Raw genomic sequence first — 72,089 nt, 5'->3', positions numbered from 1 at the left:
GTGCTCCAATAGCCGGTTGTGAAGTCTGTCGATAAAGAAGGGTCAAGGCTTAGAAAGACATTTAAGCCCAAGGCTTTGCTTTTGCACTCTTATTGCAGTTTCCATGACCAATTTTGGTCATAGAAGCCGTCATAAAGAGTGTAAAAACCCAAATTGCTTCTGCTTGATGGATTGTTTTTAGTTATCGTCCTTGATGGTCCCACCCCTAATGACGGGGTGGTCTTAAACATCTTCGTACAGGTGCAGTGAAAAACTCGACCTCGCAACACAGCGGCGAATATTGTGTTAGTTTTTTTACTTTTCCGTGAGATCGCGGGGGTGTAGCTACCCGAGCAGGAGCGAAGAGCAAAATAATATAAAAACAATATCAAACTGTGTTGTAATGGTATATTTTGTTATTGAATAGATATGGATATACATTGATAACACATTTTGTTATTGAGTAGATATTTAAAACAGTGGTTGTAAGATGAGTTTAATAACTGATTTAGTTATCATATTTTATTTTGGCCTTAAAATGACATTCGATATATTTTATACAATTTTTTTTTATTGATTAAAGAGATTTTAGATTATAAATATTTTATAGAATGATTTTTTAATATCTCATATACCACTGCATTTGTTATTCAATACCTTAATAATACTAAAATATGTTATTCTAAACTCTGAATACAGTCATGTTATTGCTTTGTTATTCAAATAACATAAGTAGTTATTCTTTTAGCCTTAAAGAAGTAAAATTTTGATATTATTTTTTGTTATTTTACCAACTATGTCAGCCAAAACAAGACCAAATTTTGATATGAGTTATTCGATTTCCAATAACACATTTTGATATTATATTGCTCTTCGCTCCTGCTCGGGTAGCGTCGTTATTGTTATTACTAAGGAAATTACTGAATTATTGGACAATAAAGATGAAAACTTATTTCAAGAAGCATTTCAAAACATTTGTCGAACGAGGCAGGTCCAAATTGCAGTATTTTAACTAGATTGGAAAGGGTCACTTACTAAACGATTCGCAAATTAACGCGTTTCAGCAGAGCAACCACGTTGAAATGAAGAGAGAGAATATTAACAGTTAATATATTCATCGAACAATTTATCACCAACGGCACTTTTTCATTGCATTGACAAATTTACTCCGCGCGTTGCTTCCTGGTGGTACAGGTATGCCTGGATCCGTGAATGTAGGTCTATACAAGAGCACCGATGAAATGGTATGCTAATTTTTTGCATCTCAAGAAGATGGATGATGTCGTTCCGTTTTTTTTTTCTTTCTTCCTTTTTGCGGCCGATGTTCGGGCAATTTACTGCCAAGCGGTGCCCTTTTTCGGTTCAGCAAAGGGTTCTCCATGCCGAACTTTGATTGTAGAAAACTTGAAATATTTCTATCTTATGGTGGTCCAGTTTCATTCCAGAAAGCAGCATAAGGGCCCAGCAGATGCAAACTAGGTAGAGGTGAAGGTGGACCGCACTCAATTAGCGCCCATGTTGTTGAAGTCATGATAATATAGGACACACACTTCTAGTAGGTACTACCTACCTTCGGTTTGGATCGGACTCCCGTTGTGAAACCGAGCTGTTTGCTCTGGACTCAGCGCGGTACCTACAGTCGAACCTACGGGGAAGGGTTCCGTTCCGGGAGCGCTGATTTATTACCACTTTCTCCGCCGACTGCAAGGCAGAATCTTGACCGGCCGATATGCCAAGATGTGGTCAAGTGTGCGAAAACTTGCTCTGCTTAACCCGGACTTGGGCCGTGCTTGGACGCGAGCAGCATTACGACACGGTTGGTAATAATGGCCGGTCGGTCGTGTTTTCGAGATACCTACTAGGTATTCGAAACGGAACTCCGCTGCTGGGGATTACCACACGCAGCCGGCACACGTTCATTCCGTTCAAAGGTCAGCTGATATTTATGAGCGGACATGCTTCCGAAGAATGGACTTGTCAAAACTTTCTAAAGTTGATTTAGATTGGTAGTAAATAAGAGCTTATGAAATGAAACAGTGTGCAGGGAATAGTTGAAAATTGAAGACAAAAACACAGAAACTGCTAGAACTGCTGGGTGCTGGTGGGTGTTCGATATAATGGAAAAGAAATCATCGGAAAAAGAATCATCATGTTCAATCAATCAGATATCATCCCACGAGACGGTGAAAATCGCTTCGTTTCTAGTTAAATCCAATTCATTGAACAAGCGCATGACATTAGCAATAAATGCCAAACGGGTTCGCATCATCAATTCGCAGCTCAGTCACTTCAAGTGTCCAGGGGGTTTCGTTCAATGGACACATTTTACTTTTATTGCAATTGCACTTCTGCACGATATCTTTGTGTGAAAATCTTATGGAAATCGTATCCCTTGCTGCCGCGGTGGTGGTCGCGGTCCATTGTCTCCTTTAGCGGTAAATCCAGCAACTAATGGCCCGAGCCGTGGTTGCAGGGAGAAATATGAACCGTCACATTCGTTTATCCAAGCAATTCATAATATGTTTCTCCGTTGTCGTTAGACGGGTAAAACTATCAGCTGATTTGAATCCATCTCCGTATAACCCCATTTCAACTCTCCTTTAAATCTACACTAGGAAAGAAAAAAAAACCTTGCATGATTTGCAACTTTAAATCAATCCAATCAGTTAAACGACGAAAAACAGCGTGAAAATTGTGATGGCAAACAAAGGAAGGAAAACATCACTGCATCGGATCAGGCGAATGTTGACCTGCGCGATCATTGCGAACTGGTTTGCATAATTATATGCATGCCGCGGCTTATTCACAGATGATCATCGCTATTCAGTCAGTTTTCTTCCCATACATAAATGTGGTGTTTGTCGGTCGGTCCGCTGTGCTGCGCTGGCTTGGCGTTATTTCGATTTTCTATTTCTCCGAACAGCAGCGGGTCTCACTCCGGTTAACATGGAAAATACATTATCATCGTCGTCATTTGCATTATTACTATGATCCGTCATCCGCGGGGACTGTCGTCGGTACCCGGCCAAAGCCGAAGATACAGGTTATTGGCGGACATGTGCGCTTACTTCCTTTATGACACGGTACTTTCAATTGGCGGCGGCGCAGCGCGAAGAACATGCGAATTAATCGATAAATTGCTGATATCGTTGACGATTTCATCGGATTGAACAAACATCGACCAAGATTGATAAAATAAATACAACTGTTGCAGCTCTACTCGAACTAATCGCTGCAACATTTAAATTGCTTTTACTTTCACTCACTTGATGAAATGAGTGTTACACCACCGATTATTATCCGCGATTTATCCGTAATTGTCAACTCATGCTGTTGGCATTTAGTAATGATTGCGGTTCGCAATAAGTATACAGTTATGTAACGGTGCAGATTTGCCATTTCGGTAGTTTAGTGGGTCGCTAAATCTGAATGCACGATTTTGGCACACTTGCTGGTCAAACAAAAAAAACAGCTGTTGCAAAAACCCAAACTTATGGTGCATTTCTGCAGTTGAATAATTTATACTGATGCAGCTTATATCAGCATCGCTTGCCAAACTCTAATAAAATGCGAATAAAATTATTTGGTCATATTCGAATCATTGCAATTCAAATATATTTACTGCAAAGCTAATCAATCGATTTTAATTCTAACAACAATCTAATGCGCAGACACAAAATCCGTCGTCGTCGTCAGCAGCATTGCGTCGGGGCGGCTCGTGCTGTTTCAAGCAGTCGTCTCCATTCAATTTGATCTTTTGTCACTCATTGCCAATTTCCCAGGCGTCTCAGAAATTGCACATGTTTTTCGACCTGGTCGAGCGATCCTATACGTTGAGCGCGCCCCTGTTCCGGTGGGTGCCGGCGGTGGGGTTGTTGAAGGGAATTTTTTTCGTCGCACTGTCGTTTGGCATCCTTGCGACGTGTCCGGCCCACCGTAGCCTACCGACTTTTGTCAGATGTACAATGGAAATCTATCCAAATTCGTCCACCACCTCGAACTTGGCCTCGTCGACTACCACACTTTTGCCTATGAGAGCTCGATCGCGCTCGGTTGCCCCTGCTAACAGATAGAACTTGGTTTTAGACGTATTCACCACTAATCCAACCTTCATTGTTTCACGTTTCAGTTTGGTATACTGCTCAACAACCGCCCAGAACGTCTTTTCGACAACATCATCCCGCATGTTCAAACCCGCACGTTTAATAATACCTTCAAGCGCGATGCTAAACAGGAGACAGGAAATACCATCCTCTTCTCGAAGTCCCCTGCGTGTTTCAAACGGGCTTGATAACGCGACCGATATTCTTACACAACACTGTACACCACCCATCGTCGCCTTAATCAGTTTTCGTCTATAATTTTCCATAGCCCTTCACGGACGATAGTATCGTAAGCGGCCTTGAAATCTATAAATGGGTGGTGCGTAGGGACTTGGTATTCACGACACTTTTGGAGGATCTGCCGCAGCACAAAGATTAGGTCCGTTGTCGATCGCCTGCCCACAAAACTGGTTTAATAACTTCCCACGAATCTACTTGCTAGCGGCGATAGGCGACAAAAGATGTTCTGAGAAAGCATTTATGGGCAAAGTGGAGAATGGTGATCGCTCGATAAAACTCACTTTCCAACTTTTTGCCCTTCTTGTATTTTTATTTATTCATAGTTGAGCCCGAATCTTACGATCCGGAAAATATAAATGTCTGTTCAGAATTCAGAAAATTGCGGTTACATTCCATTGGCTAGTGTTTGCGAAAATGTTTAATCTTTGTATTGGTTCTTTGAGTTCTTATATTGCATAATATAGCTCGAAGATGTTGTACATAAAAGAGTCAGCCGGAAACTGAAACAAATAGTTTTTATGCTTGCATTGGATTTTATTTATATGAATAACATTATCTCCACTGTGCTGATTTTATAGCTGGGCAAAATGGCTCTTTTCTGTGAGTCGCTCTGAACCGTCCATTGTCTGCCGTGAACCGATTGATATGGTCGGTGTTAAGTCAGACAGAACCGAGTGACAAAATTCTGACTTCGAGAAAAACGTATTCAAAGTTTACTGCATTCGAATTCATCTTATAACTCGGGCTGTTTGCAACATTTATGTAGTCTGATTAGAGTAAAAAGTTGCTTAGAAAATTCTTGATCGTTTGCTGTCATTAACTCATTTTTAAAAATTTTTCGACTTGGTCCGGTCTGATTTAACACCGACCATATGATATCGCGACAAGTAATCCAGTTGAGCAGGCGAGTCGAGCAGTCGAATCAAGCAATCGAGTCAAGCAGTTGGGTTGAGCAGTCGAGTCGAACAGTTGAGTCGAGCAGTCAATTCGAGCAGTTAAATCAAGCAGTCCCGTCGAGCAGTCGAGTTGAGCAGTTGAGTCGAGTAGTCCAGTCGAGTAGTCCAGTTGAGTGTTGAGTCGAGCAGTTGAATGAAGTAGTCTGGTCGAACAGTTGAGTCGAGCAGTGGAGTCAAGCACTCGAATCGTCAAGCAGTCTAGTCGAGCAGTCGGATCAAGCGGTTCAGTCGAGCAGTTAAGTCGAACAGTTCAGTCGGTTCAGTCGAGTAGAAGCGAAGCAGTTCAATCGAACAGTCCAATCGAACAGCTTAATCGAGCAGTTGAATCGAGCAGTCGAGTCGAGTAGTCCAGTCGAGCAGTCTAGTCGAACTGTTGAAACAAGCTGTCCAGTCGTCAGTTGAGTCGAGCTGTCAAGTCGAGCAGTTAAATCGAGTAGTCTAGTCGAGCAATCGGGTTGAGCAGTTGAGTCGAGCAGCCGATTCGAATAGTCCAATCGAGTAGTTGAGTCAAGAAGTTGAGTCCACCAGTTTAGTCGAGAATCGAACGGTTAAGTCAAGCAGTTGTGTCAAGCACTCTAGTCGAGGAGTTTAATCAAGCTGTCCAGTCGAGCAGTTCAATCGTGCAATTAAGTCGAGCAGTTGGGTCGAGTAGTAAGTCGACAAATGTGTCAAGTAGTCGAATCAAGTAGTTAAGTCGAGCAGTTCAGTCGACCAATGAAATCGAGCAGCCTGATCGACCAGTCCAGTCGAGCAGTCCAGCAGTCAACCAGTGACTGAGGTAACCGAGAATACAACCTATTGTTACGAAAGCATGACGTCCTGTCACGGACCTGTTTTTAGTTAGGGGAATTGTGTATAACGTGTCTCCCTGGCCAATTCCCCCCCCCCTTCGTTTTTGCCGAAACAAGCGAAATTAAAATGCAAAACCACCCAGAAATCATAGAATTTGATGGAACCAGCCTACTATGCAAGTATGACAGTTGTCACGTGCTGTAGAAACAAAATAAAAATAAATTTGTTTTTGAGCAGCTTCCGATGCAACTTTTTGCGTTGTTTCCATAAGCTATTTTCTTGTCAAAATCTATAAATACCCAGTTGTTGCGATTCGATTGCGTGAAGTGAGCTTCAAAACGACATCCCTGCCAAAAAACGGTATGAAACGCTTGATTTGCTTTAATATTTAATATTTTTTTCAAATAAGTAAAAGCAGGCCAATATGCCTCACCTACGTTGGTGCAATTTGCCCCCTTGCAAATGTGGCTTTAAACATAAGTAAATAGATCTAAGTTGAAGCCAATTACCATTATTCAATTCAATTAACATTATAGAGTAACCGGAATAATTATTCTAGGTAATTCAACTACGCGGTGCAAAATGCCACAGCTGCAGTATAATGTGCCCCATGCAGAAAAGAATAAATGGACCAGAAGATCGACACTAGGTTTATTTTATATAAAAAACGATATTTTGAAAACAACGGAAATAGTTTTACTTTCTGCAAAATAAGTTTGGTCTATCACTGGTAGAAATACTTATATTACCACATTGGGCATAAATGCAGGTGGGGCATTTTACCCCGCGCAAAGGAGAAACACTACATTTAGGTGGCTTTATTAAAGAATTCCTAGCATATTTATTCTACAATACTAAATGAAATGAACGTTTTCCCAATGATTATGATAGAAATCTGATCGGAGAATGAAATATTCACTGCTTGCAACTGCGATTTAAATCAAATCACCAAAACAATAACAAAGAGCAGGGCGGCCAATTCATACAAGTTTCAGCATATTCAGGGTTGCCAGTTGTTCAAATTAAAAACTAACCCCGTTAGTTTGCACGAGCAATCGTTCAAACAAATGGGGGTCCACTGTATTCACGACTGTTATATTCCATGCCATCTGCCTTATTGGCTCGTGGAAGCCATAATTGGTGCGGTGCGTATCAACCCGTTTGGGCATATTACTCCCTCCTTCCACTCATCCACCTGCCATTCCATTCCACCTACCTGATTCCTTCTTACGTTACAACTGCAACGAACCTGCAATCAGCAAAGTTCACATTGTTGGCGATTATTCCTCCGATTGCTGCTGTCGTGTACATCAAGGATACATTGCCCGCAGTACTAAAGAGTCAAACAGAATGCAGCGTCAACGCGTCCGTCTGACAGTTTTCCCATGTGTTTACTGTCAAATTGACGCTGACGGATGCATTGCCGGAGCATTGTGTTTGGGCCTTAAGGGAGTCCCCGAGCAACCCGAACAAGTCGAGTTTCCCGATACTTCCTGTCTACATATTCATCGAGTTCCCACTTCCCAATGGTTCCTGCCAACAGAGTCGTTCTGGTCATTCGGTCGTGGTTGGTGACGGGATTTTCCGACAACCACTCTCAGGCAAGTACGGTGCCGTTTTGAACGTGACTTCTCCGGATCTTTCGAACACTTCCAACTCAACGATCTCTTGGACAATCATCGCCTGGAGGTCATTTGGGGCGCATTTAAGTTGACCTTTCAAAAGCTTTCGAGTCCCGGCCCGCGTCCATCAGTCGTGTTGTGTAACGCAAAAGGAGTGTTATTTCGGAAGTCTCAACATTCACCAATGACACGGATGGCATAAGAGCGTTATATTGGAATGTGCGAGGTTTAGGAACTAAAGTAGACAATCTGTTCCTTTCATCTAATGACTACAGCTGATCAATCTAACCATGTTAACTGAGACCGGATTAGATGGCTGCATCAATTCGTTTCAGCTGTTTGGATCCGCCTAACGTTGTTTGGATCGATAAACGTTGATATCGATGTGATCGTAGCTCGTAGAATAGTCACAAAAACTCTTTTGGTGACGTATTGGCTGCCGTTGCTGAACAGTTATCTAGTTCGACGGTCGATCTAAACTATGGAAGTTTTTGTCGAACAAGTCTGTGTTTCAGTTGTTATCAGAGGCACCAAGTTTTCCCCCGAATATCCGAACACCTCGATCAGCACTGAATTGTCAGGGCCGACCTTGAGTGCTAGCCGTTTGAGAAGAGGTTAGTGTTTCCGACCTTCAAGATCACCGACGGTGTCTGACCAGCGTTCGAGGTTTTGTTTCGGTCGGTCCTCCACCGGCCAGTAATATTGTAGCAGTTTACATCCCTCCCGATAGAAGTAAGGTAGTCAGGTTCAGAGACGAGCATATCCTTTCAATCCGTGAGTAACGTGAGAAAAGGGCGTCTGACCACAGAATTCTGATTTACGGTGATTACAACCAACCGCAAATTTCCTGGTCTAATGGAGAGGATGGAGTACAGTACGACAATTCCCTCCTGCTTCCTGCTGCTAGTGTCGCTGTGGTTGATGGATTCGAATTCCTAAGCTTAAAACAAGTAAATCCACTGAGAGTTCGTTCACAACTTGGACGAACACTCGACTTCGTTTACTGCCGGTCCCGTATGTTTCCCGTATTCAGGAAGGGAGGAAAGCGAGATGTAAGAAACTATAGGGGCATTACAAGTCTATCTGCTGGATCAAAGCTTTTTGAAATCATCGTCAGTAGTGTAATTCTGAACAGCACCAAAAACTATATTGCAATAGACCAGCATAGCTTCATGCCGGGTCGTTCTGTGTTGACTAACTTGATCGAATTCACAACTACTTGCATCTCACAAATGGAAGTCGGAACGCAAATCGAATCTAGGTACACAGATATTAGGGGGCGCGTTTGATGCAGTAGATCATCAAATACTCTTGCACAAACTCTCTAAACTGGGTGTATCTGATAGACTGACTTCATGGTTGAGCTGAAAACTAACAGACCGTACTTTGCGTGTCAAGCCGGATTCGGATTCCACAGTTTCACGTGCATTCCGTAATACTTCTGGTATCCCACAAGGCAGTAACTTGGGTCCTTTGCTATCCACATTATATTTTAACCATATTGATTTTCTGCTGGGTTTCGGATGCGTACTGGTATATGCCGATGATTTAAAGATCTTTCTAGTCGTGAAATCTGTCGACGATTGCCACCGATTGCAAACACTGCTGGACACCTTTGCTGATTGGTGTAATAGAAACAAGCTAACAATAAGTATCGCTAAATGTGAAATGTGTAGTTACAATATTTCATCGTTGTAATGTACCTATCTCATTTGACTATCGGATAAAAGGAGTTGTTCTCGAACGCGTCGACCAGATTAATGATCTTTCAGTTCTGTTGGATAGCAAGCTCACGTTCAACCAATAGTATACTGCTGTCATCTCTATAGCTTCGCAGCATCTGGAACTCATCACAAAAATCGCTCGGTACTTTAAAGATCTGCATTGCTTGAAGGCATTGAACTACCCATTAGTATGACCAATATTTGAAAACGCGTCAACCCCTCAAGAGAGCGGTTGAACAGAATGCAGCTGTCTCTCGCCGCGTCTCGAAGAGGCTCAAGAGTGTCCCCGAGATGCACATGAAACACATCACTCGATCCAATATAGTTCTGATCGGTCACGTTAGTTGATCCAGTCAGTTGTTTTCTTGTGTTATCTGCCGTAGTTGGTGTTGGTTGACTGTATCGTTTGCTGCTTTGAAGTTAATAAAGATGTGATGCGCGGCGCCTCCATGAAACCCGACTGATAATTCCTTACGAAACCTTGTGCTATCGGTGACAGTCGGCGTAACAAGATCTGGAAGAGTGCGTTATAGACGGCGTATACCAGCGCTATACCGTGATTGTGGAAGCAGTCGAACCGATCACCCTTTTTATTGATGGGTCTTCAGTAAACTGATTTCTCGTTTGACTTCTTAGAGATCTAGTACCAAGACATTACTATCTTCCCTGGCCACTTCTAGGTTAACTTCCGTTCCACCTCCTTTTGCAACTTCGCCATTAAGGTGTTCATCGATGAACTGCTTGCACCTGTTGACCACCTCGCGCTTGCTTGTGATTAGAAACACATATTAGGATCCGGTATGTAGTCTTAAAATCCGGTTTCGGTGTGTAGACTTAAAATCCGTAATTTTCTTTTTATTTTACACAAATTTTTATAGTATGTTTTGTTGCTGTTTCTCGGTGAAATAAAATTTTATTACATCAACAAAACGTATTATATATGCTAAAATCCGTAAGCCCGTCAGTATTTTTTCAAAATAATGCAAATACATCACTAGCATCAGTATAAAAGCTCGCCTTAAGTAAATTTGTAACCTGAGCAATCGTGAAAATGATACTTAATTTAGATCTTAGAGTCTTGGGAAAGCGTTCTTTTGGTAGTTCTGGTTTGTAGTAAACGGTTATTTAGAATTTATATTGAAAGGGTGGTTTAAATATCAAAAGACGAATTAAACATCTTTTGACTATACCCAAGAAGCCTAATATTTTCAAACATAACAATATTAAAGTTTAATTACAAATAGAAGAAAATTTCTTTCAAATTTTTTTTATTAATAGAAATCAGTTTATTCATTTTTATAAATCTCTTCTTTATTTATTTATTTATCGGTTTGTTGTACTAAACGTATCATAAATGCACATATTTTCGTATCCAAGTTATTCACATTTGGCTTGCTATCTTACCATAATCTCGAACAATCATCCCACAAAGAAAGGCCATCATTGTTTTTTGCAATCATGATTAACTAGTCCAGCTAAATTATCCTACGTTTAGGTTCTCCAAAGACTTCATGCTTGAATTTTACAAAGTGAGGTTATGGATAACTATTAACCTTAAAACAACAACCTATCAACGTACGCAAGCACCAATCCTTTGCACTCGACTTATTCTATTAACCCTGCGTTGCCCTTAAACGAGCGATTGTCGCATCCAGCGTAGCAACATCTAGCCCCGAGTCGGGAGTTGCGGCTGCTCGAATTTGCTCTAACGATTGAATGACGTGATCCGGCGCCGGAGGTTCCACCGGCAAATGATCTCCTTGCGGCTGGAAACCATACTCGTCGGCAAGATAAGTCAACTGCACCCGGGAACCGTCGGGACTCAGGTAGGAGAAATATCCATTTGCGTACTTGCCCGCTTCCCCTCCGGATTGCGATGCGCTGATACCGTTGCTAGTTTCGTACTTGTAGCTGTACGTACCGTCCGGATTGAGGTCAAAATCGTTCACTAGGGCGACGGCCGAACGGTCGTCGTTATTGCTGCGGCCACCGAAACCATGCTGAGGTAGGGCCAACGCTGTCACCAACAGCAATGAAAACGAAAGCTGCAAGTGGATACGGAAGTAAAATGCTTGATCATTTCTGGTTCTTTACGTATTGGGTGCTATCATAAGGTAACAGACTTGACAACTTTTGAATACTTTGAATCAGAGTCCTAAACCAAAAAGTCCAATATAGGCTTATGTTTACGTTTCTTTCACCACAAATAATTTTGAAAACCACAAATCATAAAAAAATTAAATGAACTGCACACAACACTTATTTGATATATAATACTTAGAATAATTGATATTTTCCTTAATTTCTTGTATCTTTACACAACACAAAAAAATGTATTCATAATTCACTAACCAATTTTGACCACATTAGGCTAAAGTACAGCACAATTCGCGTACGATTCTTCTTCTCTGGAAAATATATTCAACTGAAAGACGAATTTCACTAACCCGAAGCATTTATATGTCAGAGGCTAGAAACAATCCAAAGCGTCTCTACTATAAGAACCGCGGAAATCCAAAGCCTAGCTTCGATTTCCCCCACTTTTTGAAAAAGCGCAAACATGCTGTCGCTGGCTGGCGCTGCTGGTGATGAACGCTAAAACTGTACGAAAAAAACCCCGTGATCCCATTAATCAATTCGAACTTGGGCAGCAATAAAACGTGATAAAAACCGAGCAAGATCTTTCGGTCATGATTCGAAATGTCACTGACAGATAAATTTCTCACGCGGTTTACTGACCGAATTACTCCGGTGGGGGCACTTGGTTCTAATTGGGACCCGTGTCGCACGAAGCCGCGGAGAAAAAAAATCGTACTTTCACTCCGATCCTCATCTGCATTCAAAGAAGCAGCGCTGCCGCTGGGGCACCATCATTTGATTACATTTATTTTGAAGGACTACCACTTCTCGTCGTTTGGACCAGATCAAGTTTGATTTTAGAGTGTTTTGATTTAAAGTCATTCGACGCATCCTGACCGAGCAGTCTTCGGAATACCGTAGTAGTAGCTATATAGCTTAATCGCTTTTTAAAACCGGCTAGAGATAGTCTCACAACTTAGTTAATACGGCTTTAGAGAATCATTGATATATTCAACGAAGAACGTGACCTTTAGAATGGGGTGATTTGGATTCACATGGAATTCAATAATTAATTCAGAAGCATTCATTCTTGAACTCTTTTTCTCTATTCTATGACATTCAATATGTCTTATACCCTACACTCTTAAATGATTCTACCTGTAAATTGGTCGGATTTAGTTAAAGTTAGGTTGAAACTACTCAAAATGCCCTTAAAGTGTACAAACTCAGATTTTGAGTAGTTTTTCAACCAAAAAATTGGTAGTAGGAATTTAAAATTGCGTTATTTGTCATAGAGAATAATTCAATTATCGGTAGCAAGAAGCCAAATTTGGTTAAAATTTTTACCCAAAGTTTGAGTTTGTACACTTTAAGGGTATTTTGAGTAGTTTCAACCTAGCTTTAACTAAATCCGACCTATTTACAGGTAGAATCATTTAAGAGTGTACAAGCGCGGCAAAAGCAGCAGAGCGAAACATAACCTAACAAATTTGCTATTTTTAATCTCTGTGGCCTGTTTTACCATTTTGTAACCACCTAGTTTCAAGGCAACACTCGGAAATCATTTGAATATCTTCCTAAAATAAAATCTTGGAATACTTTTGCCTTTGAGGGTTTCCATCATGTGACGAAAACGTTTCGTTTATAAATAACGTAACGTAATCTTCTTTCGATTCTAGGGACGGCTACCCGGGTTACCAATAAGCATTAACAGCATAAGCATTAACTCTTTAACTGCCAGAGATGTTGTAAATTAACATCCAAAAAACTATTTAAATTCTTTTTGTCAGTACTTATATATGTGCCAATGTAAATAAGCATCTGGCAGCACTAGGAAAGGGTTAGCTGTGAAGTATATTTCACCGCACATTCCACCAGAGTAGTTTTTAACCGTTATGTGTTCGACAGGGTACCCGGGTACCTTTTCAGCTTTCAAAGTACGAAATTCTAAAGTTTTCTTTGATCAAGGATACTGAAACTCTGTGACATCTAAGAACTAGTTGAATTGCAACTTTTCATAAAATAAGTTTTCATGTAGCACTTAAGGGGGTGGAATGGGGGGGCTTCGAATTTTTTTACCCCTTAAGTGCTCGACAAGGGTACCCGGGTACCCACAAATTGAAACGCTTGTAACTTTGGCAATTTTTGACCGATTCGGACACTTTTACTACCAAAAGATTCAGGAACTTATCCACTTCCAGTGTGGTTATAACAGAGCCGAAAGTGGTTCATCTGGTTCCCGGAAATCCGGCAGTCCGATGATGTGTTACGGAATTAAAGCACTTTTTATATTTTTGGATGTAATTATAGTAATATGGGTGTCCAAAGTTCTTCCAATTACTCCGAAAGGTCATTCTTCATTGTCTTAAAACAATACAATGATATATCCTCGGAATGGCCAATCTGCGACAAGTTCCCATGGGACCTCCTGTGGCCATAAAACTGTTTGGTTTGCAACACTGGCAATATGGGTGTCTAAATTCATGAAATTACTCCAGAAGGTTATTTTTCATTATTTTGATTCTATCAGATGATTTTGCCACGGCATGGCCATTCCGGAAAATATTCCCGTGGGGCTTCACAGTTGTCCAAAACCAAAAATATGTGCGCATTAGAGTTTTGAGTGGGAAAACTTGATGACTAACAGATGACGTACAGATGACGTACAGATGACTAAAGCATTAACAATAACGTATACAGTAAAACTACACTGAAGTCGCTTTTTACGCGACTATTTTTACGCGAATTTCGGAATTTACGCAGTTTTTTTACGCGAATTTCGGATTTTACGCGGTTTTTGTTAAGCGAATTTCGGTTTTTACGCGTTTTTTACGCGATTTTCGGAATTTACGCGGTTTTTTTGGCGATTTTCGGAATTTACGCGGGTGTGCTCAAAACGTCTATTTTTTCGCGTAGTGTTGAAATCCTCAGTTTTTTTACGCGAATTTTGGAATTTACGCGGTTTTTTACGCGAATTTTGGAATTTACGCGGTTTTGATTCAAGCGGGACGTATCGTTCGCGTAAAAAGCGACTTGAGTGTATACTGATTTTAGCGATTTTTCATGGTGAAAACCGTCAAACAACTACGCTCGATGCTTTATTCGTACTTCCAGCAAATAAGTTGGACATGATGAAGCACTTCGTATCCGCCGAATAGAGCAATCTAACATTCGCAACATCATCTCCAGCGAGAAAGGCGAAAGTGTTGTGCAAAAGTCTGGTTCTGACCGCCCGACAATACTGCGCGGAAGCTAAAAATGAAGACCGTAAGCAAGGCGGCCACATCGTTCCGCGCCTTGGGCCGGGAGCTCATAGCAACCGACTAAACAGTGAAGAAGTACTTGGCCAAAATGGACATTTTTATGAGGAAGCGTCTGACGAGGCTGGCCGTGTCTGAGTAGCAGGCAATTGCTCGGAGAACGACTGAAGATACTGGGGAAAAACATCTTGCCGGCAAAGTACGATGTCGTGGTCATAATAGGTGACGAGGACTATTTGACGCTGGACGCAATGACTGGACCGAGTACTTTACGTCCCCCACCAAAAAGGTAACTCATGTCGTCGAGTATATCTTCCGCCCCAAGTTCCCGAAGAAGATCCTTCTGTGGCTGACGATCAGAGAGAAGATAATGTTCAAGCCGTTGTTTTTTCGTTCGGGGTTTACGGTTCCAAGGAGATACGAAGGTAAGTATCAAGTACATACCGGGAATTGTCACCTTCAATAAAAAGTATCGCGCAAAGAATGTGGTGTTTTGGCCGGACCTGGCCTTGGCCTACCAAGCCAAGAGATCACTAGAGGAGATGAACCGTCTGAAGATAAAGGTTATACCGACGATCACCAACGCTCCAAACGTCGCCCAACTGCAATCAATAGCAAATTTTAGGGTGAAGCTCAAACGGAGCATTTACTCCAATAATTTTGTGGCCAGAACGGAGAAGGACCTGATCACTAAGGCCACGAAAGAGTTGAATAATATGCCGACGTCTATCTTTTGATCAGCCATTGCGAAGATTCCGGTGAACAGCTGTAAAGCCACCTGGCAGGGCGTCGAATCATTTTTATAGAAGTCATAATAAACGTAGGATTTAAAACAAATTTGTTTCATTGGATTATCTTTTGTATTTTTTTCATCGCCATCCAAAATCAGTTCATATTTTCAATACATACGTTAAGTGCATCTAAGTATTGGATAAGGGGCGAATACGAAAAATCAGAGGGGTTGTGCACAAGACACGACCGCAAAGGTGACGTAGGACCACGTAAGTCTCTTTGTAGCGATAGTAGGATGTATCCATGTATGTAATAATACGATTCTTCATGTATACAAGCTACATACGTAACGTTCATCAAAGTAGTAACATTGTATACATTCAATCGTTTACCGATTTTGGAGTTATATCCATGAATTGATTGAATCTATTTTATTAAAACGAAACCAAGTTAGTAACTAAACCAAACAGTAAATAAATTTTTATGATCTGTTTCTATGTTGAATAGTGCTTTTCATCTCGTAATCGGTAGAAGGTACACAAGAGTTTTCAAAAAGTTCAAAATTTTGCGCAACTTTTCTGCGGCTTACAAAAGAACACTGATGAAGCATTTACAACCTGCAGACGTTTTGAAAGTCGCAGAAAATGTCGCCCGTGACCAGAAAACTTATTTCCGTCATTTGTTGGTCGTCCGCAATGGCGAAAATTTCGACTTTTCTCTCGTTGCCTGTGTTATTATGGTATCAACTGGGCAAAAAATATAATAAACTATTCAATCGTTGTGTGGCCCTTAAAAGGACCGATTGTTTGATTATCATAACTCCAGCTTGCAATAAACTTGCACTAACGCATTTAACGTACTTTTTTGTTCGGTAAATTGGAGTACCGATAACCACTAACCAGGCACGGCTTGTTGCAACGGACCAGCCGGAAAGCCTCAGCAACTATGCGATCAACGAAGCCGTTCGTATATGGTCCTGAATCACGATGAAATACCACTCCAAGTGGCCAGCTGCAAGTGACGTGGGATGCTTCTGGTCGTTTTGTTGTCGCGTGCAGCATATTTCCTGCCAATTCTAGAACTTCAGCAGCCAGATATTTCATCACGGCAGCGAAACAAGTGCTCCAGCTCCAACACACGCTCAGCATACTTTCCTTTCCTCAGCAGCCGATGAACATGCCGACCCAACCGGGAACTGCAGACGTGCACGAGTCGAGCGTGACTCGTTTGCCCTTGGTGCTTTTTCCTTTGTCGCGTCCAGACAATAAGATGCCAATAAGATGTTGGCAGTAGCTCAGCTAGCGTTTGAATAATGCTGTTCGCCGGCTTACCTCGTGTTATGTACCAGAGCAAGCGACAAAAATCGGTCACACCTATTTTCATGGTCCTTCATTCTATCATCTACGTTAAATAAAATGGAGCATTTCAGTTTCAGTCTGAACAAAAGAGCAAAGTTACCAGTGAGCCGTTCGCCTTTTGCTGCCAAAGAAAAATTACGCTACGTATTATTACTGTGGCATTGGTGATGGATAAATTTGTGTTGCTAAAGAAAACCGAGTGAAAAGCCCTAAGTTCCAAGTTTCCTAGGTTTCATCAATTACCGAAAACCGTTCTTTGAAGAACGAACAAATTCTCATATGAAGATGCAAAATATATTACTAAAACTTTCATTTTATTAAACCCATGGTTTTATGCATTTTGACGCTTGGAGCTGAAATATTTGTTGGCTGCTTTGGTACCTTCCGACCAACACCAGCAGCAACAAGCGAACAGAAGCGCGAGGGGTGATCGGTTAAAATTATTTGATAAGAAGCGAACAATTAGAATCAATCGAATGAAATAGAATTAAAATCAATGTGCGAAAATTCCTCAAATCTTCTTGAACATTATGTTTCGTCCTTAAAAGAACATTTTGTCGACGTGATATGTTGGAAATTTAAGCCTTCTTTCCTGTCTTCTTGGGCAGCAACAAAACAGCTTGGATGTTCGGAAAAACACTTCTCTGAGCAGTTGTGACACCGGACAGCAATTTGTTCAACTCTTCGTTGTTGCGGATGGCCAGTTACAAGTGACGATAATTCTGGTCGTTTCGCTGTCGCGAGCAGCATATTTCCTGCCAGTTCCAGAATTTCGGCAGCCAGATATTCCATCACGGCAGCGAAACGAGTGCTCCAGCTCCAACACACACTCAGCATACTTTCCTTTCCTCAGCAACCGATGACTGCGACCGACCGGGAACTGCAGACGTGCACGACTGCGTCGCCGCTCGTATTGCCGTTGGTGGTACATCTCAATAAGGAATTTTCAAGCCAATTAGCAATCAACGAGAAAGGGTAGGATTCCATTTAATTCTCTTATAACTTTGTTATAGTAGAATTAAATGGAACTTTCCATCAAATTTCTCGGTGATTCCTGAATTGTATCAAAACTTGTTCGATAATAATTGGAAATTATTCCAACCTATCACAAAGTGACAATTTCTAGTACGACCGAGTTAGGGTTATTTTCAATTTTTCAATGACGCGCATTAAAAATCAATAGTCTATCTATATTTTCAATATTTTCCAAATCGATTTTCCAATAAATTGATGTAAATATCTTGGAAATCTATTGAAAATTGACTGAATTATAAGCCGAAGCGTGAAAACGCGTTTCTACTTTGGTGACGTCATTTCCAATAACCAATCACGAAGCGAGGATTCTGGTAAAATAAGGGTTCATTATTTTCAATTTTTCAATAGAGTTCAACATCAAGAATCCACACTTTTCTTCATTTGGGTCAATTCTTAGAAGATTATCCGATCGATTGGTGTAAGAATATTGAAAATCGATCGGAAAACCGCTGAGCTATTAGCGCTCAAAACCTTTCATTTTTCGTGACGCTCACATTTTTCGATTTTTTGGAATGACACCCTATCTCAAAACTTTCCGTAAGACGTAATCCTACGTCAAAAGTGATACACTTCGAACAAGCACTAATTTAAGAAATGAAATGGGCGCCACAATGTCACGCTACGGCTCTGTGACTTGGTAATGCTTATTGGTTACCTGAATAGGTTTGAGGTATCAAATTAGACCCTAAGATACAAAGAAAGATCGGGAAATAATCTAATCGCCCTTTTTTGCTCAATGCTCTAAAATTACAGCCGTGTAAACATGACCGGTCTTGCTAATAGTCAGCCAGCTAAAACTAGTAACTTTGCCCCCGGAATACGGGAGCGAAATGGGTTAAAGCAAGTACGTCAATGACACTATTTCTGGATTCTATTGTTCTAGATTTCTAATGTTCTAACGTTTCCTTCAGACCTTGTCACGCCTTGTCACGGAGACACTACAAACACATTTGTTTCATTATTTTCTGCTACAATTTCCTTGATCTCTTAATAAAAAATAATTTTGCAGGTATTCTCAAGAAAAAACATCAAACTGCTACAAGTGTTTCAACAAATCCTTCACTGGATTTCTATCAAAAAATTACATTGATCCATCCCAAGCGTAAAGCACAGGTTCAGTTATCTGAATCCCACAATCACAATCAACCAAACCAGTTTCGCTCTGTTAGTCTTACAACCCCTGAGATGATGATATGAAAACTATTAAAGGCAAACTTAATTTGCTACATATTCACATCAGAGAAAAAAACACGAAAATGATCGAAAATGCTAATAGGCACGATGTCCTCCGCGGACAAGCTGTCGCGAAGTGATCCACACCACAAGCGACGAACCCGCACCGCTACCAGCTCGCGAAGGATGATCACAAACAGCTGCGGCTGGCGCAGCGGCGATGATGTTCGATCGGCTGAATTTTGGAATTTTCGTTTCTTTCTGATTTCTATTTCGGGTGGAATCCAACGTGTTTTTTCGATTTGAATTCTTGGGTGGAGATGAAACGGTTCTGTATCGATCGCTAGCTAGTTTTTTTTACTTATTGAAAGCTGGTTTGACGGGAAGATGTTGTGCCATTTGATATTTGAAGTTTTGGCGGAATTCATTAATTTTTTCGAGGTTTTACAGTTTCTCGCACGGACACGTTGCCAGCGGAGGTCAGTGAGACCGTAGGTGTTGCCCGAGGCACAAGTAGTGGCGAATTCCAGCGGTGAAGTTTTGAACAGTACTTACAGCATCATCAGGAATTCTGAAATGATCTAATTTCGTAAAGTGTAGTGACACAATGGAGTCAGTTGGGTTCGAATCACAGTGCAGCGCGACGTCACCGGCTGGAAAAGACTGATTTTGTGATGAAGTAATTCGCATTTTTCTTATGCCACTCTGTGTTCAAACGTGTACAGAAAATGCGACTGGCTTCCTCGCGAAATCAGATCACCATAATCATCGGGGAGCAGTGGGTGCGAGTTCAAAGCTGCTCAAAAGAGTATGAGGAAATCTGCATCTTGACAAAATGCCGTTGGAGCTTCTACAATTAGGAAGTAATTAGCTGTTATTCTCATGTGATGGTACTTACAATACACTATGTGCGAATTTTATTTTGCAAAGAAACTTCCTTACCGGACTCTTCATAACGTGAAAAATTAGGAGCTCAGTTAGATTACGGAAGTGAACTTAAGTTAAAATAAAAAAATCTGCTTTCATTGGATACATTCAAATTTTTGGGAAAGGCAAACGGCGATAAGCTGTCAACGAACACCTGCTCGATGCAGCTAGATTAGCAATTTCTATTCAAGGTTTTCCGCAATCAGTGAATCTTTCTACTTGTATATTAGTTTGTATAATCTGATAGGTGCTATCGTTAATACAGTTAGTATCAAAACAGAGAAATATTGTTGACCATGATTAATGATTACAACACAGTTTTAAAATTTGCTATTAAATTATCGTAAAATATCGTGACAGTTAAGTATTCATCATTTCTCTTTAAAATATGCTGCTTGCTGCTTCACGTAAAAATCCATAAAGCAAGTTTTTGTTATTAATGATCGCACATTTGATTGACAACTCCCTTCCACTATCGGAGGCACCGTAGCGACCCTCCGCTTGACCCAACAAAAATTTAAATGTGTCATAAAGATACGTATCCGTCGAAACTGCGTTGATCTCTGTCAGCGATGTTTGTCACTATCGATATGATAGGTTTCCGTAACGTTCTTGGATTATGTTAATTAAAAGCAGACTTAGCCGTGATGTTGCTGTCAAAATAAGCAAATGCGCGAGCTGGACAATAGACTTAAACAAATAAATATCGATCGCTATGGTGTATTCGGTACAACCTATCTAAGCCTAGTTAAGGATATCAAGTTTAACGCAAAGGTATCATTCGACGTGATTTGAAATCCATACGTGGAATGTGAGGATGAAATTCTTTTTAGCGAGTGTCTGTTCCAAAGTATAGCAGCTAGTTGATTCATCCAATATTTTGTTTAAATTTATTTTATATTGAAAAGTTTTATTACTTGCAACGAAAATTACCTGCAAATAGACTTCTGCAAAATAATTCCAATGATAGTTAAACTTTCACAGTCACTAATACTACGAAATATTTGTAGTGACAATCAATAATGTTGACCATGTTTACATTTGTTCAACACTATAAATCGTCTGACAGTAGATGAAAACAGTACAAGTGTAAGTGTTCAAAGCGTTACAAAGTCCAAGTACGAGTGTGCAAAATGTTCACTGTGCAGCAATTTTTTGCACAGGAGTCTAATATGGTGCAAAAAGCACAATACCAATCTACGAAGATTATCGTAAATATCTCTTAACATATTCAGAGCCATAAATAAAGCCTATTAAAGCTCGCACAAGATGATTTTCCGCAGTATATAATGATAGTAGCTGACCAACATATCTTCCCAGTTGGCCTCGAGGTACGTCACTGGTCTAACAAGCCAACCGTCGCATGTTTGAATCTCGGCTAACTAGCCCTATAAAATTGTCCAGTACCCCTAACAGTCTAAGTTCCAAACACCTAGGGTACCCAACAATCGTGGTTTTCTCGTAACCACATTTTCCAAGTCGGTGTCACAAATATCTCACAAAGCAGGAGTTGGGCACTTCGTGCAAATCGTGCCTCTCGTTTGGGTGCCCGCTCACCCCCTCAAGAGCGATGATGAATAGCGTGTCTCAAGCCTCGCTGCCTCTCGAAGGAACTCGAGAATGTCCCGGAGATGCGCACGAAGCGTATCACTCGATCGACTGGTGCTCTGATAAGTCACGTCATTCTGTCCGAAAAACCGCGTTCGTGCATAATCTGCCATAGACTGTATCATAAGCTGCTTTGAAATTAATAAAGATGTGATGCGTGAGCACATTGTACATGCCGACATGAAGCCTGCGTGATAATTCCGTACGAATTCTTGTGCTATCGGTGACAACCGGTACAACATGATCTAGGAGAGTACCTTGTAGGCGGCGTTATCCAGCGTTAAACTGCAATAGTGGCAACAGTCGAGCCGAACACCGTTTTTGTAGATGGGACAAACAACTCCTTCCATCTATTCCTCGGGTAACTTCTCCTGCTCTCAAATCTTGGAAACAATCCAGTGCACAGTGGGGATTTTTTCGAAAAAAAAGTCCGTTTTCTCTTTTACTCTAAATGCTGCTGAGCTGAGATCAATGTTTTGATGTCAAAAGAAAGATATTTTTATAAGGATTTCGATCAATGGTGTGATGTTTGTTAACGGCACGCCTCTTGTTCCAGCCGTTTTAACCAAAAGAAGGGCATTTTACTCTTGTTTTCTAGACATAAAAAGATGTAAAAGTTCATATTTCCGGATTCCGCTGCGATAAAATCGATCTTTTTTCGCCATAAATAAATTATCTTCAAGCGGAATCTGACGACATGCTTTTCATGTACGAGAGACGGTTGCTTCCTGTTGTTTTGGTCAAATATACGGCGATACACCCTAGTTTTATCAATGATTATCAATCTTCCGCTGGAATAAATTAAAACTTTTTCACCAAAAGAAAGTTATTCTTATGCATTCGAATAGTTTGGTGTTTGCTCGCGGCACCTGTTTGTTTCTTGTAGTTTTGATCAAATAAAGATCATGCTACCTCAATTTGGCAACGTTAATTGAGAAAATTAGGTTAAAATGGTTAATCTTGTCGCCATCAAATAACTTGCTATCAGCAAGCTTTCTTGTTGTGTGTTGTACTTTTTATACGCTCATTACTCAGCCATTCTAAAAGACCTTAGAGATTACCCATTGATTATAAGAGAGTCTTAGTAATATGTTTTCCTTTTAGAAATTCTTTTATCAATAGATCAAAAAAATCTATACATTGAAAAAAATTCAGAAAAGTTTTTTGAGTTATTAACAAGGACGTTAGCTCCTTCAAAATTGATTTAGTATAGAACGGACGATTCAACTAATTCTCGCTTGATGAAATCTATACCTATAAAAATGGATTTCTGTCTGTTTGCCCGAATGTTCTTTATAGAATCGAAAACTACTGAACCGATCGGCGTGAAAATTTGCATATAGGGGTTTTTAGGGCCAGGGAAGGTTAGAAACCTCTCCCTCCACTAAAAGGGGGGCTCCCATACAAATGAAACCCAAATTTCTGCATAACTCGAGAACTGATCAAGCAAATGGAACCATATTTGCCATGTGGGTGTTTTTGGAGACAAAAATTTTTCTATGGTGAATTGAAACCCCTCCCCACTTTAGGAGGGGGGGCTCCCATACAAATGAAATACATATTTCCTCATAACTCCAGAACTAATCAAGCAAATGGAACCAAATTTAGCATATGGGTGTTTTTGCAGGCAAATTTTTTTTCTATGGTGAATTATGACCCCTCCCCTCTTTAGGAAGGGAATTATGACCCCTCTCGGTTTTAAGAGGGGGGGCTTCCATACAAATGAAATACAAATTTCCTGATAATTCGACAACCAATCAAGCAAATGGAACAAAATTTGACAAGTGGGTGGTTTTGGAGACAAGAATATATTCTATGGTGAATTGAAACTTCTTTATGAAGGGGGGCTCCTATACAAATGAAATACAAATTTCCTCATAATTCGAGAACTAATTAATCAAATGGAACCATATTTCGCATATGGGTGTTTTTGGAGGCATGAATTTTTTCTATGATGAATTAGGACACCTCTCCCTTTTTAGGATGGGGGGCTCCCATACAAATGAAATACAAATTTCCTCACTACTCGAGAACTAAGCAAGCAAATGGAACCAAATTTGGCATGTGGGGGGCTTTGGAGGCAGGAATTTTTTTAATGATGGTTTGAGACCCCTCACCCCTGTGGTAGGGGGATAAGGACTCTCATACAAATAAAACAGACATTTTTGCGTAACTCAAAAATTAATCGAACTCGAGAAATTTTAGCCTCTTTCATAAAACATTAATCAATAACAAGACCACCAAAAACTATCAATAGTAATATTAAATAATTCAGCGCGAGACGGCCACATGCCACGAGTGTTGCCGGCGACCTGCCGTCGGAAGCGCCGGCCACAGCGGGGGGCAGCCTAGATCTATTGACCTCTATTACTTTCCTTCAGTTGGGTCACCCTTGCGAAATGGTACTATCTACGAAAAGATTTTCCGTGAAATGGTACATCCCGCGTAAGGTTTTTCGCGAAATGGTATTCTGCAAAACTCTATATTCCGCGTTATGGTCAACCGAGAATTGGTGTTCCGCAAAATGGTATTCGGCGAAATGGTTTGTAATGATGGCGAATATTTAAATGCTATCCGCTTTATTTTATCAGGCTAAGCAATTGGGGGAGTGGTTTTCTACTTTACTGTGAGGAAAATTTGTATATTAAAACACCCATGAACTTCCCAGAAACTTGCAGAACTCAAGATTGTGACAAAGGTCATCCGAGATTCACGATTTATGTACAATATAGTTTAATTTGTGGCAATACGAAGTTTGTCGGGTCAGCTAGTATTTCTTTATATAAAAAGGTATGCTGAATTTATTTTACAAAACACTACAACTGTATTGAAAATTTTACGGAACGGATCGAGTTTCAAAAAATATCTGGCAAATTTAAAACTATACTCGAATTGAATAACTGAAAACCGATTTCTAAATTAAGCTTGGAGCACAAATATAAATGAACATTTTTTATCGGTTTCGGTGAAACCTTTAGAACGTGATAAGTTAATTTCAGTGAAAAAAATTCTTATTCTAAAACTTCTTCAACCTTTCTTAAAGAGGCTTTTTGGTGGATGATTTTTAAAACTTTTGCAACATTGAATTCCTCTCGGCTTTTACTCTCGGCAGAGGTAATCATAGAGCGCTTATTGTAGAGAGTCAGAGTAGAAGTTACGGCAGGAATTCGATCGAAGATACTCATTTCGTTTGAAGAATTACTAATGTAAGAGTGGACCTGCTTCAGAACCTTATGTACATTGTACCAATGTACATTGTGTCTTCTTATCACCCTTAATGATGTTTTTGCCATTAAATTTCGGAGCCAAACGGCAAAATTCAGGTATTAGGTATACCTAACGTTTCGCATTATGTATACCGCAGTATTCGCAAAAACTAACTATGTGATCAAGAAGTCTCTGTTTCATTAGAACGGGGATTCAAAGTCAGTCCTCTTTTTAAGGTCTCTCATTCCATCTTCTACGTTACGAAAGAGTGTAGCTTGTCGATGCACTACCAGCAGGCCGCGAAACTGTAGATGTTTTTGCAATACGTAGCAACGAAAACTAGTGTTGTGTTTTGTGTTGCATTCCAGGTTATCTGGAGGGACTCAGCATAAAAGGAAAAGCTGAGGAATTGAGATCTTAAATATCAAATATTCAATAAAATGGCAATAATTAGACTAAAAGGTTATAGAAACGATGGATTTCACTCTCGTATCTACCTGTGAATGCAATGGAAGTAACGATTTCATATCCGAAAATGCTCAAACGTGATTGGCTGGAAGCTTATGTAAATTCACTAAAATTGTTAAATTTTAGGTAAAACTTTCAGCAGTTCCAGCTTTAAACATCCATCTTTTCGTAAAAACCACAGAACAGACACATGTTTTTTGAATCGTTTGGTATGCAAATCAGCAAAATCTGCACAGAACTGACTGAGTTATTGTCGTTCAAAATCTATCGCCTTTTCGTGTCACGATCATTTTTGTTTTCACAGCATGCCCCCTATTAAAGTAAGACGTTGTCCTACGTCAAAACGGTTTTATCCCAGCGGGTTCCAGAGTTATTGATCAATATATATTTGTACTCCTAGAAAAGTAGGATAAAATCCCTTTCATTTGGCAAAAACTGCTAGGAACAGAACTGCTATTGAATTCCCCATAAAAATACTTTTCTTTTGATATCAAGCCCAGCGGCTTTTGGAGATATTGAGATAAAGGACTTTTTTGCAAAAAAAATCCCCATTGTTCAGTGTAACACAATTGCCAGCATTTCTCGGTCATGCTTGTAAAGCTCAGCTGGTGACCGATTTCTCATTTGACTTCCTAGACCCCGGGTGCTGGGACATTACTATCTTCCATTGGCATTCTTAGGTTAAGTTCCACCTCCTTCTGCTACTTCGCCGTCGAGGTGTTCATTGAAGAACTGTCGCCACCTGTCGACCATCTCGCGCTCGTTTGTGATCAGATTCCTTCCGTCAGAGGCGCCTGTCGTTGTAGCTTAGAATAGTTGCAACTATTTCGTATACTCCGAAGTTCTTCACCTAGTGCTGTGGTACCGGCCTCTTCAATGGTCGAGCGTATTCTGCCATAACCGTGTTCAAGGGTTAAAGCACCTAACTACTCGTAAGAAGACAGTGTTGTTATCCAGGAGTTCCCTGTAAATAAGGGGCCATCCAGATACCACGTGGACAGAAAAATACCAATTTTCAACCCCCCCGTCCCCCTCCGTGGACAAGCGCGGACATTCGCTCAACCCCCACCCCCCTCCCCTGTTTGTCCACGTGGACATTTTTTTCTTACGTCAAATTTAACAAAACAGAAATGCATTGTTCTAAATTTTGTTTTCAACTTGATTTATGCAGTATTTATCAAAAAAGCTTACGTGAAAGGAAGCGCCAGTCTAAAGGCCGCGACACAATGCATATGGCTTTTTAGTCGTTGCGGAAATTTGAGTTTTTAATGGATTTTCCGTCAACTTTCCGCAGCCTATTAAAATGCGTATGCAAGGTGTTAGGACCTTAATTCTTATGATCTTGTATACTGCAAATTATTATCGACTGCAAGACTTTCGCTTGACGATTCTTCTCTGTCCAGAGTATCTTTGTCTAGAGTATCTTTGACCAGAACATCTCAGCTTGGCCGTCTACTTCAACGCAACACAAGACCTTTCCGACGCAATGTGATTCGTAAAATTTTCTGAAGGCGAATCCTTTTGAAAATAGTTTGTCCATGGAAGCCCTTTTTTTGGCGAGCTGCATTTGATTTTGAGGCAAAATGCAATCATTTGATGCAAGCGCCACCTAAGTGATAAATGAGTCACGTGACTGCTAAATATTCGTGGATTCTTCCGTTACCTTTATCATTTCCTAAAGAAGGCAAGAGTTGTAAAAAATAATATATTTTGTTTATTATTGCATTACATCAAATGTCAGACTAGGCAATCAACAACTGTGTACTAACGCAGGCTTAATTTTTTCAACAAGATTTATGCCAGATACGTCATCTCGTAATGCTCGGTTCATGTGTTTACGTGAACATATGCCTCATCAGAATATAAAACTTTATTTGAACTTAAAACAATCACTGATCAATGGCTAATGCTAATATGGAATATAGAAAACAGTCTAAGTTAATTAGATACTGATGAAGGTCTCACGTCGTGACCGAAATACGTATTTATCAATAAAACACAGTAGTAGAATAAAGGATATAAATGACTTTTTGTTTTTCTTCTTTTTTAATGTTTCTAATATGGATAATTAATTCTATATTGCTATTTCTAATTTCTATTGCATGAAAAAAAACTTGTCCACGTGGACATTTTCCTTACCCCCTTCCCCCCTTTCGTGGACAAGCGTGGACATTTTAATACACCCCACCCCCCTCTAAGCTGTCCACGTGGTATATGGATGGCCCCTAATACCTACTCGGCAGATTGCGGGTTATTCAGTTACCAAATACTCAAACGAAGACTTGGCTTTGACATTCTGGTATACGATTGATAGTTTTGAAAGCATGTATGATGTTACTAGGTGATGGTCAGAGTCAATTTCCGCACTCCGTAGGGAACGTACGTTCGTGATAGTAGAGAAGAACTTGCTGTCTATGAGAAGAGGATCAATCTGGTACATTAATCGTTGGTCAGGTTGCTTCGAGGATATTTTTGCGTGCAAAAAAGGTGCTTCAGATCACCACACCATGCCTCGGGCAACTATGAAGCTTATACAGGAATACCTCGATATAAGACAATTTATAATTTCAAAAAGTTGTCTTATATCGAAATTGTCTTATATCGAAACATGATTTTTTCAACAAATTTTTGATAAGCGGTCGCCAATTAGGGCTGTGTTATGTGTTTATGTTTTTTAACCATTTATTATTGTTTGAGCTATTAGTTTTGTACAATTTGTAGGATAATTTGGAAACAATGAACATTTTCATGGCACCGCTTTTGGAATGAAATATTAACTCTGGTGACATTACCAACTATGTCTAAAGAATTTGTCTTAAATCGAAGTAAAAATTGTTTTATATCGAGGTTACTCTATAACGAGGTCGTTTTATGTCGAGGTACCCTTCGATAGCCCTAGAAAATGGACCTGGCCGACCAAATAAAATAGTTGAAAAAAATGCCGTGGGCTTTAGTCCCCCCTAGAAATAAGCGCTAGTTTCGTCAATGCTCGACTTAAGCTTCAAGATAAAGCGCTGATTTCATAATTCCGCTTGCAGCCTTTTATCCCATGGGCTCGTGAATCTATGGAAATTTAAAACATGAATATGCGATAATACAGCAAGTAAAGGTCCAAGAGATTTGCGTTCTTCTGAAAAAACATGCATTTTGAGAGCTTCGATAATTGCCTAGAACATTGCATTCTTGAAAAATGCAACTGAGAAAAGCTAAGTATGAAAAACCAATTTTTATAGAAGTTTTAAAGAATATGCCCTATAGTTCAACACTCGATAAAGTTAGAAGTTTTATTTCTTCAGCAAAGTTGCTTGTTTTTACAATATTTACAACTTTTCCGAAGAAACTATGTCCATATTTCCTAACATAAAAAAAGTTATTTTTTTATTTTCATTATAGTAAGTGATGACTAACTTTTGACAGTTTTAGATTATGGGGGTTATTCGTTCGAACAAAAGTGCTGATAAAGATGCATCCCTTTGGGAACTTTATTTACGTAAAGCTAACATTTCCACCCTTGATTGTTGTTGTAGAACTATCCAACGTACGTGAGCGGAGTTGCCAAAAGTCAATAAACATTTTCAAAAAGTGTACCCGCTAACCGCCATTAAGCGCGCGAAAAAGTGGATTTTTGGCCCATTAAGAATTGCATCTATTTTTTCGGCCTGTGGTCTAGTTCTAGTAGAAGATCAGGCGGCTTTGACTTTTTAAATAAAAAGTCGAATAAATGACGAATAAAAAGTTGTAGATTACTTACAGTTTTGAAAAAATAGTTATAAAGTATTAAAATTGTATGTCGGCAAAGTATTTTTATTGGCGAAAGAAAAGGAAAATAGGCTGAATTTATAAACATGCCGAAAATACCCTCCCGTACCCTATGTTGCCTTAGTGTTACGATACCGAGTCTCGCGATGGGACTGCCATCTTAGCTTTAGTGCCGAGACATCACGTTTCTTAAGTCAGACGTTGTCGTGAGCCGCTTCTAACCTGGAGTGATGGGGGCTACTAGGTGAGAAATGTAGAGCCGTAACAACCGCCCATGACATGAGAACAGACGCTGATGGCTATTCCTCTTGTCTGTATACGACCATTCTTTCCATTCTTTTCATTCGATTACGCGATCTCCACTAAGGTTGCTTGTATTTCGTTTGGTACAACAAAGAGGTAATGGATAGGAGTTGCTGGATAAGAGGATAAGGATGCTGTGCTGTGGGGTTTATTTCATTCCGCGAGGTGCGCGAGGCATCTAATGGTACGCAATATTCGGCCGCTCACCAACCAAGTCTATGTACAAGTTCAATTGATTCAGGATAGTGAGACAGTCAATGACTCCTAAAATTGTTTTTAGACATGAACATGTCGGCAGTGTTAGTACGCTTACTCTCAAGAGTATACACAAGCAACAACGTTCCTTATACAGTGGTAGATTTCTGGAATCGCGCAATGGAAGACTGCGTAGATAACATAAAACTGTGACCAGGCGGCTGAAGCACCAATTCTTAAATCTGTCTAGCTACTAGGTGTTATAGTACAATATAATCGGAGTCCGTTATATTTGATCTAAAGTCCGACAGCCAGGTGGCAGAAGAGTTGAAATTCATTTACAAAACGAGAAAAAGACAGTGGTCCAAGATTGCTCCCTCGCGGTACACCAGAGATGTTGCAACAGAATGCCCCTGACAACTTCGACTCGATCTGCACACTCAGCCTACGGTGTGATAGGTACGAGTGCGGCCACTTACAGAATAGTGAGAATACTTCCAATTTCGCAAGCTTCACAAGGAGAATACCATAATCAACCCGAACAAATGGTGCTTTCTTGCCTGTTTGCACTGCAACGTTTGACGTTTTGAGAATCATAGGTAAAGACATGCTGGTCTAAGGAGATGTAGCATTGACAGCGAGCACTCTGAATAGATTAAAGCCCTGTATGATGTGCATTGCAAAGAAGTTACATATATCGCACGCATCGTTGGCTTTGCAATCGCTCAGCAACAAATCTACAGGGAACCAATATATCGCTCCTCTTGGAGTTGACGGATAACCAGTCAAGAACTGAATGAGCTTTAACCCTTCAGTGCCCAACCCTGGATGGCGAGTTGGGGTTATTTCAAATCACTATTATTCCCTGATACTTCATTTTTATATGTATTAGCTTCTCATTATATAAACACATATTTAGATTTATTACGTTACTTTGAAACATTTATTTCGTGTGCTACGTTAAAAAGCAATGTAAATCACAAATTTAAACCTCCAATGTTGCGATATGAGATCTATACGTTCTCAAGGACGGCTAAGACCTTTGTCTCAAGGACGGCTAAGACCATAGTTGGTCCATCTCGCCTAAGATCTATATCTTTTGATCAGAATCGGATCGGACCTTCTGATATCATGAACTGTACGTCATGCAAGGTTTTTTTAGATTTTTCAGTTAGCGTTCTACTAAACCCAATTAGTTGCTTAACATGTTTTACATTAAGGCCGTGAGGATTTTTTAAAGTTCCAGCTTAACTGGGGCATAATCCCAGTTAATCCTCAATCTTCGATGTATTATATTTATTGATAATGATGCTATCTAATGGTACCCTGTCAAGAGTTACTCTGCAGCTAATTAAAACATTCGACAAGCTGCTCGCAGGATCATTCACAATCAGTTAAAAAATCATCAAATCAACAACTTGCAGTGTGTTCGCCTTTGACCATAAATCCTCACGAGAATAATCTCGCTATAAGCCGATTAACACTGCATAACACAACCCGCATTGTAATCTCGAGCCGTCCGGCGCGTCGGTGTCGAGCGGCAAAATCAATCATGCACTGGAGATCTAAACCATAATGGTGAAAAACGTCATTTCTAACGCAGTTCCACCACGCCTTTCAACGCCCAGACCCGGTTTTCGAATCAATCTTTCGAATGGCGCGGCACGGTATGTCATTCTGTTGACTTCTTTTTAGACGTCTAACGTCGACCCCGAACTAGACGAAGAAGGGGTCACCCGAATAGCAGTGCGCTCTCATGCGAAATATGAACTGTGTTATTAGTCGCTAAAATCTGGAGGCAAAAAAATGAAGAAAACATGAACCTTCGCCTAATAAGTTCGGGGTTCGTACCGACAGATATAAATTAGAGCACTTGGTCAGTGATTGATATCAGTTGCTGCGCTAAGCTCAGACTAATAGTGATACAGTTCTGTTCTCTCCTGGTGCCATAAAGTTACCACATTAGTTAAAATGTTTAAGTTGGTTAGTTTTTTTTTGTGGCAAACCTCAGAAGGAATAAGTTCTAAGCTTTTTTGATCGATTTTTTTCCGCAGTTCATCGTCTCATCACTGCTTGCCGTGGCGTTGGCTTCTCCGCTCGGGCCAGTTCTGGTTAAAAACCCGGAAGCCGACGCTCATATCCTATCGTACGAGAATGTCCTGCACGACGATGGACACTTTGGTTGGTCCTACCAAACAAGCAACGGAATCAGTGCACATGAGGAGGGCCTGGGAGCACACGCCGCTAATGGAGTGTTCACCTACACTGGACCGGATGGCGTTCAATATCGGGTACAGTACGTAGCCGATGAAGGCGGCTACCGGGCTGAAGGTGCCCATCTGCCAACTCCCCCACCAACTCCGGATCATGTGCTAAAATCGCTCGAGCAGATTCGTGCCAATCCACCCCGCGATCAGAAGGATTTCAGCCTGGAAGCGCTGGATGCCACCATTGCGAGACTGAGACACTAAACGGTTACCGTTAAAGGTTGAATTTGTTTTATTTTTAATGTGTTATTGATGTTCACTCAAAATAGTAAAAACAAAATGTAGAAAATTTTCTGTTGTGCCATGTTATACCTAGTATGTGTTGTGGTAAATAAATATTGTTGATTCTGAGAAAAAATATTTCATTGGTTTTAAACATTGCTTTAACTTCAAGCTAGTTGAGTTGGTTTAGTTATAAAATAAAGCGAGTCCGGCTAGGAATCGAATTAGGCTTTTATGAACGATTTTGTGGAGAATTAATTGTGCCCACATTCGAGCACATCTGAAACTACTCGGAAAACACAAAGCGCCTAAATGTAGCCTGCTTTCGGAAGCTTTAATCATAAAAGCCAAAACAAGTAATGAATGCATTTCTGAATAGAGCTTTCGTCATTTCCTACAAAAGCACGCAATTTTGAAAATCCGCTGCAAGATGAAGATATTCAATACCGTTTAGACCGTTTACATTTTAAGCCTTATGTCAACTTCACTTTTAGATTCAATTTCATGTCCTAATCCTAATCAGATGATTCTAACAAAAATATTACAGAATTGTAGCTCAAGATGAATTGATCTGCCAGTTGGCTTCGAGGTATGATGCTGGCCTAATAAGCTAATCGTTGTTTGTTCGAATCTCGACTGGGAGAGCCTGTTAGAGTCAATAGGATCGTAGCAACTGGCCCTGCAATTGTCATGTACTCTAACAGCTGGCAGTCTGTCGAAGTCTGTCGTATAAAACAGAAGGTCAAGTTTCGATAACGGAATGTAGCACCTTAGCCTTAGCTTTGCTTTTTTAGCGCATGTTGATATTTCTATCAAACTTTATTATAAATGTGATAGAATAACTTGCGACACACAAAATGTTCTACCACGATCCTATCTCGTTCTATTATTTATAACACGCTTTGTTGCAATTTGGTTATACAGTAGGGCAGAATGCTGATTTTTGTAATTCATCTTGATATAAACTAGATCAAATTATATCGTGATTTGATATATATGTGATGTGCTATGGAGCAGATTTTGTTACAATTTTTGTTATTTTAACTACTAACGAGACCAAGTTTATAAGAACGAAACGCAAAGGAGATTTTATTATAAAAAACTTGTTATTTAGAACTCATCCTGTTATAAATGACGGACATGCAGAACAGAACTGATAAGTGGATTTCTGATGTCCGTTTGGTTAAAATTTTATTCAAAAAACGACCTACAATGATCCATTGTAAGCCGAATTAGATATTCTTTTTCATGTCCCATTTCAAGTCCCATTCAAAGATCTGTTTTACCTTCAGCTTTAAATATTATTATAAGTGCTATTTCAAATTTCATTTGAAGTAAAATTTCAAGTTCAATTTGAGCGATCCAATAAAGCAAATCCAAATAAGTCCTAATTATTAGCGCATTATTGCAATTACATGTCCTATTTCTACTTCAATTTAAGTCCCATTTAAAGACCTGTTTCATTTCTAAGTATAATTTCAAGCCAATTTCAACCTCAATTTCAAGTAATTCAAGTTCAATTTTAAGCCCGATTTCGTGTTTTACTTTAAGATCTGTTTGAAGTCCAATTTTAAGTTCAATTTAATTTCAAATAATTCTAATCCAATTAATACAAATTGGCTGATCATTTCACGCTATGTTGGGTTTGTTAATAAAAAGTATGGTTGATGCACATTTAATTACAACGCCTCAGTAAAACAGAATTCGAAAAAAGGGCCACTGTAGAGCTAATTATTATTTACAATATTGTTGAAGAAAGTATACTTTTATCTTTCGTATTTACGGCGCTATGGGACTGCTACTGCAAAAATACTGGGGCTGCTGGTAGCAAAAAGAGCGTCCATTCGAATGAAAACTCCGAAAATTAAACCTGGTAAAAAGCAGTCAAAGTCAAAGGCTAGGATGATTTACGTATTTTGGACAGGTGTTACGCGTACTCTATTTTAGACTTTTCCATTTGATTATGCCGGGAATCACCCTTACTACAACTTAAAATTAAGCACTTAGCCTGATTACAAATGACTTCTAGCACGTTGGGCCCTTCTATTCCTGGTGACGGTGGGGTTCTTGAAAAGAACGGATTTCACAGCACAGTCGTCCGGTATCCATGTAACAAGGTCAGCTCACCGTAGTCTTAAAACTTTTTCCAGGTGTACGATGGGAATCTCTCCAAGTAGTGTATGCAACTCGTGGTTAATACGCCTACGCCACTCTCCACTATCCGTTTGTACTCCGCCAGAAATAGTCCGCAACCTTTCGTTCAAATACGGCAAGTGCACGAATGTCTTCCGTAAGCAAAGTTACTTTCTCTAGTTCGTAGATGAGTACCGCTCTGATTAGCGTTTTGTACATCGTCAGCCTTGTGCGGTAGCGAATGTTCCTTGATCAAAGCGTCTTGTGAAAGGAACTGGAATGCGTCGTTGAATCTCCTTACTCGTATTACTGTCGGAAGTGAAAAGACCAATTATACGAACTCATCAATCACTTCCAGTTTATCACCATCAATAGTCACTGCCAGTGGGAGGCGAACGTTGTTTTCTCTGGAGCCTCTACCTAACCGCTCAGTTAGCTTCGAGGTACGATGCTGGTCTAACAAGCCAGTCGTCGTATGTTCGAAACTCGGCTAGGCGGTGCTTGCTAGATAGAGTCAGTAGGATGGTTACCCTGGCCCCGTAATTTTCCTGTACTCTAAACAGCCGGCTGCGAAGTCTGTCGATAAAGAATGGTAATGTCTAATGACGGTTTAAGCCCACGGCTTTGCTTTTTGGACCCTCTTACCTACCATACATTTGATTTTCGAACAATTCTCTCAGCTTCCGTTTTTAGTCTGGCGTAGATTACCTTTGCCGTCCCAAGGTTTCTAGTAATGATGTCAAGGTCGTCTGCGAAGACTAGGAGTTGGCTACTTTGGCTGGAAATCGTTGCTCTCGTTTCGATGCCCACTTGCTGGATCACACCTTTAATAGCGAACACACAGCACAGTCCATCCTCATTGCCTCAAATTTCTGTGCGATTCAAAGGGACTCGAGAGTATCATCGAAACACGCAAGTAGCACATCACTCGTTCCAGAGTAGCTTTAAACAGCCGCGTGGGATGTAACCCAAATCTAGATGAACAAAAGTAATTACGCTAAAACCGTTAGTCTTAGGTATATAGTACCTTCGGAGAAAATTTGTTATTTCAACTTTCACATTTTCTGGTATATATGATATTGGGGTGGCCATCATAGTAAGTGAGTAAAAAACATAAACTTTTTTCGGGTTTAAGTTAGCTGAATAAAATCTTTAACAAAGTTAAAGAGCATTAAATTTTGAGTAACTTTGCTGAAGAAATAAAACTCTTATCTCTTATCGTTGATAGGCTGGCGCAATTCAAAGTTTTTTGGTCATGGTGGGGCCTAAAAAATCCGTTTTTTCTTTATATCTTCTTTCGTGTTTATTTTTCTCACAAATCATGTGTTCTGAGGACTTTCACATTTATTAAAAACACGCAATTTATTTGCAGGAATCAAGTCGCTATATCCTTCAGTTCTGAAGCTACAGGTATTTTTCTCAAGAAAAAACGCTTTTCTCAAATGTCAATAACGTAAAAACTGCTCAAAAGCAGCAGATCAAATTTTGTATAGATATTTAGTCAATACTAGCTGACCCGGCAAACTTCGTACTGCCACCAATTGAATTAAATGCCGTAAATAGTAAATTTTGGATGTACTCAAACTGTAGGTTAAGTTTTGTGCGTTTTTGAGAAGTTTATCTTTTGAGGGAATGGTTAATTGACTACCGGATTTTCATCTGTTTCTTACAACTGTGCTAAACCATTAGTTAGAAATGGCAATCAAAATCGTAAAATGTATTGCCAAATATACGCCAAAAACATATAGAAAATGTTGATTTTTCAATTCTCAGTAGCCAACAGTTGTGCTGAGTGTCAATTTATTTTTTGTAAAAGTAGACTCGATGTTATTATATAACGCCTAATTCCGTCTACTGCAGTTAACTATCTAATGATATGCAATATACATTCAAAACTTTTTGAGAACAGAATCGTTTCACCACCAACTATATTTTCATTGCCGCCGAAATCTATGATTGTTCTGTTCAACGCCCTCAAATGTTTTCTTTCGCCTTTGTGCATTCCCCCATTATTGATTTGAAATTTTGTTTGTTTTTTTACGCAAATTTTTGGTTTATTAAACATATAATTTGTTGACACTTACGATTTCCTCTATCGAAGCCAGAGCTTTGTTGTGATTGCCACCGTAATTTTTGAATTTAAATTTGATATTCATATGTATGAAATGAGAATGTCAATTAGATTCATTAGATTTTTAATTTTACTTATCAATCGATTGGTAAGAATTTATCGAATGAATTATACTCTACTGAAAGTCCTCAAACAATTACCTTTGTTAGTATATTAAACCAATCTGATAGGTTTCATTATTCCTCAAAATATAATCAATGTTATTTGCTAATTTCGTTTCTTGCTAGGCTCCTCAAACATACGAAAATGTAAATGTAAACATGCATTAGAAACGCATACAACGTAGAAAGTTTCCAGTTCTGATTAATTTCAATAATTTGATAAATGATGTGAAAGAATTAGTTTTAGACTATTAGGCTCTTTTATAAACTGAACCCCCAACGCATTATACAACATTTATTATTTTTTAAATTTGCTAGCCCATAAAACTGTTTATTAGCAAGAATAAAGATTCTGTTTCAATATATGTATATTGCATACCATATTAACGGACAACTACAGCAGACGGAATTAGGCATTATCTAGAGCTATCGAATTTACTTTTACAAAAAATAAATTAACAGCCAGCTTAACTGTTGAGTGCTATAAATTGAAAAATCAACATTTTCCACATGTTTTCAATGAATATTTGGCAATAAGTTTTAGGATTCTGGAAAGATTACCATTTCTAACTAATGTTGATTTCAGATAATCGCCGCCACCGCAATGTTTGTTCGATTTAATCGTCGTTTTCGGCGAAAGAAGTATGAAGATTTTTAAATACCAGTTAGTCCGGACGTTTCGAGCTACTACTGGTCTTCGCTCATCATCTGCGGACAACTTTTTCGTCCATTAGGTTCTACTTGGACTTGGAGAAAGATAAACCAAGTAGAACCTAATGGACGAAAAAGTTGTCCGTAGATGATGAGCGAAGACCAGTAGTAGCTCGAAACGTCCGGACTAACTGGTATTTAAAAATCTTCATACTTCTTTCGCCGAAAAACGTCGATTAAATCGAACAAACATTTCTAACTCAGTTTCTAAGTATTTCAGTATTCAGTATTTCTAACACAGTTGTAACGAACAGATGTTCTGTGAAAATCAGGCACTATTGGCCATTCAATCAAAGTTACCCTCATCAACATGTTTGTTAGCCCAGCAACGACGCTTCATATTGAATGCGACGCCGGTTGATTTGCACCGAAAATAATCATAGTAGTCTAAAACATTATCTATGCGACGAATGGCGGGAAAAGTAAAATATCGGGTTTTTACTATTTTTCAGTTTTTCGCGTAGATTTTTAATATTTTTTTTGCGTATAAACCTGACGCAAACCAAAACACATCAACTGAAAAAAGAATCATCCAATTCCGTCCTGCCGTTCTTGAGTTTATCCCTTACAAACAAACGAACCAACTTGGTTTTATTATATAGATATTACTACCGAAATTTCGTAGCCGTGAAGAGTGAAAATTTGATCCATAGGTGCACGGGCCCCTATAAAATGAACGTGATGCTGCCCTACGAATTCACTTACTATTGAGAGATTAACGACGTAACCAAATCTGGGAGACCACCTTATAGGCGTCAGCACTCCTAGATTAACTTCCGTTCCGTCTCCTTCTGTTAAATCACCATTAAAATGCGCTCGTTTGTGACCAGGTTTCCCTTCTCGTCCCTACACATATCAGGCTTCGGAGCGTATCCTTTACGAGATTGGTTCAGCTTCTCATAGAACTTACGCGTCTCATTAGCCCAAAATAGTTGTTCCAGCTCTTCACGGTCTCTGTCCTCTTCTGGCACTTTTCCCCCCTCAGGATCGTGGTCAACTTATTCCGCACTCGTCGGTATTTGACCAAATTCTTTCTCGTGGCAATGCGTAGATATTCTTTTTTGGGCTTTTTAAACGTTGCTTCCATGACCCTCCCTTTCCTCATCTTTCCACTCTTTCCTCTTCACGCCTGGTCCAATTCTGTTTCTGATCCTATTAACATCTTTGTTTCATTACTTTTTTTACCATCGCCTCCGTTGATTGTAAAAATATGGATGCTCTGTTACAGAGTTATGGTTCCTAAAATAAATAACGCCCAAAAAAATCTAAAAAAAATCCCTTGAAGTTTTCTGAAAAAATAGTTTTTAAGTGTGGTTTTTCTTCAAAAATCCATAAGCCGCCCTAGTTTCAATAATGTACATAATACTACGAACAAATGTTACAATCGATTATCCTTAAAAAGACATTCTTACGACAAAAAAATATAATCTTTACATACCGAAGAACTGTTGGATAATTTATTCATATTAACAAGAGTCATGCATAATTTTCACTTTTTTCGGGTAGCTTCTAAATTCCTTATTAGCTCTGAATCTGCTTTGATCTCTTCTGCAGGTATATTCGAAAGATGTATTTTTACTTAGTTTTTTAGGTCCAAACCAAAAGCGAACCTTTAATTTGTTTGTAAATGGTTTAGATTCTACAAGCAATAAACATCGTATTCGAAATATGTACCATAATTTTAATTGACAGTTTCCTGTGAAAAAGAACTTTTCAACATAAATCGTATGGCACCAGTTTCACAATCTACAAATAGCTTAACCGCCTTCCATCGCACGTTTGTTTCCCAAAATTAGAATAAATGTTCGCTCAATATAGCTAGGGTATGTTGCAGCTTCGTCGTAATTGCCTTCCTATCAAACACTAATTAATAAAAATATCAGCATTTTTATGACACACAATGCAAAACTAACTATTTCCTAATATTTTAGTTTGTTATCTATCATACGCGATCAATCAAAGTGAGAAACGAATTATCGGTTCCGTACGAATTGGAAAGTTTGAAATAATCAAGCAGATTAGTTGTTAAAATAATCAAACAGATTAGTTTTTCGGCCAGCGGCAGCAGATATAGAATTAGCATGTGCCTTGAAGATAGTGACAAACAAGTTACATGATTGGATGCAGACGGAATTACTGGAGGCAACTGTTACTGGAAGCGGTCCGAATTTACGCTTGTGCATACGGTAGTGACTTTTGCGGTTTATGGAGTTCTGCCCCGGAGGCACCCAAAACCTAGCTTTCGAATAGGACTTTAAACTGTTTCAAGTTTAATCGAAAATGCTGTTCAGTGGCGGGATTTAATGGAATGGACGAAGAAACAAATGCCGGTGAGGTCGTTTCATAACTTCACCCGTTTATCTATTTGATTTTCCTGCATTCATATATTTTATTATTTCTAAATTTTATTCTTTTACTAAGTAATTAAAATGATGCCAGGTAGACGGAATTTTTCAATTTTCAGAGAGCGAAAAAAGGCGCTATAACCTTGGCCTATTGCAGCCAGACTATGGTTAATGCCATAAGTTCATCCCCGAGGGTCCGTAGTATCACTTAACCTTTATTAGCAAAGATACTCCCAACGACTACAATTTGTAATCTTTAAATTAATCAATATCTTCAAGGGAAGCGTTTGGTACGGGAGGTCCACGCTTTCTTCCTTCCCCTTGATTTCAATGAGTTGAATGGAATTAAGTATCATTTTTAATTCCACTTAATTCTTTGGAATTCTCTCTGCGGTACATGCTGCGCAGTTGGCCTGGCCGTTGACAAGAAAAATGACCGATTTAAGCAATCGGCATTTTCCAGGATGCCTTCAAGTATTGGCTGCGTTAGTGTGAGATAAGATAAGATATCATACGCGATCAATCAAAGTGAGCTGAAATCTATTTAAATGCTTTTTATCATTTTAATTTCCGTCAAACATAAATGAAAATAACTCACGCAAGGCATTATCGTTATTCTATAGCCAGGAAAACTTGCCTGACCTGCCGAAATTTTGCAGAATAAGATTTGCCACGCCGTCATACACAAATTCATGCGCGTTAGCTTTGTAAACATTATTGTGATTTTTAGTTCGGACGATGAAAAACTTTGATGGACGGATTTTAAAAAGGTACGACGAATTTAAGAAATAAAGCCAGTTGCGTAATTTCAATTAGGCAAAAAAATAATTTATAGGATACTCATTTAATTTTTTTTAAATCAATTGTCTGTGGGCCGTACAGTCTGAAAAACTTGAAAAATGGGTGTACGAGTTGAGTTAACGCTTCTAGCATGAAATAGAAATGGAAATTCAAACAGCGGAATTTCCGAAAATCGGCCATAAAAATTTTCTTTCGTTTTTGTTTTTTTTTCGTAGATTTTTGCATGGAAATTAACAACTTATATATTACAAGCAAGAATAGATTTGGGTTTCACGTTTAAACTTGAAATAAAAATGCCTAAAATCCAGATTTTTTTTGCTCGACTAAAAAATTCTCTTGTTTTTTGCCCCCCGCTTCAGTAGTCCAACACCGGAGGGACAAAAACTTTTTAAAATATTTGTAATGGCCTAATATGCTTTAATAATCGCTTTTCAGTGATTTCAAAGTTCACGGATCGGAAGGTAAGTATGTTTTAGTCAAATCAGCACAAGAACTTTTGGAGTATTTATTAAATCCATCCAACAAATGATGAAAATTAGAATGGCTTTACTTACTACGACGGGAATTAGGAATAAACCCTACCACGTTCGGCCTACAATCTGTATGTCTTATCGTTTGTCGTTTTTCACCGGAGGATCCTCGCTGTCTGTGAGAAGATCCCATCAAATCTAGTCCACTTCAGATCGATGGCTTGTCCAATAATAGAGAACCGTCGTCGTCGTCGTCACTGGCCACCAGCCGGAGCTATGAAGCCGAAAAGGAGAGAATTTCACAACCTTGAACTTCAAGTGGTTGCTGCTGCTGAACGGCTAGAGGCGTTCATCCGGTGCGCGCCGCGGTCGGTTTGATTTAATTAGTACGTAATAATTTATATTTTTTTCCTTCATTAGACTACTGCTGCTATTAGTTTGAGTTGCGGATTAGACGGTAGGTACATAGGAAATATGATAATATTTGACGTGGGTAAATTTAGAGTGACTTAATGGTGAGTTTATTACGGTCTTGTTTTCGGGGCTGTGACAAGAGACGTCGCGCCACGCCGCGCCGTGCGATGATTATGATGTCATTATTTATTAGGGTACTGTTTTCTATGAGATTCACCCCTCAAAACAGACGCGAAAAAATAGGCGGTGTTCATGTTGATTTAGTGGCACAAATTCATCATAGATGAATTTGTTTATTTAAAATCACAGATTCTTTTGGAGCTGTGTGAATAATGAAGAAATAATATGTTATCTATTTGATTAGAATGTCAAATGTCAACCGATTAATTCATCGGTTTCCATCAGATCGCGTCTATACCTACGGTTCCAAAAAGTCACTTAAACTGATCATTACCTGAACGCGTCCTAGACATGGATGTTCAGAAAACCACTTACTGACTGTAAAACATTATATTTGAATAAAATTTTGGAAATTGCCGAAGCTTTAAATAGGGTTAGATTGGGTCATGGTTTAATTCTGCATGATGAATGTTCATAATCCGGCCAGGTTATTTTCAGCATGTCGTTGATTTATGTTGACAACAAAAAAGAAACAATAAAATTGACGAATGCATGTTTTACATACTACTTCTCCAAACAGCTGGATCCGTTAGTGAGAATCAAAAGGTAACGATGAATATTTCTTCATTAAATATTTATATGATGCAAGAGCCTACAACCAGAATCAACTTTACCACAAGTCATGCATTGAATTTTTCACACACGTTGAAGGTTAATTTGAAATTTTGACACCGGAGAAATAAATGTTTGTTTCTTAAATCTTAAGCCTTTTGTAATTTTTTGTGTTATCGTAAGATTTCGAAAAAAGGTTCATCAATTTTATCCCGACGATATTTTTTGCCAACGAAGAATAGACGATTCAAAACATGTATCCTCTGTCTGATCGCAGCAAAGTGTCACCATTGTGTGGACAGATATTACACTTTTTGACCGAACAACCAGAACGGATTTCGAAACAAATAAAATGCTTCAAATTCCTTTGCTATAAAAATGTCACCGACATTTGTTCCATCCGCAATATATGTTAACTGAAGGTTCATTTAATTTATGAGCCCAAATCTGCTACCGCTTGACATCTATTCAAGTTGGTACGAAACTGGGTTCAGTTGGACGGATAACTAAACAACGATGGCTATCATCTACGGTTTTAGTGTGATCATCACACTAATGGTTTGGATGACCGTGTGAGAAACGACTATTTGAGGTCCTAATTAGTGGACTTTACTAAGGTGGATAAAATCAAAGGCTGAACACACTAAGTGCACAAATTCAATATGAGATACTTTTGTTTCACGCAGGGGTTGTGGTTGCACTTACCTTGACCTGTTGTAAGGATAATATGAGATATTTTGACCATGGTTTTTTTTTCTTCAAATTAGCACTCGCAAAAAATCATTTTATCGATCGTGATCTACATTTTTCATTTTAACAGCCACAAACGGTCCAAAATGCCATACAATTTTTGAATTAGGGCGTTTCAAATAAATTCATTTTTGGCAGGACCTGCCCACGCCTGAGAAAAAAAGTGAAGATCTATGGTTTCCGGCGCAGATTTTGCGCGAAGACTGAATTAAATAAATACACAGGATGTAACAGATGTACACAGTTCTCATCTATGCCGAAGGAACTAAATCACGACCTATTCTGTCTATTGGGTATTCAAAGGGGTGTTAAACTGCGCTGTTTAAATAATACCCAAAGCAAAACTGTCACTGTTCTATCTGGCCTCCAATAAATCAGAACCAGACTGGCATAATAAGCGATTCATCCATCTTTGTTATAACTATTTCATTTACATAACCTTGTTTCACAATGATTTTGCATAGGCAAACAATTCCTAGCTGGGTGGTCCACAGGAAATGGAACTGCGTACAGAATTACTTCGATATCTGTTCATTAACACACAATCGACATAATAAATCTGGCACAAAATTGCTGATATTTGCATTGACTTGATGAATCGTGTACGAAACGCTCAATTCGTGGTTATTTACTGCGTAATCAAAGCCGTTGAAATAAAATTGTCTAAGAACTATTCTTAAGTTAGATATTTCCGTTAGATAAAATTACGTTAACTGAACTCTTATTTCCAAAATTTGTAACCAAAATTTTATTTAAAAATGTATGCAAAATTTACCGAGAAAATATATTATGGAGCAAGTGTTTCATGTTACTTCGAAAATGGACAACATTATTCAAATACAAATTTCAGTGAGTCGATCTTGACTTTAACCCTCTTAGAACCCAAAAAATGTGACTGTAATGCACAAAGGCATAATAAAGCAAAACATCCACAAATAGTGGCCCGGAAACAAATAAAATCTCTTATAAATTTCGCTTGAAGATTTATTACCGCCGGAATTCCTTACCTCTAAACCAGAAACGTTGCTAGGTCATTTGAAAAGAAACAACCTTCAGAACCTTTATCGTTTGAATCCGCAATTAGTTTGCCATCCGAGCTCCCTTTTGCACTCGTCAGACGCTGAGGATGCGGTTGAAGGAAAAGCCGCACACCAAAAAGTGGGGTGCGTGGGGTGAGAGCCCCACCCTCGTGTAGCTGGGAACGCGCGGAGAAGCAGACGCCCAAAACACCCAAAAGCTGCGTTCGTTCGTTCGCGGCAAACGGTCCCGACGACGGCTGACGGGACGGATGGACCCCACAAGAAAATCTAAACAAAAGAAATCATCCATATAAAAGATGACACCCGCCGAAAGAGACCGTTCAGTATTATCTTAAGTGGCGAACTAACTAGAACAAACGGGTGACCTGTGCTGTAACTGCGGACAACGCGTATCTGTGATAAAAGCTTTTCTGACGTGTGCAACAACTGTTAAGTGCCAAAAATGATGAAATTGGTGAGATTTGCAGAAGTCGTTGCACTTAGCATCTAATGACGGTGTGAAATGGTGATAGATATCCAAGCTATCCGAATACCGAACATGGAAGTGTTAATTGCATCGTCGGCTAGGATAGTTACCGGTTTGTTCGTGGAAAGTTGAATCGCCGGTAGCGATTGGGATATTGATTTTATGAATGAAGTGTGACGAGAACGGCCGAACAGTAACAGCGATTGTTTTTTTATGTTTCATTTAAAAATGGAAATGAGCTAGTTCTTTAATCGCGAACTATTAGGCTGCTCTGTCGTGATCAGCGTGTGATGTGGACCATGTGGTGTTGATTCGGTTGATTGGTGAATCCGTGAAATCGTGACACTGTTATATTCTTTTTGAGCTAACCATGCAAAAAAAAAGAAAATTCAGTAATTTTGTAGCAATATGACCAATATTTTTCAGAATAAAAGAATATAAATTAGGAGAATTTAATATACACGGCGTCAAGTGCCATTTATAAGTCGAGAGTTATATTCGAGAAATAGTCATATGTTCCGAGTTTAGAAAGTATGGTAATCAACCTATTCTGGATTTTTCTGGATTTGCAGCTGTAGATAATTTGAACACTTTCATTTGATTTTGCCGTAAGTGTCTCAATTATGTATAGTTGCTCATGAGGTTCAAAATAGGTCGGTTACCCTAGATATTCCACTTCAATATACATGTAGAATATGCCAATTGATTCATTTTTCTAATTTTAATTTACTACGTTTCATAGCAAATGTTGTTCAAAACTTTATTGTATACCGGAACAAATCAAGGCAATGAAGCCATACACTCTTAAATGATTCTACCCGTAAATAGGTCGGATTTAGCTAAAGCTAGGTTGAAACTACTCAAAATGCCCTTAAAATGTACAAACTCTAATTTTGAGTAAAAAAATTCAACCAATTTTGGCTACTTGCTACCGATAATTGAATTATTCTCTGTGACAAAAACGCACTTTCAAGTTCCTACTACCAATTTTTTGATTGAAAACTACTCAAAATCTGAGTTTGTACACTTTAAGGGCATTTTCAGTCGTTTTAACCAAGTTTTATCTAAATTCTACCCATTTACGAGTAAACTCATTTAAGAGTGTACGACTTCACTTAGGTTAACCAACATATCTTGGACCCTTGGCTGTACAGAATTTGGACACTTACAGCAAAATCATATGAAAATGTCCAAATTATGCACAGCTGCTGATGGGGTCCGAAATAAGTTGGTTACCCTACAGTTCATACTTTTTGTCATCATTCGTCTATTATTTGGTAACACTTTATCGAACGCCAATTGGTATTAAGTCAGAACGAACTAAGTGTGAAAATTCGAAATTTCGAAAAGAACGAATGCAAAGTTTGCTGCTCTGTATTGTTTGTAGTATTTATCTATAATCTAGCATTTATTTATCATCTCATATATCTAGCTATCAGCAATATTCATTTTGATTACAGTAAAATGTAGTGTGTAAAATTGACTGTCATTAACTCATTTTTTTTAATTTTGCGACTTGGTCCGGTTTGACTTAACACGATGCCGTTAGAAGGAAATTTTTACATCAAATAAGGTTAAAATAAGGTTATGCTTTTCTCGTTTGGTTGTCAGGAAAGATGATACGCGATTTCTTGGGGTACGTGACTGTTTTGCTACCTAAACTACTGGCATCCGTTATATTAGGTAGTGTGCACTATCAAAGTAATGAAAATAATGACATTGTCTAGCTAGAAATCATCGTTTCGTGATTGGTTGTTGGAAAAGACGTCATCAAAGTGATATTGATATCTCAACATCAGTTCTCAACAAGATATTTGTACCACTGACGAACTGACATGACACTTAGAAGAAAATCCTTTAAAAACCATCGTCCTGCACATTTTGCTTGCACACTAGCACCCTTTGTTATGCATGTTGCGGAGTAGCTTGCATTTGCAGGGTTTTATGCTGTAGGGTTTTGTACATTTGAATGGTTTTATACTGAAAACTCAAAGCAACACCTGCGCGCCGCGGTGTGGCCATGTAGCGAAACATGCTTTTTTGAAAAATGAGTGGTTTTTGATTGGACGATGGAATTATCGCGAGTGTCTCGTCTGTTTATATGTGTTTGTACTAATCGATCACAAAATTTTCTACGCGTCGTCTTCAATAAAGAAAACTATCGATTTTGATGTGCGCGCTATCGTGAAATTGAAAATAATGAGTTATGGAACTATAAATTCTTGCTTCGTGATTGGTTAGTAAAGACTTGCTAATTTGCGTTGCACGAGTTACCGGTATTAACGAGTTTCAAAGCGGTAGCATATTACACGCTTATAACTCAACACATCAGAGATATGTGTATCAATTAATTTGCAATTTTTCTAACCATCTCTATCAATTTACTAGACTAGAAATTCGCTAACCAATTTTTTTGATAAATTGAGATCTGACTAGAAATTCTCATGCCATGCTTGGTTAGAATAAGCATCGCAAATTTCACATTATTTTCGAACTAGGTACTAAATATAATTCACGAATCAACGGAAATTAAAGAAAAATTTCGTGCAATTCTGTTATAATCAATTTATAGTCTAGTAAAATAAGATTTTACTCTTGTTGACGGTTCCATTTCTGTGACGTGCCTCCAAAGGCAAAACAAACGGTATCGCAGTTTTATGTTTTAACAGAAACTGCTGGTTCATAATCTGAAAGTTTTATTACGATCAGTAGAACAAAGAATATCTTCAATATCTCCCTATAAAGCATACAAAAAACTTTATCCACCCCCTACTAATTTACAATTTGTTTGTTATTCCTGTCAAAATCAGATTAATTTGGTGAGCGTTCCTCCATGATTTATCAATTTATGTTCATTTATCACATTGCATTGAAAATACGGCGTTTTTATCTTTTCTTGGGATGTTAAGTGACGAATTATGAAAAAGGGTAAAATATTACGCAAAAAGTATATCCACCCCTTTGATTCACATAGTTTTAGTATTTTTAGTACCTTTAGCTTTAATAACTGCTCGGCATCATCGTGCCATCGATACAACAATCTTAGCAGATTGTTTCCAGGGTGATTTTGTCCCATTCAGTTGAGATTGCCTGACCCAATTTCTGGTTACTCCAACTGTTGTGCAGACGCTGCGGTCGCTTCAAAATGTCCAAATAAACTCCTTGGTGATGATTCCATCGAGGAACTCAAGTTCTGTGATTCTGGGCCCACTTCAATCTCTTTTTGATATTTTTTGCGGACAACCATGGCTTCTTAAGTGCTACTCTGGTCTTAAGACCTTTCTTATGAAGACGATATCGTAAAGATTGTGATGTCCGATGAATGGAAAATTCGCTTTCAAAGCAAGGGCTTTCAATGTCTTTCGCAATTTACGGAGTCCCCGGTCCAGCTCCGCCTTATTCACGATAGCTCTGTCAATTCGGCCAGTTGCCAATGAAGGACGCCCCGATTGCTTAGCTAGTGAGTAAAACCACGCTTTTTGTACATCTGCATAATCCTAGCGACCGTATCTTTGTGAAACTGGACTATATCGGAATATCACGGCAGCTTCTGTCCGTTTTGTGATGTTCAATAATTAAATTTCGCAAGCTGATCAAAATTTATTGCTTTTTTGGGTATTTTCGGGACACGAAACTGAAATTTGGAGCACGAAAATTTCAAGAGGACTAAATGACAACTAGACACAATGTTTACATTCGAGAAAGTTAAACCTCTGTAAAACGCGCTTAAATCATAGTAAACTTTTTTTTGCGTAATTTTTACCCACATTTTCATAATTCATCACATGAAATCTCAAGAAAAGATATAAACTTCGTTTCAATGCAATGCAATGCAATTTTCAATGGCAATGTAATGAATAAACACAAATTGACAAATCGTTGAGGAACACACAAGAAATTACTCTAATTTTTTCCAGAAAAACAAAAAAATGTAAATTGGAAAGGGGAGGGGTGGTGTACAAAGGTGCTCGTTATTAAAAGAACGGTTCTTCGCAATTGATCAAACGTTGTTACAGGCAAATTTTTCTAGTTTCTCTGAAATATTTCAAGATTCACAGTAGCCAGTGGACACCGGATATATTTCGTGTTGTCTCGGGGGGTATATCAAAAACTGTTTTTTCCATCGCTTGTGGCTTTTTTTTGTCATGGTTTGAATGACAATCATATTTTGTTCCAAAACTAGACTTAATTTCTAGTCGATTGGTGAAAAGAGAACGGAAATCCGTTTAGAAACAACCCCAAGGAACAATGTTTGCTAATTAAACGTTTAACCGACAGCTTTTATTCAGCACATGCTGAATAACTGCTTTCAAAGTATGTCTTAACACCTCTGTTCAATGCTTGTACAGTTGATTTTGGAGAATTTAAACAGCACAGTGTTGGATATGTGCGCGAAAGATGCGTTTATATGACTGTTTATATGTTTATTAAACTGCTGCTGATGACACTGAAGCTACTGAAGTTTATTCGACAGCAGTTCAACATTTAGACAAGCAAAAGAAAAAATAGGTAGAAAGTATTTATCATATTTTTTTGTGTTTCGTTATTTTCATGTCCATGTTCGTATTCCTATTATTTTAATATAATGAAAGATAGTAGGAAATCATTGGTTGACTCAAAATCAAGAGACTGGCAACCCTATCCTTACTCTATGTGTTTGACAGTAGGTAACATCTACTGCCGGCGTGGGTATTATTTGCAAAAATCTGCCTAAGATTTGAAAATAATACCCATCTGCCAGCATACCGGCTTTACAGAGTGAAAGGAACAGAACGTTTAGCGGTGTCAAGCTGTCTTATTTACGCAAATGGTTAGATGTTGACTGTATAAACATGGCTGCCTAGCAGTACCGTGCTCAAAATTCATCAAGCCCGCCATTAAACTTTTTTCGTACACCCGGATTCGAACTTACATTCTGTCGATCGGAAGCCGTCGACGAACACATCTGAGGTAATCTGACATATGACAGGCGCCGAGTTTTTAGCCGATGTAGTTTTACAAGTTTTAGTTTGTCAAGCGTGGAACAAACCTCAGCTAAAATAAATTTATTTTTATCACATCATTCATTCTTAACAAATTTGCAGCAATATTTGAGTACGGTTGCTATTTGATTGTTCAGTGTTGATGCAAGTTCGTCTGTTGTAGTCGGCATGATGTGAAATAAAGTGAGCCGAATACCGTGGACCCCCGTTCGTTTGACCGTTTTTAATCTGAACACTTTTTAATTTGAACCCCGCTGGTTTGCACGACATGCAAAATAAAAATGGTTCAAATGTCATTCTCAACAGGACATCATTTGCTCTTGCAGGCAATGTGCGATTTGTTTGTGCTGATCTAACGTGTTTAATCCGTTTCACATTCCGTTTCCCAACGATTACGATAGCAATCCGATCGGACAACAAAATATTCGCTGCTTGCAACTGCCAACTAAATCAAACCACCAAAACAATAATAAAGAGCAGGGCGGCCAGCACATACAAGTTTCAGCATATTTAGGGTTGCTAGTTGTTCAAATTAAAAACTAACCCCGTTAGTTTGCATGAGGAATCGTTCAAACGAACGGGGGTCGACTGTATAAATTTGAAATATAAGGTGTTATTCAAATTATTGGTGTTATTGGTTGCCATCAATAACCTTTTATTCCACACCTGCTCTTACTGGTGTTGCTGATAAGTTTGTACGACGATTATTCGACTCTTATTCCACACTTCCTCTTAGCAACGTTTGCGCAATATTCATTCCACTGTTTTTCCACTATTATTCCACACTTGCTCTCAGTAATGCTGCTGATACATTTGCGCAACGTTTATTCTACTCTTTTTCTACAATTGCATAACAACGTATAAATGTTGATTAGAAGCTAGAAATAATATTGGATATGACGTTTAACTAATAGGTACTTCAATAAGTTCGCTTATTCAGCACCGGATGCTACCACACAACTCTTATTCCACGTCTGTTCGTTTAAATGCTGCCGTTTTGTTCCTTGGGAAGTTACGGCCATTTCCGTGAAATCAGTTGTAGTAGTAGCATTTATTGGTCTGACCGTTTAGGACATCTTGCAAACCATATCTATATGAATTTTAAACTTTAAGGTTCTATGTGCTACTGACACTGAAATTTCTAGGTCCGCAGCTTGCCATGGGAACCCTGTAGCAGGTTCTAGGTACCCCGGTGATAGCGGTCGTTTTAAAGAATATCCGAAATCATTTCAATATGGTTGTCAAACTTCAGGAATTTTAGCCCTTGCTAAATCTTAAAGTTTGATATCCATATTGGTAAGATTTGGGTCTTGTTTTAAAATGTCCATAAAGATTAAACGTTACTGACGTTACGTTACATCTCGGTTATTTCTCGATGGATTTCCGTTCTCTTTTCATCAATCGACTGGAAATGAAAGCTAGTATTGGGGACTAAATATGAATATTATTAAATTTCCTTGACAAAAAAGCGATGAAATTAATTAATACAAGCGTTGAAAATAATCTTTTTTTTTCATACCCTCGGACAACCCGAAATATCTTCAGTGTCCACTGACTACTGCGAATATTGAAATTTTTTAGAAAAATCATAAAAATTTCCCTGTAGAATGCAATAAATTGGTTTCATAAAAAATGTCGGACATGTTTTGTAAAAATTATGGCCGTATAAATTTCGTCAAAATTTTACCTGTCCCGATCATTTTGTCTAGCCCCTGCAATTCTTCTATTTAAGTCAGTCCATGACCGCTAGTCTCCAGTTGTGCGGATACCTAGTGCTCGCCAAATCTCGCTCCGCTTAATCTTGTCGCCTCGCACACTGAGCCCTTTTGCGTCTTGTTCTTACCTGATTCGATACGAAAAACATTTCGGCAAAATAGTTGTCCGGCATTCCAGCAACATGTCCTGTACAACGTATCCATCCAGCTTTTGCCACTTTCTGAATACTGAGTTCGCTGTAAAGACGCACGAGTTTGTGATACATTCTTCGTCCACACAGAAAAATAATTTGTAAATGCAAAAGTATTCTGTACGAATTCAACAAAAAATGTTATAGACTCACGGCTTACATAGACATTTTTTTTTTGCATCTAACCTTTTTGACCTTTTAGTTCAACAATAAGCTTTGTTATTTCTAAAAATACCCAGCTTCTATAAAAAAATGTTGAATCAAAAATAAGTATTACTAAAGTAAAAACAAAAGTGGTATGAATTCATTTTAAACAATATTTTTTGATTCAAAAATATGATACAAATTGAACTTAATAACAGATATTGTTGCTTCTAACTATCATCATTTTTCTGCGTGTCTTCATAAACCGTTATCTTGCACGCCGCTAAAGATGGTACTTAACGCCCACCCTTCGAAATCCCCGAGTACTCGTAGAGGCACAGATCAAATTTTAGTAGTGTCCGCGTTTCAGGCTCATAGAGGACAACTGGCATAATTAGCATTTTGTACTAGGTGCACTAGTATACAGCCGTTTAGTTGGTTTCGAGGTACTATGCTGGTCTAACAAGCCAGTCGTCGTATGTTCGAATCTCGGTTAGGCAGTGCTGCTAGATAGAGTCACTAGGATCGTTGCACTAGCCTCGTAACTGTCCTGTACTCTAATTGCCGGCTGCGAAGTCAGTCGATAAAGAAGAGTCAAGTTCTCAACAGGACGTTTATATCCATGACTTTGCTTGCTTTACTAGGTGCACTTAGTACCTATGCTCAGATTAATCTACCACAAATGTTCCGTATGCTCGCACCTTGCGCTTAACTTCACTCATTTTCCAGGTGCGCAAAATTCATTCGCGACGTTGCTTTTCGGGTGATGCTATTTTTTCCAATGTCCGAAAAAGTGACAGCAGTAAAAATACAGTGTAAACAATACACTCTAAACTACTTTTACCCAAATTTTTAAGAGAAAATATCTAATGGGTAATTTTCTACAGCGTGTGATATCCTCTATTATGATAATATTCTATTATTCGTTTTTTTCTTTCGAGTGGTTTATTCTATTAATGAAAGTCTTGTTCTCCCCTTAGATCGTATCGCTTTCCGCCCTGTTTATGCTGGTCTCGGCTGCTCCCGCTTCCGACGATGCTAGCGCCACTATCCTAACGCAGGAGAATCAGGTCGAACCGGACGGTCAATACGCGTGGAAATTCTCCACTAGCAACGGTATCCAGCAAGAGGAAAGTGGAATCGGAGGTCAATCCGTGCAGGGATCCGCATCTTGGGTGGCGGAAGACGGTATACCCATCGTGCTGACCTACACGGCCGACGAGAATGGATACCACCCGCAAGGAGTTCACCTACCGACACCGCCACCGATTCCGGATTACATTCTGCGTGCCCTTAAGTACATCGAAGCACATTCGCAAAACAATCTTTGAGGAAGTTCTGCGATTACTCGCCGCCGGCATACCATCCCGTTTGAAACCAAAACGAGCAAAATACTCTGATAAGCTGAGAATGCTGCCAAGGCTATCACACACACACGCACAGTCAACTCATTGTTAAATTTAAGTCGTTTATTACATCGAACAATCAACCGAACAGTATCAATAAAAATTTAAGAAACTAAACGCTTCTTAACTAATTAAATTATTTGTATAATTTCAAAGCCCTATTCTGTATTTTACAACCAGGATTTTTAACTATTTTGAATTAGGTATTGAGATGGATTATTTCTTTCCGAGTTGTCTGTCTTAGCTGTCTGTTCGATTCAGCGCTGGATGATCTGGATAAACGAAATCTGGATTCAGTGCATTCAATGGATCTGCACTAGACTGTAATGTTGTCAACTCAGTTTCGATTACCGGTTCGGTTGTTCCGGGTATTCCCAGTTCGTCGTCAGCCGTTACACCCCACACTACCTGCTCAATCCAGTCCAGGTTATGAGCAACCCGGCTGTACACATCCAGTGGTGGAATAGATTGTGCCAGAGTGTCTGTACTCGTTCCAATCTGAATGCCCAAAAGCGTAACCATACAGGTGCGGGTGCTCATCGTTTGCAGAGCCGCTCCCGGCAGTCGAAAAGAGTTCTCCCTTTCAGGATCGTCATTCAGGACACACACTTCGCCTTCGGAAATGCCATCGCGCCATCGTTGGGAACTAAAAATGTTCATCCGGTTGCATTCATCTTTTGCGATTACACGGTTTTCGACAGTCTCCAGAAACTCTGGTCGTGCCTCTGAAATGAAAACCGTATTAAGTGAATCGGAAATGCTCAACCTAGTTAACAAGTTCAACCATTTCCAACATGTCCCGTTACCAGTAATGTTTCGTACAGGTTTTCTGTCCAATTATTTGCCAAACAAGCTGGCAGAACTGCCGGTGTAAGACGAACTGCCGTATCCAGTTGAATAAGTGCAAGATCATGATATGCAGACCGCCGACTGTAGGTTGGATGACATGTTACGTTTCCTACTTTGTAATCCGATGCGTCTCCTATTCGAACGAAGTCCAATTTGAAGTGGGAACTTGCACAGAAATAGAAGAATGGTAGTTTTCAAACAAATTGATGTTAGTTTTAGTCTTCTTGTACAAACCTAGCACAATGACACGGTAGGAGAACAAAACTTTCGCTCACAAGGACTCCGGAGCAGGCTGTCTGGGATCCCTCATACCAAATGGCAACCTGTAGTTGAACAAAAATAAAACTTATAAACAACGGAACCAAGCCAGACTTCAGCGTACCGAGTGAGAGTTTCTTGAATTGTAACAAATTCCGTTTCCTTTTTTCTTTGCAACGGATTTATAATTGTCACATTCTGAAAAAAAATAATGCTGTAAACCATCAAAGATCATTGCTTTAACCGGAAAACTACCAATTTCGCTAATTCGCCTAGAGATAGGCTTCACAAGTTCAGCATCGGTACGTGTCAAGTTACTGATCCAAGAATGATGGTACACGACATTAGCAAACACCACAAACTTGGAAGTGTCACAGTTGCTATGCTTATCCAATCCGGAAAACGAAACGATTCCTTTTAAAATCCAGCGATCGCCTTCGCTAACGTACATTCCACCTCCGCTGTCCCCTTTGCAAACGCTCGTTCCTACCAAAAATTTAATCACAATTATTTAAACATCACTAATAAATCAACTAATCAACGTAACTTACCATTTTTATCACCAGCACAGAACACGCTGGGATTCAAAAAGCGCCCGAACAGAACCGGGTCGTTCTGAACGCACTCCAGGTGACTTACGATTGGCATCTCGGCAGTACGCAACTGCCGCGGAAGTGACCCGTTCGCCAGTTGACCCCATCCGGTAACCGAACCTCGTAAGCCTTCGAGCTTGTTGGCTTCGTCCCTACTATTAGCTTTCCGATCCAAACAGATCGGAATAACATAATCGGAATATTGAACTGTCGATTTCAAGACCAGCAGAGCGATATCATTTCGGTTGGTTTCAAAATCCGAATGAACATGCACCTCAGCTACTGACATTATTTGAACCTGATCCGTCTGTTCCTGAAGATCATACTGACCGAGATGGATTGTTATCGCTTCCGCAGCCATCGGATATCCATTAGACCGGACGACACAGTGAGCGGAGGTAAGGATGTGACGTTGATCTATTAGCGTGCCTCCACATCGGTACTCGCTTCCGTGGGCGGTTGTGCGGTGATACAAAGCGACGTGCCACGGCCATTGTCCCTTTTCCGCTATCCACCCATGATGAATCAGTTGTATTCCGAAACGTTTCCGAATACCGCACTGGTACAGGGCATTCGTGGCCGAGTCAGCCTGCCCGATAGTGAGAACGTTCAAGATCGCCACCAGCACCGCTATCAACATTCTGATGCACCACACACCACTGAACTGAAATTGCAAATGCGACTTGCAAGTAGCCAGCCGATGAGTGAGTGCTGAGTCTAATGATAATAATCGCGAACAGATGAACTGGTTTTGTTATTGTTTACGTGAAAGAGCGTACTTTCCAGGGTTACATTATAGAACACCCAGATTAGCACATACTAAGGCTAAAGTAGTTTCGTATGCATTTTGCGTATTCTTCTTTCGTTCGCCTAATTTTGAGTTGATACTTCCTGTTTTGAGAAATTTAGAGATTTTGCATAACTTTACACTATAAACGACAAATTTACGTTAAATAATAGTGAATCGAATAATTAATTTGCATTTTCACATTCGAATATAAATTAATCACTCATGTTATATCTAGGGTAGATGATCCATTAGTTGCGCCACTAAGCACAATATACCTTCATTTTGCTTGTTTATTGAGGTATATGCTTCAATTAATGCTTGTGGGATATAAATTTATCAAGTACAAGCTATTTGTCACAAGGCAAGACAATTGCTTTCGTTGTACGAGAAGCTTTATAACGAAAAAATGAATTTTCCGATTCAATTATATTGTACCAACAGTTGCGCTACTTCTTCTTCTTCTTCTTCTTCTGCATTAGTTGCGCTAATGTTTCCTTAATTAAGTTTGATGTTCCTTTAATTGTGTTATTCCATATACATTGCTAGGTTGCTAAGTGAAAAAACATCGTAGCAAAACTATAGATGAGCGCCTATAGTTGTGCGCTTCAACTGCGCGTTGGATTTTGGAAAATTGGTATTTTAGCAAATAATGTTTAATTTTAAATGGTGTAGTCTAACTACCAATACTTCTAAAAACCTGTTTTATATAATGAATGTAATTTAATGTTTATCTAAAATGCTACGGTGACGAAAATATGCATTAATAATGAATAGTAGCGCAACTATTGGTACTACCACAACTACTGGATCAACTACCCTGCCTAGTCGATTGAAAAAATAAAAAAAAAATTACGACTAATGCGGAAATACGATAAAATTGCATAAAGAAAGGCGCAATCAACCTTATGCGCTAATTCAGCGGCAAATACGCCAAGAAGGCAAGCTAACATTTTCACGTACCTACCGTGAAATAGTCTTTATTCACCACATACTTTTTATTAGCATTTACCAGTGGTGAATTACCAAACCAAAAGAGATAAACAAAGTGATGAGAAAATTGAAAGCATCCATCGCTTCCCAAATTGTGATTGATATTAAATCTTAAGTAAGTAGAAAATAATGTTCAAATATTGTTGAAAAGACTGCTGAGAGACGGCTTAGTGTTTCTAGGATAGACCTGTAAGTAAAATGTTAAAAATTACGGAAAAATAATAATCATAAAAGTTGCACTTACCAGGGGAACGCAATACCTGTAAGAGAAGGATTAGTTAGACGAATTACTTGCCTGTTAAATCAAATCCACTGTGAGTCGATCGGGAAATTTCTTGAAAAGGAAGTATGGTGAACAGTAATTTTGAAAAAATACTTTACTTCACCGGCGACAATCCGCTCATCGAATCTGGATCGAATTTAGGATTCGTCTTCACGCTTCTCGGTCTTGGGCTGCCACTCTCCAGTCGCCGCTAACCAGGGCCGGCGCTTCCCTTAAGCAAACCAAGCAGTTGCTTGGAGCGCCACTTTAAGGGGGCGCCATTTCGGTTACTTGAAAAAGACTGGTATATTAGATAAATAAGTTATCAATAAAATAACGGTTGTCAATAAATAACGGCTAACATAAATTTAGATTTTTTGGTTCAGGTTTCTCCTCCTCCTCTAGCAACATAAAGCCGAGCTCGCTAACTTACTTACTAAGTTGGCCTGTCGTCCTCAGATAATGCCTGATAAACAAAATTTCTCCAATTTACTCGGCTGTGGGTTACGGCTTTCCAATCCCTTGGGCACCGCGTACTTTCCGCAAAATCTCGCTTCACCTGATCTAACCATTTTGCTCGCGGCGCTCGTAGTCGTCCACCGGCCTTTTGTGGAATCAGACCATGCCCGCTGGCATGTGGTCATCGAGGCCGATCTTGTGGCACTCCGTATGCCTCTAGTTCCACGTTGGTTGAAGCACTCTACGTCCTCGCTGATGATGATGCCAATAGGCATCATACCCGCTAAGACGCAGATTGCGTCATGAAACTGTGCGATACGCACTCGCCATTCTCAAGCACATGAGATGATAGGTACTTTCCAGCTTACCTAGGTAGCTCTTGGTTCCTAACGCCGATGAGCACACCGGCCCGCCATTCCTAAGTATGGATTGGACCACATTGGTTAATAGCCTTCGCTTGCTGCCATATACCGCAGAGCTATTAGACATCATACGGGACAACGCCGGAATAGCTGTGGAAGCCTTCTTGCAGGTATAGTTGACGTGCCTCCCGAACTTGAGCTTATCGTCGACCATGACTCCCAAGAGTTTTAAGGACCGCGTTGACGAAATAGTGCAGTCCCCGACGCTGATCTTTGCTTGCTGCACCGACTTGCGGTTGTTCACCACGATAACCTCGGATTTGTGATGCGCTAGCTGCAGTTTCCTGGAGCGCATCCAATCTTCAACAATGCCGGCACCGGCACTTGGACTTTCCGAAGCGAGTTGGCTATGGAGTCCCAACTAGCGCTATTAAACGCATTTCTCACGTCGAGTGTGACAACTGCGCAATAGTGGATACCCGTCCTCTAACGCTGGATTGCCACCTCGGCTGTCTTAGACACAGACAAGATGGTATCCACCGTAGATTTGCCTTTACGGAAGCCGGATTAGTTCCTTGACAGACCGTTTGAACCCTCCGTGTACTGTACGAGTCTGTTAAGGATAACCCTCTCCAGCACCTTGCCCGCAGTATCGAGCATACAGATCGGCCTATATGACGAGGGGACACCCGGAGGTTTTCCCGGCAATAGGACCTGGTTCTGTTGCTTCCATCTGTCCGGGAAGCGGCCATCTTCCAGGCATCTACTCATTACTGCCCTGAATAATTCAGGAGCCTCCAAAATATCTGCTTTAATGGCCAAATTCGGGATTCCGTCTGGTCGCGGTGCCTTGCTCACCTTTAGGGATTTAGCGATCTCAATGAGTTCCTCGTTCGTAACCGTCTCTTCCTCCCCGACCTCCAAACCGTCGTCGCCCACGTTACTTTGGATGTTCTGCATGGAGGCCGACCATCTCACGCTATGGTCTGAGATACTGGAACGTCGACTGTGGGACGACTCAGCGGCGTGCGTATGTGTGTGTGTGTGTGTTTTTTTACGCGAAGAAACGCTCAATGCCAGGCACACTAATGGTGTATTGCTGCATCACGTGGCGCAGTGTGGGACTCTAACCCACTAAAAATCTTACGGGCGTCTGACCTCAACCCGCCCGGGACTACCGTTAAGTATTACTTCGGGGGGAGGCTGTGTCTGTACACCCCGATCTAGAGATGACGACCGTCATAATGTCCACTCCTTCACATTCACCCTCACAGGGTGCTGTCATCCTTGTTGCTACAACATTCTCCTTCCCCGTCCACTTTCCTTGCACCTGTCGAAACGTGTACCGATCCAAAGATGGCGACCGTCATGACTTCCATCTCCTCACGGCCACCCTCGCAGGTTTTCTTGTTGAGCTCAGCACTGCTCCGTCGAGTTCGCCACTGCACTTCCACTTCACCTGTCGAGACGCGAACCGATCCAGGGATAGCGACCAACATAACAACCATCCTCTCACGGCCGCCCTCGTAGTGTTTCTGTCAAGCTTGGTTTGCTCCATCGCGCTCGTCGCTCTACCGATGCGTCTGTCGAGACAACGCTAATCGGGATTGGTAGTTCGCTGGTCATTTCTCCCCTGTCGTTGCAGTTGCAACATAATCTGCACTACACCTGTCGAGACGTGAACCGATCCGGAGGTGGCGACCGTCATAACGTCCACTCCTTCACAGGCACCCTCGCAGCGTTCTGCCATCCTTAATGCTACTACATGCTCTTTCACCGCCCACATTTCTTGCACCTGTCGAGACGTGTACCGATCTAGAGATGGCGACCGTCATGACTTCCATCTCCTCACGACCACACTCGCAGGGTTTCTTGTTGGGCTCAGCACTGCTCCGTCGAGTTCGCCACCACACTACCGCTTCATCTATCAAGACGCGAACCGATCCAGGGATAGCGACCAACATAACATCTATCCTCTCACGGCCGCCCTCGTTGTGTTTCTGTCCAAGCTTGGTTTGCTCCGCCACGCTCATCACTCCACCGATGCGTCTGTCAAGATTGTCTGCTAATCGGGATTTCGCTAATTCGCTGGTCGTTTCTCCACTGTCGTTGCAGTTGCAACATAATCTGTGCTACAACGCCGGTGACGGCATTCCACACGCTCTCCTCCCGACATATTTCGCCTACTATGTTCTCCACCGTTAGGGGCGGCATCTCCCTTCGTATCGCGGTAAATCGAGGACATTCAAAAACCACATGCTGTGGTGTTTCTACCGTCTCTCTGCATTCCGGGCAGAATGGTGTCGCAGCGTGCCTGAACCGGTGCAGGTATTGCCTGAAGCAACCGTGACCCGAGAGAAACTGCGTCAAGTGGAACCCGACGTTTCCATGTTTCCTGTTCATCCAGGTTGACAGAACCGGTATGAGTCGGTGCGTCCATCTACCATTCTCGGCCCTATCCTACTCTTGCTACCATTTGCTCAGCGACTCTTCTCTCGCCAGCTTCCGGGCTACTCTGACGTTTCTTCGTCCGTAGCAGTCGTTATTCCAGCGATAACACATACTGCCTCCGACGATATTGTTCTACATGCACTGGCAACTCTTACAGCCATGAGTCGGAAGGTACTATTCAGCTTCACGCGATTCCGCTTCGATCGTAGTGCTGCGATCCAGGCTGGACCTCCAAATCGCAGTATCGATGATAGCACACTAACCAGCAGTCTCCGCTTACTACTACTCGGCCCGTAACAATTCGGCATGATTCTGGCTATCGCATTGATAGCCTTCGCCGCCTTCTCGCAAGCGTAGTAGACGTGGCAGTTGAAGTTCAACCGGTCGTCTATCATTACTCCCAGATGCTTGACCGCGCGCGTTGAAGTAATATTGTGCTCTCCGACGGTGACGACTGCATGTTGTACGGCCTTACAGTTGCTAACCAGCACAACCTCCGTTTTATGGTGGGCGATTTGTAGCTTTACACCATGCATCCAGTTTTCGATAGTTCTAATCGCCTCTGTCACCAGCATTTCTACCTCCTCCAGTGACTCGCCTGTCACCGATAGCACGATGTCATCTGCAAAGCCGACGATCACCGCGCCTCTCGGCAGCTTCAGAGACAGTACACCGTTGTACATCCCGTTCCAGAGTGTGGGGCCAAGGATGGAGCCTTGTGGGACTCCAGACGTAATGTTCATCGTAATCTTGCGCCCCTCGGTGATCTCGTAAACAAGCGTCCGATTCCTGAAGTAACTCCTCAGTATTCTGCATAGATATCCCGGGACATGCATTCTATGCAGCAACTGGTGCTGTTAAAGGCATTTTTTACGTCGATCGTTACAACGGCACAAAAACGATCTCCTCTTCGCCTCTGTTTGGACGACTTCTCGGCTCGCTCGATCACTGTCCGAATTGCATCCACCGTGGACTTCCCTTTCCGGAACCCAAACTGCATGTTTGACAGACCGTGTTCACCTTCTGTATACCTCGTAAGCCTATTCAGGATTATCCTCTCCAGGAGTTTCCCGCATGTATCCAGTAGACATATAGGCCTGTATGACACTGGATCCCCCGCAGGCTTCCCTGGCTTCGGCAACAGCACTAGCTTCTGCATCTTCTAAGCATTTCTGCAGCACGATCCTGAACAAATCCGGGAACGCTTGTACTGCTGTCTTAAGAGCCACGTTAGGAATCCCATCAGGATCAGGGGCCTTCTTCATTTTTAGCTGTCTTGCCACTGCCACTATTTCATCGATTGAGATTTGCAGACCATCAGCGCTAGCCCTCTCTTCTGGACCGTACGGTATTGTTGGCTACATCGTAGGGGCGTGCGTCGGAAAAAGTCCCTCCACGATAACCTTCAGCTCGTTCGGACACAACTCCCTAATTGTCACAGGACCTTTTACTTTCGCCATAACGATTCGGTACGCGTCACCCCAGGGGTTGGCGTCTACTTCTCGGCACAACTCCTTGAAGCAGTTACGTTTACTTTGTTTTATCTCCCGTTTCAATGCAGCCCCGGCCACTCTAAATGCCGCGCTACGTTCTTGTGTGTGTGTGTGTGTGTGTGTGTGTGTGTGTGTGTGTGTGTGTGTGTGTGTGTGTGTGTGTGTGTGTGTGTGTGTGTGTGTGTGTGTGTGTGTGTGTGTGTGTGTGTGTGTGTGTGTGTGTGTGTGTGTGTGTGTGTGTGTGTGTGTGTGTGTGTGTGTGTGTGTGTGTGTGTGTGTGTGTGTGTGTGTGTGTGTGTGTGTGTGTGTGTGTGTGTCTGTGTGTGTCTGTGTGTGTGTCTGTGTGTGTGTCTGTGTGTGTGTCTGTGTGTGTGTGTGTCTGTGTGTGTGTGTGTCTGTGTGTGTGTGTGTCTGTGTGTGTGTGTGTCTGTGTGTGTGTGTGTGTGTGTGTGTGTGTGTGTGTGTGTGTGTGTGTGTGTGTGTGTGTGTGTGTGTGTGTGTGTGTGTGTGTCCGTTGCATTACTCGGCACCAACTTTTCTTTCCTGCAATTTTTTGTCTTAATTAACATTTAGGAAAATATGTGTACATACAGCTATTCATTTGAGACTGTTATAATTTTTAAGGAAAATATACGGTACGCAGAATTAAGTGCGTTTACGGTAACTGTGTTACCGTAGACCTTCCAGTTGGCTTCGAGGTATGACGCTGGTCTAATAAGCCAGTCGTCGTATGTTCGAATCTCAACTGGGAGAGACTGTTAGAGTCAATAGGATCGTAGCAAGTGACCCTGCAATTGTCCTGCACTCTAACAGCTGGCTGCGAAGCTACGGTGCGTGACGTTGTTCGTCTGTCAGCGTATTAGTCGCGATTCTCAGCGCGGGTTTTCGGAGAAAGGCTCCGTTCCTATGAAAATAGACCAACCAATGCCAGGGCGTGTGGCTCGCTGGTACTTGTACTTTTGAACATTTAGGTGCTGGACAAAGGAGACTGCGTAACCCCCCTTATTAAACCCTTATACCTATTACCCCCCCTCCCCCCTTACCTTTACCACTCTTTCCCCTCCATTTTCCAAAAAAAAACTAGTCATTACTTTCCCCTACCGTCCCTTCATCAATTGTAGAACCACCGTTTCAAAAAATATTAATAAAATATGTTTGACCGCATTTCAAGGTCAGGACTAAAAACTCGAGGTTGGTCTAGTAGTAATGAAATTATTCATTATGAAATGAATTCTGAGAAATTACTACGAGGAATAGGAAAAATAGATCTCTTAAAAGTTTGAAAGCCATAATAAACTAATATTAGCTTTCAGTTGTTTAAATAAAAGGGTTGTTTATATGGATTGGCTATGAATCAGTCATAAAACTTTGATAATGGGGTTTTCCAGCAAAAGCATGCTTTTGTAATGCTTTGTTCATTTTGGTTCTTGAGCAGCCTAATGCTTTATCTAATCATTGGTAGTCTAACGAAGTTCAATGGCATTGCACGTGTTTGGCAGTCTCTACCAGTTGACCAGCATGCAACTTGAAGAGCTTGATATTCCAATCAAACGCTCGAATGAAGATATCATTATCGAATTTCTGATTTCTATATGCCTGATTGTTCAGCGCACCCTCCAATTTTTCATGACGAATGACAAGGATATCAACTTTTCGATGAGAAATCATAATGATGGTCATCATTCATCTATTGATGAATTTTTAAACTTGAATTTTTAAATTCTCATGAAACATTAATGAATTCGTTTGATCTCAAGTTGGGGTAAAGCTAAACACAGCCACAACACGGAAGCTGAAAATGAGCCATGCCATCAATCGATCGAAGATAATATTATATGTCTACAATTCCAGCTGGCAGGTGACGTTTTTTCGACACCATAACGACATAATTGTTCGAATTCCTTGCTGGCTGAATCTACTAATCTGCTTAACGACCGTAACCGCAACGATGCACGCGGATACACGCTTGCTGTCGCTACAGCCGGGAAGCCGCATTGTCATTCACCATTAGCGCTTCAAACGGGGCGCATTTTTCTCAACAGCAGCACGCGCGGCAGAAGATCACCCTCGGCTTGAGTATTCATCATCGCCGGGCCCGTATGGGACCTTCGGCGGTGGCCGCAGCCGCAAAATCTCTTCCTTCTTCGCGATGCAAACTGATCTCATCCTCTCGATGCCGGACAAGGCCGATCGAGCGCGAAAAATGAGACGAATTAGTTGCAGTAAATCGGTACTTCCCGCTGCTGTCGAGCGTCAGGTTGTCACAGCTATAGCCTAATACCACAGCCACCGTCAAGTCAAGTTGGTAGTCGGAGCGCATCATCATCATCGGGATCCGGTGTCACCGATCTCATCCTCGCTGCTGTTATAAAGCCGTTTTGATTGGTATGTTCTCGATTTCCGCTGCAGCACGGTTTTGCTCGCTGCAGTCGTTTTGGCGATCATCGTCAACTCGATTCGATCGGTGTGAGAGGTCATGCGTTTCCAGTTTCGAGATCTTAACTGCATGGAATTACCGACCGCCGGTAGATTCAGTTAAATGTCAATTTTAAACGATGGCGATGATGACGTGATGACCCAACGGTTATGGGCCATTGTGCAGATTAAACATGTTTCGTTCCGCTGACTGGACCGGACCGGCGCAGGACGAGTTATCTGCAGCCAAACCTCGATCGATGAGATGTTATGGGGGTGGGAAAGGTCGGCAGTCATTGCCTCGCGGGTTACGTTGGATGGCGTGCGGTGGTGCACGCAGTTCAGGGAGCGGTCAGTTCTTTTTTGTTTCTTCCTTTCCTCAATTGCTTCAAGCCGGTCAATGGTGTGATTGTAGCAAAGCACGATTAGCTGACTATTATTTCAATTAGAATTCAGAGTACGTACAGCGATCTACAGCAACAAGAAGTCTTTGCTGTTTCACCAAGCGATCCCAAGCCAGTCATGGTGGGGTAAACGACCTAGACAAAATGCGTTGCGCTGGGGTGTTGTGGTGAGAAAATTATTTCCTCTCAAAATCCTGATCTAGTGTCAGATTCGTTAGTTGAAGATGGCATCTAAATGTCTTTTTCTTTTCCAAAAAAACCGACGACTAACGACCGCGGATGGCGTTAATTTTTGGGCCATAACTCTAGAACGAAAAAAAAACAACCATGATACTTATTCCACCAACAGATTTCAGTTTGACAAATAAGAATATTTTCTTGATTGACGTAGAAAATAGTTTTAAAAACTTTTATGTTCTATTTTCCTCTACTGTAAAACCACATTTACTAGATAATGTTTTTGCTAAGTTGCCCAGAAAATTTGCTTATGCAGTCCGTACTCAATTATACGGGTGTTCACTTTAATTTTCACCCCAGATGTTCAAATCATTTTTGCAATAATTTTTTTCAACTTAGGCGAGGTTTACATATGCCTTATTTGGCACTTATGCACACGCCCTTCAAGTATTTATCTGTTCGATGTGTTGGTTGGGGTCATTATGCCGTAAAATTGAAACTCAAATATATTAATTATAGCAATTATGGCAAACGTATATATGGTGCTATAAATCTACTATAATATGTTTTGACATTGTCAGTCCATCATACTCATACAAACAGCGCCAGGGCCGTAGCATGCGGTTGGTCAGACTGGCCCCCGCCAAGGGCGCTTAAAAGGGTTTGTATTCAGTAAAGCATTAGCAATAACCTATGCCATTAAAAAACTGGACTGATTTTAGCAATTTTTCATGCCACCTTGTCAGTTGATTTGCATGCAACAGCCGTGGCAAAAACAGTCAAACAACTGCGCTTGATGCTTTGTTCGTACTGCCCCATCCCATAGCGAAGAAGTTGAACATGGTGAAGCCATGACATTTTTATGCCGAAGAAGATACTTCTGTGGCTGCCGATCAGCGAGAAAAGAATGTTCAAGCCGCTGTTCTTTCGTTCGAGGTTGACAGAAATACAAATGAGAAAATACAAACATATACAGTGGTAACCCGATTTTGTCACTCCCCGATTTTGTCACTCCCCGATTTTGTCACCCCAGATTTTGTCACGTTTTTGACCCGATTTTGTCACGCTTTTGATTTTTCAAAAGTTTAGTTTGAAAACCATTTTCAAACACGTCAAATGTGTTAAAACACTGTGAAAAGAACTGATTATCGTGGAGTTTCCACAAAAGTTGTTTCTTATCTCCACAAATATAATAGCTAGACGGTTACTTTCTTTGCCAAAGTTCTTTATAATAATCTTCCTAAAAATTTTGTAGAACATTGTTTTGTTTTATCTCTTACTGCTTGAAAAATAAACTTTCTATCTTATTTTTAGGGGGGTTAATCAAAGAATCGTTTGTGCCACAAGAAAGAGCTTTTTACGCTGTGAAATTTCTCTGAACAAAGTTAACCGGTATAATCAACCATTTCGGTGCAATTAAAAACGCGTGTTTTCATTCCTTTGGGACCTGTGCTGTGAAAAGGTGACAAATATCCACAGAGAGGTAGAAGGAAGTGCGAAATGTCCTAAAAGTGATCAGAATGAAATATATATAGTTCGTTCTAAGTTATCTGCAAAAAAATAAAAATTGAAAAAATACCCGATTTTGTCACTGTCCCGTTTTTGTCACCCCTAAATTCCTCATGGGGTGACAAAATCGGGTCATTACTGTAGTACGAAGTACCTACCGGAAGTTGCCGCCTTCATCAAGAAGTATCCCATAAAGGATGTGGTCTTTTGGCCGGATCTGACCTCGGTCCATTATCCTTAGAGATTACTGGAGGTTACTGTTGTACTGACGATCACCAAATCTCCCAATGTCCCCCAACTGCAACCAATAGGAAATTTTTGGGCAAAGCTCAAACGGAGCAGTTACTTGAATAATTTTGCTGCTTAAATGGACAAGGAGCTGATCGCCAAGGCCACGAGTTGAAGTTGAAGAGTTGAATAATGTGCCGGCGTCATTCTTTTGATCGGTCGTAGCGAAGGTTCCGGTGAACCGTTGTAAAGCCGTTTGACCGGGCGACGAAACATTGTTATAGAAGGCTTAATGAACATAGGATTTCAGGAAATGTTTGTCTCATTGAACTATCTGTTGTATTTTTTTCTTTCATCGCCCATCACAATGTCACACAATGTCACGCAACGGCCCTGCTCACATATCATTGACTATGTTGGTCTATTTCAAATAAATGTCCGAAAATCAAGAGCTGGCGACGAGCGATACGAATCCTGTCCGATAGAGAAAATTCTGGAAGCTTTGGCGTTACAGTTTGGGTGTGAGGTTACATTCCTGCTGCTATGCTGCTGCTTCCTGCATTTTATGCACTGTTACGCGCCCTTCATTTTGAAGCGATGTATGCGGATTTGCCTGCACTAAACGTAGAAACGTTTATTGAGGTAATGTGTTAAGATGAAGATACTTCATCTTTACTTTACGGAACGTCATCACTGACTCATCAGTAGTATATTTCAAAAATATTGGCTGTGCTGCAGCGAAAATGGCGGGCAGCGAGCCGGCGATGCTTAGCCTTGCTATGAATGAATACGATGGAAAAAAAATAGTATCGTGAAAGCACCTAATTTCGATAACCTAAGGCATGATTCATCTTTGAGTCCCTACTGAAAAATAAAGGTTACACATTTATTTACATAGTATGTGTCTTTAGCAAGTATTTTCAATTATGTTTCATGGAAAAATGTTGAAATGCCTAAATTATTAACCGAAAGTTACAAAAAATGCATCCAAGTTTGCTGTATCAGTGCACCTAATTCCGATCATCAATTTTAAGGGGTGATTCTAATTCCGATCACAGGTGTATCTAATTCCGATCACGTCATGATTAGCTGTTGAAGTATAAAACTATTGTCAATTTGTACCAAATGGATACGAAAGTGAAAGTTGATCTGAAATGTTTTGCGTTTATAGAGTCTGACGACAATTCCCCTACCAGTCATCTTCTGCTTGCGTTAATGATCATTATTATCATTAGAGCACGACAAGCGGATTATGAAACCTTCCCCTTCTTTTATCTTCAATTGTTACAATTGTTACAATTATAATAGAATTGAGCCACATTCAGCCTTCAAATCAGAAGGGTTGTTTTCCAGATATGACCGCGTAGTTGGCGTAGAGCTCAGTTAGGCTGTATTTCGCGAAGAAACCTCGATTATTAAAGAATTTTACACCATATTGATATATGTGTAGCGTAAAGTGAGAAAAAACAAACAGCATAATAATATTAGCTTGCTTAGTAAATTGGAGCGTATTTTTGGTAGGAGAGGTATTTTGTGATACCAAAAAAGAAGATTTTTACCAGTGCCAAAATCGGAGTATATCAGTATAGAAATCTGCCACACGCATCCAGCTATCAACAAAGTTCTAGGAGAAAACTCAAAGTCCTCAAAGTAATATGTTATAATAAGAGAACAGGCATTAATAATGGCGTGCGCAATGGTCGCCCGTCTGTCCGCAGCCTGGGAAGCAAGACTATCATACGGAAAATATGTGGAAAAATTTTAGCTTGAAAGTTTTCGTTAATTTTCACGAGTCGCGAACATGTTTCGAAGAAGCAATACAATGGCATCGATCTTACTTCAAAATCTGTTTAACCCGTAACTAATACCGAGGCCGTCAAAGCGGCAAGCTCAATTGGACTAGAACTAACACGTAAATGACAGAAAGGGAGGAAGTTTAAACGGAACAGATACAAAATACGAAATAGGACCTGTAAACTGAGGTTGGTAACGAAGATTACTCCAGGTACCCTTTATAGCAGGTATGTAGGTACAAGGTAGGGTATGTGTCCCCAACAGCATTTTGATTAAAGAACTACACGGCATTTGCATCATCTATACGCTGCAATCCCATTCTGTTTTTATATTCAACACTATTCACAGCTTTATCTCAGCTATCCACTACTTTCCGATCTATCATCTCCCTATCTGACATCGGGCCCCAGGATTCACTCGATCAGCAAGATTATTACTCTGAGATGCCAAACCTCTCCCTCTACCTTAGTATAGCATGGAAGGTATAAATATTTCTTACTTGCGACCTGGTCTCCTAGACCCCCTTATGCGCTAAAAATGAAATTGAAAATGAAAAAAATGAAAGTTTTCGCTAATTTTCACTAAATAATAATTGGCAAACAATCATTTTAAGAAAGCCGTACAATTGCTGCATCGTTTATGATCAAAATCCGTTTTAAATTGGAAGTACTATTAGCGTTCAAAATTTTTCATTCTTTCGTGACGCTGGTTTGACTCCAAATTTTGGATTGACATCCTGTCGTAAGACGTAGTTCTACGTCAAAAGATTTCAATATTTCCACCATGCTATCATATTGCGAATAATCCTAAAATCCAAATAGCAACTTCGTTAACATGCATTTTGAGAGCTTATAACTTTGATATAGTGATCGGAATTAAAAGCAGGAAAAAAAGTTATGTTCATAATTCCGATCAATCACTTTAATGGAATAAATTCCGCAAATTTAGCATATTTTCAGCCAAATATGATATAAAACGGTTATATATGCTTGTATCTATTTGTTATGATAGAATACCGAAGAAGGTAATATGTTTCCACGCTGCTATGATCTTAGCTAATTTGATCGTGCGCTTAGCACTTCGGCTAAGAAAATACATTTTGATGGCGTTTTTTGCGACTGCCTGTCGTATTTAATTTATTTTGAACTGCTTGGTTCCCCAAAAACAGTAATTTTTCAACAATTGACACCTAAAAACATAGCACAATAACGGAGCATACTCATTTACTACAGATTTTGGCTCAATTTTTTAAAAAATGACTCTTTAGGCTGAGTGATCGGAATTAGGAGCTGATCGCAATTATGTGCGGTCACGGTATGGCCTCTTGAACCAATATCTCTACAGGCCGGACATGCATGACATACATATTAAAAGCAACGCGATTCTGGGCGCGAGAAACCAGACTCATATGCGTGGGAGATGGGATGCTGCCCAAAATAGTCCCAGTACCTAAATGGTCAATGTTCATAGTGGCAATTGAAAAAATCCTGCGACGGTTACCCGACAGGTGGAGAAATCCCGCGAAAGTGGCTGCAGCTGAGGGCGCATCTTGTTGGAGGACACTCCCGACGGGTAGAAAACTCGCAAATGTTCGTGCATGATCCGATTGAAGTGTCCGTAACCCATCAAACATTTGTGTTGAATAACAGCTTATCTTACATTTGTTACTCGGGAATTGGCTATTGTAGTATATCCTACCTTCACTAATTAAAATGCGTTCGATTCATTGAATTATCAAGCGTAATACGAAAGTTGTCATCTTCACATAATATCCCACGCTAGAGCAATCTCCCACGCTCAAAGCAGTAATCTCAAATGACACTTGCAAACATACGCACAGATGTTTCACATTAGTTAGTTTTCGTTCTCAAACTTCGAACGAAGATTTCCCACGATCAGCATTTGAAACTAAACAGAACATTTCCAAAACCATGTCACATTCTTGAGTTAACCACTTCTGGGTTAACCTAGATTATTCACACTGCATTAATATTTATTGTTTGGTTTAGACCCAAACTGTCTCAGGTTGCATAAGCGACCTACTCCTTCCTTGTTTTGTTTTTGACCTTCTGCTAGCCGCGATGCCGCTTGCTAGCCGTGCTGCCGCTATAGCACATGGACTTTGTTTTTCTCTTTGACTTCGGACCGTTATGCTGTTTGTTAAACACGCAACGGTACGCACACGAAAAGTATATGGCAAAATGCTATGAAGCCAAACTGCGGCTGATTGGCTCGTCTTATGTAAAACACTCCTGCTAGCTATCTTAGGTTAGAACGAGACCACTCTATCGGTCTTATAGAATAGTAAAAACATTGTGTAGAGTTAAGTAGAATTAAGCCTGACAAAACCACAGAGCAGAGGAAAAATAAAGCATTATCATTTTTGGAATCAAGTTGAACGCATGTATTTTAAAAAGACCGAAACATATCCAACATTATTATTTCACTATGCAATGGTTGAATAAACTACTACTCAACAAAAATGTTTGTTGGGAAGTAACTACTGCGAGGATGGCCGTGAAGGGATGGAAATTATGTTGGTCGCCATCTATGAATGAGCTTGAAGAACCAAAGAATCACCACGAAACGAATGTACAAGAATAGTAGGGTTTATTTCTAATTCCCGTCGTAGTAAGTGCCATTCTAATTTTCATCTTTTGTTGGATGGATTTAATGAATACTCCAAAAGTTCTTGTGCTGATTTGAATAAAACACACTTACCTTCCGATCCTTGAACTTTGGAATCACTGAAAAGCGATTATTAAAGCATATTATTGAAATTACGCAACTGACTTTATTTCTTAAATTCATCGTACCGTTTTAAAATCCGTCCATCAAAATTTTTCATCGTCCGAACTAAAAATGTTTACACAACAATGTTTACGAAGCTAACGCGCATGTATTTGTATAAGACGGCATGACAAATATTATTCTGCAAAATTTCTGCAGGTTATGCAAGTTTTCCTGGCTGTAGAATAACGACAATGCCTTGCGTGAGTTATTTTCATTTGTGAATGACGAAAATTAAAACGATTAGTCGACATTTTCTTCTTCGTCGCACGAAAAAACGTAGGAAATTTGGCTGGTAGGGCTTCTTTAATGATAAAAAGCATTTAAATAGATCTCAGCTCTCTTTGATTGATCGCGTATGATAGACAACAAACTAAAATATTAGTGAATAACTAGTTTTACATAGTGTACCCAAAATAGAAATAGACTGAAAAACTAGTGCCGTGCCCTATGTATTTATATAGCAGAAAGGCAAAAATTGTGGTAAATTTTATTGATCAATTTCACCCCAAAGCGATGTTTTTAGTAGAAGGAAAACTTAACCCAATTTTTCATTAAAGATTTCCATTGCAGTTTCATACCTTTGCATCCGTAATGGTTTTAAAAAATAATTGAGAACGAAATAAACTAAAGATAGCTCAAAAACCAGATTTAATCCACCTGGTGGTGAAAGGAACCTTTGTTATACGGTCTTACTTGCTATTTGAGATAGAAATCGACACGTCTTCGGATCATAATTCATCTGTTGGTTAACGCTGCGTTGATTTATGTCACATACAATTTTTGAAAATTGAATAAGCTTACAAATTTCGAACAAAATTCGCGTTTTTTTTTGTCCATCAGTTTTGCGCACTGTTTGAATCCTCTTTAAAGAGAATACTGCACATTTTGAGTCCAGGGCATAGCTTAAACTTCATCGTTCTTAAGGTAGCTATACAATATGTCAAGCAGAATCAACATAAATGGATGGCTCATTTGCATGGGCTATAAATCACACTAATGGATACCCTGCCTATCACTGATTATGGTGTTAAACGAAATTACCGATCGGTAGGGTGCCTAGCAACAGTGCAAGCAGCACTTTTTATAATTTGATGTTCGCTAAAAGTTTGTAATAAAATTATATAGTTACCGATTCATCTAGGTCGCCCGCTCGCTGGCTGGCTGCCGTCGAATTGCATACAGGTTAACCTTTGCACCTTTGATGGTGTCCAACGGGCAGCTCATCGCATCTGTGCAATGGCTAAATCGCTCAGGACGAAGGGGCAAAGGGGAAAGGACTCCCGGGTACGCGAGGAAATCCGATTCGTAAAGATGTGCAGGGTAAATAACTCGTAATGAATTACAACTATGCGGCCTAAATGACGGTCTCCGTGCAGTTTGCGAGCGAACACTTGTCGTGCCTCAAGTATGTACCTAGGTACTCACACAGGCAAACCGATTTTGTTAAGAGGGGATGATGATGCCTATTTGCAATGCGTCACTCCTAAATAAGTTAAGAGCACATTTGCATTCTGTATGAAAATATTTGCATCAAATCAAAATGAAAATTAAAATTTTCATTTTTTGTGTGTACAAATTTATGGCCCATCAAACGCACCGGCTAATAGGCTCTGGTGATGGCAGAATTTTAGAAGACGTGTGATGTATCGGTCAGTGGCCTTCACACAGATTGAATTTTCCTATAGACCGATGCGTTGTTATCCGCCCTCTGTAGTGAGAGA

At 40.1% G+C, this 72,089-nt stretch overlaps 4 protein-coding genes across 4 annotated transcripts; 2 read left to right on the top strand and 2 right to left on the bottom strand.

Moving 5' to 3' along the window:
- Nucleotides 1-11,029: 11,029 nt before the first annotated feature.
- On the bottom strand, nt 11,030-11,872 carry LOC128736572 (cuticle protein AMP1B-like). Its single transcript, XM_053831060.1, has 2 exons — nt 11,864-11,872; nt 11,030-11,461 (listed from the first exon to the last, which is right to left on the bottom strand). The coding sequence occupies exons 1-2, from the start codon at nt 11,870-11,872 to the stop codon at nt 11,030-11,032; spliced, it is 441 nt and encodes a 146-aa protein (XP_053687035.1).
- Nucleotides 11,873-18,643: 6,771 nt separating this feature from the next.
- LOC128736571 (cuticle protein CP14.6-like) lies at nt 18,644-31,991 on the top strand. The gene is made up of 2 exons (XM_053831058.1): nt 18,644-18,724; nt 31,575-31,991. The coding sequence occupies exons 1-2, from the start codon at nt 18,644-18,646 to the stop codon at nt 31,989-31,991; spliced, it is 498 nt and encodes a 165-aa protein (XP_053687033.1).
- A 12,088-nt stretch (nt 31,992-44,079) lies between these two features.
- Nucleotides 44,080-52,466, top strand: LOC128735066 (endocuticle structural glycoprotein SgAbd-8-like). Its single transcript, XM_053829541.1, has 2 exons — nt 44,080-44,091; nt 52,116-52,466. The coding sequence occupies exons 1-2, from the start codon at nt 44,080-44,082 to the stop codon at nt 52,464-52,466; spliced, it is 363 nt and encodes a 120-aa protein (XP_053685516.1).
- A 128-nt stretch (nt 52,467-52,594) lies between these two features.
- Nucleotides 52,595-54,881, bottom strand: LOC128736570 (serine protease 53-like). Its single transcript, XM_053831057.1, has 6 exons — nt 54,200-54,881; nt 53,904-54,134; nt 53,773-53,846; nt 53,625-53,713; nt 53,326-53,555; nt 52,595-53,266 (listed from the first exon to the last, which is right to left on the bottom strand). Exons 1-6 carry the CDS (start codon nt 54,879-54,881, stop codon nt 52,782-52,784), a joined length of 1,791 nt encoding a protein of 596 aa, XP_053687032.1. The 3' UTR covers nt 52,595-52,781.
- Nucleotides 54,882-72,089: the final 17,208 nt, after the last annotated feature.

The sequence above is a fragment of the Sabethes cyaneus genome, chromosome 2, assembly GCF_943734655.1.
Source record: "Sabethes cyaneus chromosome 2, idSabCyanKW18_F2, whole genome shotgun sequence".
NCBI lineage: Eukaryota > Metazoa > Arthropoda > Insecta > Diptera > Culicidae > Sabethes > Sabethes cyaneus.
Note: the sequence above shows the minus strand (reverse complement) of the source record. Positions and strands in the feature narration are given on the sequence as shown.

What these genes read in the sequence shown, in the direction of transcription:
- LOC128736570 (XM_053831057.1), bottom strand. Translation starts at nt 54,881, where the DNA reads ATGTTGATAGCGGTGCTGGTGGCGATCTTGAACGTTCTCACTATCGGG. An exon ending in CTGTGCTGGTGATAAAAATG is followed by an intron (nt 54,135 to 54,199) that starts GTAAGTTACGTT and finishes AATTTTTGGTAG; the next exon opens with GAACGAGCGTTTGCAAAGGG. An exon ending in ATTCAAGAAACTCTCACTCG is followed by an intron (nt 53,714 to 53,772) that starts GTACGCTGAAGT and finishes GTTCAACTACAG; the next exon opens with GTTGCCATTTGGTATGAGGG.
- LOC128736571 (XM_053831058.1), top strand. Translation starts at nt 18,644, where the DNA reads ATGACCGGTCTTGCTAATAGTCAGCCAGCTAAAACTAGTAACTTTGCC. An exon ending in AGCGAAATGGGTTAAAGCAA is followed by an intron (nt 18,725 to 31,574) that starts GTACGTCAATGA and finishes TTTTTTCCGCAG; the next exon opens with TTCATCGTCTCATCACTGCT.